Genomic DNA, 69,403 nt, shown 5'->3' on the forward strand with positions numbered 1-69,403 from the left:
TCACTGTGCCAGTTGGCGGGTGCCACCTCCCAGGGAATGGAGCCCAAGGAGCCCGAGAGTGCCAGGCCTGGCCCCGACCCGGCCCCGCGGCACGGGAGGGTCTGGCTGTGCCAAGATCCTGCCTGTACAAAGTGCAGCTCACACCAAAAGAGCAAATCCAGCCTTTCATCCTCAGCACATGGTGGCAGGGGGAGGGCTCACGCCTCCAGCCCACAGGCCCTGTCCAGCAGACACCTCTACTCCAGTGTCCAGTCCTGTCCATCGCTGCCACCACGTCACACAAACGGGTTCTCCCCAAAAAGCCACCAGGCACCTGGGTTATGTCTTTCTCCAGGGCAGGGGCTGAGCCAAAAAGCCATGATTGCCACCAAGGGGAGAAAACCCTGCGGTCAGGACAAGCGAGACAAAGAAAGATGCTTCGTTGGGTTGCTTTTTTTCAATTAGATTTTTTTTTTTTTTTTATGAAAAAAGATCACACGGAGTTCTCCAACAAAACAGAATGCCAAAAAAATTGTTTTAAACAAAACATAAACAAAACAAAACAAAAAGACAAAAACCTGGCTCTCCTTTCCTCTCGATTGTCTGAAATATCCTTGTGTTCCATAGAAGGCAGTGGGTTTTAAGTGCTTTCTATTTAACATTAGCATAAAATCTCTCTCGCGCGCTCTCTCTCTCGCTCTTTAAAATATGCTCACACAATTTGCTTCTAGAAGTACAGTACACTTTGAGCGTGGGGGGTGTGCCTGTTCCCAGATCATTTACAATCACAATCCAACAGGAAATAAAAAATAATATTCTAAACGTCAGACTGTGTTCATTTCTGCCGTTGTGGGTTTTTTTCTTTTTTTGTTTTTTATAATTTCATAATTTTTTTCACAGTTTTAAAAAGTTTATATTTATATATATATATTTATATTTATATTTATAATTAAAAAGTTGAATCCATTTAAAGACTTATAATACAGGAGGGCTAAAGAGTCTTTTGGTACATTAAAACTGTACAGGCTAGAACCGTCACTGTCCGCCGTGCCGAGGCGCCGGTGGCCCGGGGTGGAGATGGTACGAGCTCAGCACCATGGGGTTGTTTAAAGGATGAGGGGTGACTCTGCAGGGCTGTCCCTCACCCCTGAGCCTCAAGCCTGGTAGGCAGCCAGCGTGGAGAGCTTCCAATCTGTCCTTGGCTTAAGCTTCTCCCCACCGGAGCTCCGTGTCCCGGCGATCCGTAGTGCGAGTCGGGAGTTGCAAAGATCAGTGCGTCTCTTGGAGTTTTGTTTTAAGTGCAAGGATGGTGCATCGTTCTCAGGTTTCCTCTGGTGCTGTTCCCTCTCACCAGGTGTAACCCAGAGCAGCAGCGGGTCTGGCGTGTGCCCGAGGGGAGCTCAGCTCCTCCCTGGATGCAGGAGCTGAACGGTGCAGTCCCTGAGCCCGAGGTGGCAGCGGGGCTCTGGCTGTGGGAACGCTGCAGGCAGGCACAGCCAGGTTCACACACTGTCCCTGTTCCCTTCTAATGATGGGCAAGGCTTCCCAGCAGCTCCACAGCGCAGGCAAGGCATGGCAGTTAGAGCTGGGTCAGGCATCCAGTGGCCTCTGATCTTCTCTCCTCCAAGCACCAAGCAGCAGCTTTTCCCAGTCGTTTCCTGCCCCTTCACTGCACGCTCCAAGACAAGGTCTCAGTTTGCCACATGTCACCCCCCCGTTGCCACCTGCTTGCTCCCTCCAGCACCTTCGCAGGGCAGAAGGGGTGCAGAGCTGCAGGAGGTTCAGACTGTTTGTTCAAGGCACTGGGAAGGCGGCGTCCCAGACTGGATGTTGATTCCTCTTCCACCTGGCTCCTCCCAGCCTGGAGGATTCTCTTCTGCCATCTCTGTGCTGGGGCCAGCCCTGCCCTGTTGTGCTCCACACGCTGCCAGAGGGGCCCCCAGGGAAAGGGAACAGCAAAAAGGCGCTGAGAGGATCGAGACGAGGCGCTGAGAGAGACTCATCTCCTTTCTCTTTCACCCTGTCCTTCCTATAAAGGGTCATGCGAAACTAAGCAGGAAAGGAAATCTAAGGACGGAGAGGAGCGCACGCAGAAGGCAAGAGGCTCCTTCCACGTGCGGGCGGCTTCCGAGTTATGATGGGGAAAAATGACACAAAAGGGATCCCTCCTGCCGGGGGGTCCCGCTGGTGAAATGATCACGAGACCCATGTGCTTTCCTGGACCAAAAGGAGGAAGGGAGAAGTTGGTCAAGTGTCACCGTACTTAAAGCCACTTCCAGAAGAGCCTTGGGGTTCAAGCACCACCACCACCACCACCCCCACTGGCATCTTCCTCAAGTCCTGTAACTGCTTCCCCAACCCCTTTCTTCAGCCTTCTCCTTCCTCCTCACATCTCTCGCGCTCTCCTGTCTGTAGTGTGACACAGAAATGAGCATTGAAAGAAACAATCATGTCGTCTGAACAGGCACGTCCTCAGGTTTGTCCCATCCCTTCCCAGGGGTGGCATGTGTCCCCTGGGCGGTCAGCAGATGACAGGGACTCCGTCAGTGTTGAAGATCATGCCCGTGGTGGGCTCGTAGGTCCCTGCAAGGTAGTAGAGGTCCTCACTGTCTTGGTATTTCTTTGTCTTTAGCATCTGCTCATATTGATCCAGACCAACAACAAGACACTTGTGTGAGATGGTCTGGACATCATTTTCATCCACGTGAGAGGACTGGTAGAGAGCTCTCTGCACAACAAGAACAGAAGGAAGGAGGTGGGGAAAAAAAGGAGCCATTAGATCACACAGCATTTACAGCATTATCTTCAACAAGTAGGAAAAACACTCATTATAATGGGATAGAACTCTGCTCACACTCAAGGACACCTCACTCATCCCAACTGCCAGCCCAAGGGAAGGACCCTAGGAATCTGCACAGGGCTATGGCCAGCCTGGATAATCCCTCCAGCCCACTGAACCTGAGCCCTGGCTTTCACTTGGCTTCCACTGATGGGAATGCTGCAGCTGCCAAGCACAGATACAGGGAAATATGGAGGAATTTGTCTTCTTCATTTCAAGGATGCAAATGCAAAGATGGGTGCTGGATAACATCTACCTGTTCCTCCTCACACCCAGCACCTGCAGCTACTCCCACCCTCCCAGAAATATCCATCCCAAGTCCTGGGCACTGCAGACTTGGCAGTGGAGGCAAAAGGCAAGAGCCAGAGAAGTTTATGGGGCATTTCCCAGCAGCATTTTATTTGTTACAGGGTACCCAGCATTCCCTCCCAGCCTTCCCTCAATATCACCAACCTCCATAAAGTCCTTCCTCTGGTTGGATGCCTGCAAAGCTGTGGCCAGACTCCTGCCCGATTTCTGATCCCAGCGCTGTGCCCAAGAAGAAAAGAGGAAACAGAAATGAAAACCTGGTGAATTCATTGTTTTTCCATGTCATCACCTCCTGCTCACTACACGTGCTTCTGGAACTTCAATCCCTGCCCACTGCCACTAATAAAATAAATCCTGCTGTAAAGCAGCTGCACACATATATAATATATATATATTATATATATTATATTATATATAATATAATATATATAATATAATATAATATAATATAATATAATATAATATAATATAATATAATATAATATAATATAATATAATATATATAATATAATATAATATAATATAATATATATAATATAATATATATAATATATATATATAAAGCAGCTGCACACATATAAAAAATTCAATGTTTCTGAGCATCATGCCGATCCTCCTTGAAGACTTTAAAGACTTGATCTGGCTCTTGACACTCTTTTTGGACCAATGCAGAAGCCTTTACTTCCTAATACAAAGAAACCCACCCCTGCCTTCTACAAGGGACCAACCACACCACAGGCAGCCCTCACAGGATGAAAGAATGGGACCACCTCCTTCAGGGTACCAGTAACAAACAGGGCCTTGGGTGCTTTCCTCATCATTGGAAACAAAAGGGAGCAAGGGGCTTTGCAGCCCTCTCACCAAAGGAGACCAGCCTACCTTGCCTTCATTGAGTTTCTTCCCAGGGTTGGTTTCTTCTGGGTGATAAAACCATTTGACTCGGACCACCATGTTGTTGCCCCAGGATTCCCACATGCTCTGGATGCGGCCGATGTAGGGCAGGTTGGGGCGGCCAGCGGAGAGGAAAACGGCGCAGTCTCCGATGCGGATGATCTCCTTGCCCCGCACGATGGCCTTGTAGAACAGCTTCCTGGCCTTCCCCTTCATCCCTCGTCTCTGCCAACAGAGGATCGTGCAAGTGGTCAGCCAGGGATTGCTGTATTACACTTACATGGTTTATGTAGCACTGAAGAATGGTTTTTCCCTGAGCCTCCTTGTAACCTGTCTCATAGTTTAGTCCTTTCCCCTCCCCTTTCCCTCCGCCCTGAGCTGATTAGCTGAGGTCTGGGTTCTCTCTGCCCCACCCATATTTTCCCTACACACTACTACAGAGGGATACACATGCAGAATGGATTCCCCAACACAATGAAAGCCAGCAAACTGGACACTTGGCACACCGTGCCAGCAGTTCCACCACCCCAGGAAAAGGGAAGAGGCACCAGAAGGCAAACCCCAGTGCTGAGTGCCGAGCGTTTACCTGCGTGGGTTTCCCAAACCACTTCCAGAGCTGCCGTGCCGGGAGGAAGGCGGCGATCTTGGGCCTGTTCTCCACGGAGGGCAGGCGCTGGCGCTTGGCCAGCTCCTTGGTGGTGGGCAGGTGGATGCCCTCGCGCTTCTTGGGCCGGCTCTTGTTGCCGCCCTGCGGCGGCGCCGGCTGCTGCTGTGCCTGCTGCACCCCCTGCTGCACCCCCTGCTTCTGGCTCGGCGCGTGGGAGGACGCCCGGGATTTCCCTGCCTGCTTGGCTTGCTTGGCTGGGAGGGGCTGCTGCACCGAGGAACTCGGCTGGGCCTCGGCTACTTCGTCGTCAGAGCTACAGGAGGAGTCTTCGTCCGTAGTGGAGGAGGAAGAAGAGCTGGAGCTTGATGAAGAAGAGGTTGATGAGGTGGAGGAAGAGGAGGAAGATGAAGATGAAGAGGAGCTGCTGCTAGAAGAGGAAGAAGAGGAGGAGTTGGAGGAAGAGAGAGGGGTGGATGCTCTTGAGCTGGCTGAGCTACTGTCCTGAGCTTCCCCTTGGTTCTTCTCAGCCTCCTCTTCTCCCTCTGACTCCGAGCTGCTGTCACTGCTGTTGCTCTCAGACTCCTCCACTGCTGGTGGAGCTGCTGCCTTTTCCTCCTGGTCCTTCGAAGCAGCAAGGCTCTCTGCTGAGGTATCAAACTTTCCTCCAAAGCTGGCAGGGGAAGGGTCTCCCTCAGCCACCTTGGCTCGGGAAGATTTCTGCTTGCCCTCCACACTCACTGCAGCAGAATAGCCCAGCCCCAAGAGACCCTTCCCATCTCTGCGACCGGCCAGGTTCGAGTCCTCCAGCATCCTCATCGCCTCCTTCATCTTCTTTGTCTTTGGAGACATCACACCCTCATGGTCCAGCTTGATCAGGATTTCATTGTCATGCTTCCTCTGAGCCTTGACCATGGTGCCAAACTCTTGTGTCTCTTCTGTGGGCCGCCCTTTCTTGGCCTTGGCTTTGGACACCGAAGCATCGCTGGAGCCGAAGGCCGCCAGCGTTGCGGGGAGATCGCTGTAGGGCTCTGTGCTGAGGATGCTGCCAAACACAGCAGGCTGGTAAGAGGGTTGTGGGGGGCTGTGCAGCTTCGTGGAGATCTTCATTTTGCTGGCTTTTGACCTCTTTTCCTCTGTGGGAGCAGGAGAGCCTCCAGTTGGCAGCGGTTGTGATTTTCGTGACCCCTTCATGCTTGGCTTGCTCAAGCAGGCCTGTTTCTCTGGGACTGAGGAGGTAACAGGTGAAGACTCCACCTGGTCCTTCTCTTCAGGCAAGGCAGCCTCTTCTGCAGAGGGAAGGGAACACAAAGGCACAGTGTTATTCCCTCCAGATGGGCTTTATTAGCTCAGACACAGCCAGACACCAGTGGTGACTGGTCTCTGGCCAAGCATGGCTTGTTCCTGCCTGCTCAGGTACCCCCAAAGGAACACATGGGGTGTCCTCACTGCTCACTGAACAGCCTGGCCTGGTGCCAGTACTTGTGAGAAGTGATGGACAATGCCCAGGGGGTGCTACTTCAAATTCAGGAGAGCCAAACTACAAATCTCCTGCACCTTTGGCCCTATTGATGGCTGCAGAGATGTTCAGCTGAAAAAGGAACTCTGCTCCACATCCCTGACTGACAGAAGCAGGCTGTCACAGCACAGGCCAGCTTCCAAGCCAGCCTCCTGTAAACTGGAACCACAGCAGAGCGAGATGCACAGGTGCTTTGCACTCAAGCAGTGCATCCAACCTCACCCAGTCCTGCTCCAAGCAACAGCCCTAACCTGGGGAGAACAGTGGTGAACTGTGCAAGGATTCCCTCAGCTCCAGGCCTGGCAGTGTTCCAACTTACCAGCTTTGGCCTTGACACTGGGCTTTCTCCCTCGCCCTTTGCCCTTTGACACAGGCTCCTCTGCCCCCAGTGCAGCTCCCTCTTTTCCTTCTCCAGTGTCTTTGCTGGATTTACGGCTACGGCGCTTGGTGCTGGGCACCAAAAGGGCAGGGGAAGGTTCAGCACCTGGAACAGGTCAAAGAGATGTTCAAATGCAGTCAAATAACACATAAAACAGAGATGTGATACAGTGGAAGGATCCCGACCAAATCTGCAATAGGGACTGGGCCTTTTTCCTTATGGGTGATATCCCACCCCAGCTCTGAGTTCTATAATTGATGGTGCAATCTTTGTGACTGAAAATCTCTGAACTTGTCTCAAAATTTGAAAAAACGTGGCCCAAAACTCCATATATGTCAGAGGGGGAAGTGCCTTGCAAAAAACTGAACAGCAAGACTCACACTGGATCTTGTAGTCAGGTGGGAGAAGCCGGATGTGAGACAATGGGATGCGTCCCGTGTCCCCGTCATCAAACTCTACTGTGATGAGATCACCATCTTCCTCCAGATCCAGTGTTCCTGTGGGATGGGGGAGCAGGAGATGGCATTAGGAACAAACAGCAGAGTAGGCTTTCCTAGGCTGTGCAGGGAGGACACAGAAGGCTCACTCTGCAATGGAAAGTCCCTGATAATATAAACCAGACCACTCAGTGCAAAATTCCCCATCAGCAGAACTGTTCCAGAACAAAACAGCCATTCCAGTTTGACTTCCCACCTCTCTCCACTATTTCTCTCTATTCTTGCAGAAATTCACTTCTGTCCTTTCACTGAAATATGTAATTTCTTACCTGCATTTTTTAACTACTCTCAGCATCATAAACTGCTGCTTTTCACTTTCTCCAAGAGAAATTAACTGTGTTCTCACCCTCTCTTCTTGCATTATCATTATTGGTTTATACATCAAAAGTAATTAATCCTTTTTACCCATGTGTAAAATAAGACCAGCCATGACAGAATTGTCCAGAGCCATTCACCAACTTTTTAATGGGACTAGACTGCAGAGTTTTGTGTCAGAGCAAATTTGTGAGTGTCCAGATGATTTAGAAACCTCCACAGCCTCAGAAATAATCGATGCCTGGAATAAATTCTCACTTTCTGAAATGTATTAAATGTCCTTTATATATTTAAGCTCCTAAATTGCTCGAACCTCTTCCTGAACCTGAAGGATGTTACTAAATCTGCATCATTATGAGAGGGGCATGATCTGGAGGAGAGAACAGGCCAGGCTGTGACCTCCAGGACACTCACAGCAGAGCTCAGGGCTTCCCCAGATGAGCCTGCCATCCCTGAGGATGCACAGGGCTGAGACACAGGTTCACAGAGCAGCCAGGGTGGCCTTACCTCGCACAACTGTGCCTGGGTAGAGGCAGCGGTACTGCTGGCTCCAGTAGGCTGCAATCCTCGTGCCCTCGGGCAGGAACCGCACTGAAGGGGGCTTCACATCGATGATCTGCTCAGGGAAGAGGAAGGCAATTACTGACCACCCTGGCACCACCACAGACCATCCCACCACACCTGGCATGGAGCAAAGCACCTCTGGAGAAGGCAAGGGATAGTTTCCTTGCTGGGGAATGGCTGCTGTGTGCTCACAGGGCGGTGTGAAGGACCACTCCTGCTGGAGTACAGGACTAATGCCTGCTGCCAGGGAGGAAGCTTGGCCATGGGGCAGTGAGCTCACCAAGGGGAGTTTGCCCACACTGACCAGGGCATCCCTGCAGCTGGAGGAGGAGAGAGCCTCCAGCTAGCCTCCCCCACCCCAGAACTCCCACCCCAGGGCATGGGCACTGAGGAGAGGCAGCCCTTGGGTGCACATACCGCTTCCTGCAGGAGCTGCTCCAGGCAGTAAATGTGGGGACGGTTTCCCCTCTCGCCCTCCACCACCACCCGGTATCTGAAACACAAAGGCTCTGTCAGCACAGCACATGGGAGACACCACCCCGACCAGGTAACGCCTCCCTCCGAGCATGTGAGAGCACTTAATGGGAGATAACTGGATTTCCCTCAGTGCTGATAAACCAGAGAGAACTCTCCTTCCCTCCCTGCCAGACACTGTCAGTCTCTGGGCAGCCAGCTCTACACAACCCCCAAAATGACCCGTGCAGCAGCTCTGTCCCCATTTCCTGGCAGGTGCCAAGTAGATATGGCAGCTCCTCAACTCACATGTCTGGTGAATGCACTGTCTTGACATGCCCAGCATAGAGCAGCTTGTCATCCATGGGGATGAGGACACGCAGGCCATCCTTCAGCTCATCCTTGTCAATGATGCAGGAGCGGGGAGCTGTGAGGTGTTGGAGCAAGATGGGCATTAGAGAGCACCACACATGGGAAAGGGAGAAGGAAACGTCAGATTCCCAGCACCACAGTTCCCTCTCTCTAATAATATATATAATATACCAGTAAATGAAAATAGGACAACTCAGAGACTGGGCTTCAACTAGATGTCACAGTCAACTGTGCTGATCAGGCTTAGTTTTTACTGGTTGACTGAAAACATGGTATCTCCACCCCAAAGACTCATGGCTTTGGATGAGAAATGCGTGAAAGCAGCACACTCATCCTCTGAGCAGCCCTGGGAAACCTGCCCAGCTCCTCTACTTGTAAAATCTTGCCCTTACCTGGTGTGGGTGGCCTCTCAACCAGCATGCTCAGTGGGATGTTCTCATCCTCTGAGAAGCTGCTGTCTTGGTTGGGTTCAAAATCCTCCTCTGCTGCCATGCTCTCCATGAGCTTGCTGACAGCCCCTCCTTTCCCTCGGTTCTGCAAGACAACAAGCAGCACATCAGCTGGACCACCACAGGAAACAGCCTGATCCCATCTCACCTTCCAGCAAAAAATAACCTGAGGATATTGGGACAAACTTGTCTCCATTCTTAGGAATGTTCATCTCACGAACAGTTAAGTGGGTGTACCCAAACTTTTTGCTGCCTTTATCCCCAAGCATCACTAGTAGTTGACAAAAGCTATTCCCCACATGCTCACTCTTGGAGGCTGGGAGAGATGCTGTGGAGCTGCAGTTTTGCTCTGCATTCACTACAGCGCTCCTGAGCCTCTGCCTTCACTGAACAGGCACCAGGCACTGTTCCTATTTCTTCTCCAATCTCCATGATCTGTTCCTTGCTCTTACACACAGACCATAAGCATCACACAGAAATCATGTGAGAAGACAGAAGTGTGTGTTATGAGAGATGACAGGCTGCAGCAGTGGAGCAGGAACCAGCTGTGACCCAGTGTTGAGTAAGGCTACTCCATCACCATCTCCTTGGTCCTTGCTGTCCATGCAAGCTCTCCCTCCACCCTGTGGCAGCCTTAGAGAAAATCCTGCCTGCTCACTAATTTGGGGGATGAAGGCAAATGAACACCAGATGGTAGCAGCAGGTACTATTCTGAGAGTTTTCCTTGGATTTTTGGCTTCTCACACCAGCCCTTTGCCTATAACACACCCAGCAAAACCTGCAACTCTGATTTCCCTCCCTCACTTTGCAACAGTCCAGGATACAGCAGGGCTCTGTCAGACACACTCCAGTCCAGCCACACTAGAACCAGCCCCTCACCTCTTTTTTCACCTCCTTGGCTTTCACCTTAGCTTTGCTCTTCTTGGTGGAGCCCAGGGCACTTGCCAGGCTGACCCGAACATCAGAGGGAGAGCTGGGGATGCCAGGAGGAGACATGGATGAGGAGGAGGAGCAGCAGGGTGTTTCTTTACCCTTCTTCCGCTGCTAGAAGTCAAAACAAAACACTTCCATCAGTAAAGAGATTGGTAAACATCTGGGTCCAAGCAAAGTGAAAAGGTGGAGCAAGGCAGGCTATGCAGGCAGGATTATGTTCAACCAGCAGTTAGTTCACTGCCCATATCACATCCTACATCTCCCAGATCTGCTTTTTGTTCACCTGCAGAGCAACTCCTGCCTATCAAATCTTTATCCAAAGAGCTCCAAGAAGATCCCAATTGGCCTCATGTCACAACTAACTTGTCTAACTCTCCCCATCAGTGCTCTTCCATAACACTACCATGAACTGAACTGGAGCCAGGAGAAGCCAAGCATTCAGCTGAGATGAAATGTCAGTAACCCAGAGACCACTGTCATCCCCAGCCAGGGACAGACCTCAGAAGTCTTGGCCTTAAAGGCCATTCTGGAGGCCACAGGTCAGCAAGAGGACAAGCTCATGCAGAGAGTGGGAGAAATATTTCATAGGAGCTGTTTTCAAGCAGGATCATTGACTTTGGCCACCCAAACAGAATGGATTTAGGACACGGAGGGTGACAGAAGTAACCAGCCCCATTCAAACATGACAGGCTTTTACTCCCTGAAAGTCAGATGCAGGTCTGACAGAGCCTCCAGGTTTACATGGGGTGATATGGAGCATGAGACAGGACTCAACTCTCCTCTGCCTTAGTAGAGTTAACAGCCCTCCCCTCACCCTCGGCTCCCAAGCATCCCAACACCAACCTGTCCAGCACATTCCTCACCTTGCTTAGCTCCTTCCTCTCCTTCCCCTTGCTGCTGTCCTTTTTGGGGCTCATGGGGGCCCCCTTGCTGCAGCGGCCAGCTTTGGAGGCAGGGGTGGAGCTGGCGGGTGCTGTGGCTGCCAGCATGGCCGAGGCCGTGGTGGCGTCGTGCAGGAAGATGCGCTCGCTGCGGCGCCGGTTCCACAGGTCATCGTCGCTGGCCTCCAGCCCAAACTCAAAGCTCAGGTCCTTGGGGGATTTGAATTTCTTCAGCTTGCGGCCTTTCTCAGAGCCCAGCTTGGCCTTGTCAGCGCTCCCAGAGCCCGAGTCAAGGCTGCTGGGGGCCTGGCTTGCCGGGATGCTGCTGGACTCCAGCGGCCCCTTCTTCCCGCGCAGCAGCCCCGAAGGGGATTTCTTCCTGATCTTGATCTCGCTCTCCGAGTCCGTGTACTCGAACTCAGTCCCTAGGTGCAAAGGATTTAACCATCAGTCAAAGCCCTGGTTGAGCCAAGAGGGGACACATCCTGCTGGAAACTTCTGGGCTCCATGGGAGATGCTGTGCCTGCTCAATAGAGCTCTTGCTTGTTTCCCTTTCCAATCCCCACATCCCTCAGACCTCCATTTCTGAGCCATAAAACACTGTGGAAATTCCCTGGAAGTGAGCCTGCCCTGCTCCAAACCAGAGCCCAGCAATTCAGGCAGGGTGGTTCAATGTGTTCCCTGCCTCCATTTTCAACCTTCTCCCAAAGGCAAAACCCTGCAGGGAAGCTCTGAAGAGAAAAGATACTTTAACATGCTCCTCCTCAAAAAGGAGCTGCTCAGCTGAAACCAAGCATAAACCCCACAAGCTGATCCCTTCTTCCTTCCTGGGTGGGAGCCCCCTCCAGTTTCACCTTTGTTTCAGGAGAACAATGTCTTTTAACAAATGGAATAAACCCATATTTCAAGCTTAATTTTTCCCATTGGCCAACGGACACCACAGATCTTTTTATTGGCTCAAGTAGTCGCCTTAAAGTCAAGAGAGGTAAATGATCTTTTGTCTGTGGCAAATGGAATTCCCCTCACATTGGCCTCTGCTCAGCACCATGAGCACAGCAGTTCCCAGAGGCCTGAAATACTGCAGTAATGCCAAGATGTTCCCCACCTTCACTGTGTTGCCCTGAACCTGATAAAGTAAAGCAAGATCATGTTTCCAGGGGCAGAAGAGAAATGAGGCAGCACTTACACACCCAGCAACAAAGGCAGGAGACAGGCAAACAACATTCATGGGAAAATGAAACTGTACATGGCACAAGCAAGGAAAGCATCTTCTCTTGGTCCTTCTCCCAAATACACTCACTTTCCTGGGTAAATTCTGTCTGCAGGAAACTGCTCTCATCTTCTACCCAATACTGTTCCCCTGAGACAGCCCCAGCATGAAGAGAAAAAAGAGCCAGCATGTCAAAAACAAAGCTGGCAAGCCTCAAAATGAAAAACCCATTGGAAATTAAAACACTCCTTCTCCTCTCTCAGTACTGCATGAGGTAATTTCTAGATGCTTCCAGTTTCAAGGAGGGCAGGTTACAAGACAATAAATTCTTAGCAGTGGCTGTTGGAACAAGTTGGCAAAAGCCTAATATAGCATGGAAACAGTGCTAAAACAAGCCAGGCTCCCAAGGAGGACATCATTTTCCATTCTGAAGCATGCTATAAATTCCATTATCACTTAATAAATATTAATAGAGAATTTATAAATGGAACCCATATAGATCTGTCTGACCAGGAATAATGTCACCAATGGGCACTTGTGCAGTGGGGCATGGGGAGGGGAAGAAATGAAACTCTCAGCACATTGAAACTGAAACAGAGGCAGGGCAAAAACCCAGATTCTGGCACTGCAAACACCTGAGCAGAGGAAGGAACGCTTGTGTCAAGTGTCACTGGCTGGTTTCTATAAGGAAGCTGATGGGATGGGCTGATGGAAAGAGCTTTTCTTCTGTCTGTGCTTCCCTTGGGCATCCAAGATCAGCTGCATTTAGCACGTTTCCTTCCCTAAAAATTAACAGCAGTTCACTGCCTCCTGCACTCTGTCCAAAGGGATGCAGCATTCCATTGCTTGCCTTTGCAGCATGTCTTGTTGAGAATTTGCCAAGTAGGAAAAGAGGAAACTTTTACAAAGCCATAGCTGTCCCTAGGGAAGCCACAGCTGCAGCTGCTAACCTGCCATGTCTGTGACTGGTTTTTGTTTCCTTATCAGGTCACTTTCTCCACCTTCAGCATCAGGACCAAGCAGCCAAAGCAAAGAAAGTGTCTGGGTATACAACCTGCTTTCTTGCAGCACAGCTGGGACCTCCCAAACCTTCCACCTTGCCCCCACAGCCTCACCCCACACCAAGGAACTCACCCATCAGGCTCTGCCGCTCCTCCTTCTTCTTTGCCTTCTGCTTGGCCTCCAGCTGGATGATGGAGAGCGGAGGGGGCACGATGGGGCTGGGCATGGCGCTGGCAGCAAACCTGGCCAGAAGGCCCAGGCCACTCTCATCCAGGGCAGGTGACGACAGCCTGTCTGTGCCATCTGTGCCATAGTCCTCTGCTTCCTCCTCTTCCTCCTCCTCGTCATCCTCCTCCTCCTCTGAGCTGGAATCTGGCACGCAGAGCACAGGGAGCCCGTTACACATCTCACTAGTTGTGCCCCAGCCGCATTCCCAACCCGAAACGCGACTCTGCTGCTGCTCTGTGCCCACCTAAGTGACACTGAGCCACCCAGGACTGAGCCACCAGATGCTGGCCATGGGCACACACGTGTCCTTGCAGCCACAGAGCCAGTGTCAGCCTGCCTGCCACCACCCTGCAAGGACACAGCAATGCAGGGTACAGGCAAAGACCCGCTCAGGGCAAGGGAGGGAAGAGAAGGGTGTTGGCAGATTTTAAAAGGATGCCAGGCACCCCTTCCCTACAGCTTTCAGGAGGAATTAAAAGCTTCATTCCTTTGAAAATCCCAACCTGGGAGCTGTGGGATTCCCCTCCCGCCCACCAACACTTCCTCCATAATGAAATCCATCAGTGTAATCAGAACCAGAGATCAGCATGGAAGGGGAATACCAGAGAGCAGCCTGTGCCATGGCAGGAGGCAAGGGGGACACAGGGAGGAGATGGGGCAGGAAGCAAAAATGCAAAGAGGGGGGAGAAATAATAATTCGAAAGCAATGGATCTGGAATGCATAAGGGAGGAAAGTGTAGGTAGTGCTGGAGACAAGGAGCAGTGTTTGAAGACTCTGCCCCAGAACTCTCTCTGTGCCTTTCATTTCCCTCTCTACAGCTCAGGATAGGGAAGCCCAGCTCAGCACAGGCAGCAAAAGCTGCCCACAGCCAAAATCTAATTCTGGCAGAGGAATCAGCCTCACTGCCTGCCTTGACTGACACCTGCAGAGCAGTGGGCTGAGGGTTTCCTCTAGGGTGTGTACACAGCAGGTATTTTGGGGGTAGATGCTCCAAGAGTGGCACCTCTCCCTCCCTACAGCGCTTCCCAAGAGTCTGTCAGCAGCTCAGAGGCAATTAATTTTAACAGCATCTCATCCAGTGAGTGCTGGTGAGCAAGCCACTTGACAAATGCACATATACCACACACACACACTTATACACACACATATATGAGCACCCAGATCTATAAAAATATATATATTTAACTGTGAAAAGTGGGTCTGGAAAAGGTATTTCATTTCTCTTGAAATTGAGGGCTTAAGTAGGATCATTGAGGCTGCTGGAAAATTTCCACCACTAGCAGGAGCCCTGTTCTGAGCCCACTCCCCAGCTCCTACCAGCCACTATCCTTGTGTCTGAAATCCAGCCAAATGAGAAACCAGATCCCTTCAAAATGAGCTGGAATGAACATGAAAATCCTTTTCTTTTCACATATGCCCTCTGGGATAGATGAAAACGTCTTCAACACTTGGTTGCTCAGAAAAAAAAATGCAATAACACAAGTGTTATTTTTCCATGATATTAGAAAGAACAGGAATATCAGAAAACAATGTTCCCATCCTTGTATTTTATCAACTGAGATAACTGGCAGCTTTTTTTGCCTTTTTTTTTAACATGGATGGTTTATCTCTGTAACATACATCTGATAGTCACAGAATACTAATTTTTAACTGCATAAAAATTCCTTCCCCATTTCAATTGCTCAGACTGGTTCCTTGTGATATAAAAATGCTACTAAACCTACAGCCCTGCAGTCAATACCAAGAAATCCACAGGCCTGTTCACTCCTTGCATAAAATTCACATAAAAAAAAAAATTCCACAGCAAATTGGGATCAGATTCCTTGCGCTACCAGAAAACGGGGCACAACTGTTGTTTTTATACCACATTTTGCCAAACAGAAAACAAATCCAGATGAACTTTATTCTGAGACATGAAAACCACCTGAAAAGCAGCAAAAACATGTCTGAGTTCTGTGGGGTAGCAAAATCTTCTCCATCCATCCCATCTAGCTCTGAAATTCAGCAATTTTCAGCAAAAACATGGGGGAAAAATTAAAAAATCAACCTTTACAGCCCCTCATGCCAGACCTGAGAGCTGGCTGAGCAGAGAGTGGTTCAGTGAGCAGCTGGGGAGGAAAATGGGGGGAAAAATATGGGGAAAATTTGCAAGAAAATTCTGCCCAGCAGCACCATCCCTTCAGCACCTACACACTGCACAAGGACAAAAGGGTGGCCAGCAGCTCCAGTACTCCAGAGGCACTCAGGTAAAACAGATTTAAAAGCCAGGATGGCAGTGGCTGCTCCTCAGGCTACAGAAAATACAAAGTACAATGAGGTGCCTGGTGGTTATTGCAACCTTCTGCTCATACACAGTGTCACACTACAGAAAGACAACTGAAGACAGTCCCCTGTCAGCATTTTTACCACAACACTTATATTTTTATCTGCAGGAGATACAATTTCCAGCCTGAAAATAACCCCATTTTAACACATTCACAGCACAGATCTATCCTCCTCCACCTCTCATGGCAAGGATGGATCTTGCTAACCTCACTCCACATGCACAACACAATCCCTGCTCTTCTTCTTGCTGATTTTCCAAGGGACAAAAAGTAACAAATGAAGCAAAAGGAAGACATTTGGGGCTCTGCTGCAAGCCCACATGCTTCTAAAGTAAGTCCCCAAATTTCTGGCCATGGTGGCAAGTACGCTGCTGGTGCTCTCTGTCCATCTGCACAGCTCCTTGGAGAGACTGGTGCCTGGATTTAATGGGAAGCAGAAGTTTTACTCCTACTGTACCCAAACTATGTGTGGGTTTAAAATTAACTATGCACAGATGCTTTTACACAATTGAAGCCTCAATTTTTTTTTTTTTTTTTTTTTTTTTTTTGTCCTGAGAAGGTGATTTTTAGCTAGCAACAGAGAAAAAACATTTTTTTTAATCATTTTTTCCTTCAATGGCAATTCTGTTAACACTGAGAGAGGGTAAGGGAAAAAAATGCTCCAAGTTAAAAATGTCTTTTCTAATTGACATTTTTAAGAGCATGTATATGTGTGTATCTACCCACACACACAACCACACGTGCACATACAACTCCACAGCCAAAACAAACAATGCATTCATATTTAAATGCTACTGATGCCAGATAAACTGGAGCCAAAGATTATTTTAATTTTTACCTGCACTGAATTAAAACCCAAACCCAGTTAAGAATAGCAAGTTTTCTCATTGCTTTTAACAGCTAAGCTGCCATGGTGTTTTACTATAGGAGAGCAGTAAATGAAAATTTGTTAATGATGAACAGAAATTGGTTAAGCAATTTGGTTTTTAGAGACTGATGTATGTAACAAGACAGGTTGAGGGGGGTGTGAAGAGGAAAGGCTGGGGAAGGGAAGGAATAAAAACACACACTTAAAACAGTCATTTCACATTGTAAAAATAAATAGCATGATATTCTCATAACACCAAGCAGGTCTACAGCATACAAAGCAGGCTAAGTACAGGCAGACTTTAGACAGCTACTGGGTCATTAACATTTGATTTCTGCAATCTGTCCAAATTCTGGAGGTTACTTATTTTTGAGTGTCCAATTTAAGACTGTACCTTTTTTTTTTTTTTTTCCAAATAAGCCAGTTCTCATCATTGGAAGATTTTTCCCCTCCATGTGCTGTGCTGTTGACTCCAGAAGTGCTTATAAAAAATTAAAAAATATTACAACTACCACATGGGAATGTGTAGGGAACTGGTTACCCCTCATTGCTTAATTTTTTTAATTGGGGCAAAATCAACCTCCAAGTCAAGAAAATGAGAGCAGAGAAGAAGGTACTAAATTCTTAAGAAAAACAGAGTGTGGATGAGGAGGAGTTATGGGTCTTAGGTTTCAGAAAGCTCAAGGAATTACCTATCCTGGTGGGTTTTAACCCACATTAGCAGTTTCTTCTCCAAGGTGACTGGATTAAAAAACACAAGCTTTGCCTCTTATCAGAATGGCAATGTGATGTTTGGTCAGTAAGAAAGCAATGTGTTCCCCCCTCATCTAAGACAAACCAGATGACAGAAAACAGGGTTTTTGCAGCTAATCCCACCTTTGACAGATATTGCAGGGCCAGGGCCAGGCAATATCCCTGACATGGGGACATTTCTGCAGCATGACCCAGAAACCATTATGGTTTGCATCCTGGACTCATCTGCAAATCCTTGCCCTGGCTGGGCTACTCCCAAAGTAGTTCTGCAAACAGCAAAGCATTTCTGGAGTCCTCAAACACACAAACACACTTACAAACCTTCCACGTGAGACTCTTGGTGGACAGAGGGAAGTTGGAAGCGGACAGCAATCATTTTCAAAATTCAAATAACCAAGAGAATGCAAAGAGCTACGTGTCATTATTCATGGAGGCAACATCGAAACGTCTGAGGCTGACAGATGACATAAAGAAAAGTTATTTTGCCTACCTACATAACAATGGTCAAGGTTCAGGTTCATGGCTAGTGACCCTCGCTGAGAAGTGTCTGCCCTACAACCAGCCAACCACTTTGCTTCTTTAGTGCAGCGTGAGAGCAAATGCAAGAGACCGACACAGACATTCAAAGCATCATGGATAGGGGCAGGGGTGAAAGGGTTGGTCAAGCAGCTGCAAGGAGAAAGCGAGCACTTCTAGAAAAGCTGAGGTTATTAATCGGTTTAGTATTCAGGGAAAGCCATTAGAAACCCTATTACCCAAATATCCCTTCAAGAAATGCTTCTGACAAAAAAGAACAACAAAAAAAAATTTTTAAAAAAAGACCCCGAATTGTAACAATTAATCCCTTCCCGCCTCCCTCTCCCTGCCCACCTCCCACCCCAGGGGGTTTTGCATCTTTGGTTTCCCCACCATCAAATGACACCTCAGTGGGATTTATAATGCATTTCCCCATTTGTTCCAGATTCCCCAACCTCCTCCCATACCCCCTTCCCTCCCCAGATTTTATCCCATAAAACTGGGATTTTTAATTTATTTTTTCTAGTAAAGCAGATAGGTTACTTGAAAAAATAGACAAAGGGACAAGTTACCTCTCTGCTTACCTGGAGTAAAACCAAAAAGCAAACCCAAAACCCCCCTCAAGAACTTGGCACCCAAAAGGGATTGATATCCTCAAAATTTCCAACAGCAGCAAAACAAAGAAAAGATGCAGGAAGGAACAAGGGAGGGAAGAATGGAAGTTAACACAGACTCTTCATGGAAATGAGGCAATCTCAGCCTTACATAAAATCCACTTCCCCATAACTGTTTGGGTTCTCTAAAGAACAATTTTTCTTTTGTTTTTTTATATTTTTGACACATGTATTTCTCTTTTGGGTTTTCTTTGAAATGCATTGGTAGGTCCAGCCCAGAGTCACATCAAACCAAATCAATATGCTGTATCTTTTCTCCTGTGTTTGATAATTTTTTTCTTTTTTTTTTTCTTAAATCTTTAATTATCTTTCTTTGGAGGTTGGGTTTGGAGGGAAGAAAAACCAAACAGGTGCACAAAGGAAATTAACATCAAAAAACTCAGGGAAAAAAAAAAAGAAAAAAACAAAACAAAAAAAAAAAAGCCAAACTATGCAGCCCTGTTTTTCAATTAACAGCCCTGAGCAGTGTAAAGCACTAAAAGGTTTTTGCTGGGCTACATCCAGCTCTGCCATGTAACTTAGATAACAACTGGGGATGCTCTTGCTTTGCATTCAGCCCAGCCAAGCTACTTTCTTTCAGGAGCTGAGGGCTCATTAAAATGACCTTTCCCCATGATTATTATTTAATGAGTGCGCTCTAAAACAGAAACCCCTTGTGTCTCTGGAGGAAAAGTCTCAAGTAATCTCTTTTCCCACTGAAGTACTAATGACAGGCTGACAAAAAAAAAGCTGCAAGAAAAAAATTGGGGTGAGGGTGAGGGAGGGAAACTGCAGAGTCAAATTTAATGCAGTAATTGCCACATCCTTGAGCACTGTGGCTTACATCTGGACATCTGAAAAAAAACACTACCACCCAAAAAGACAGAAAATCTTGGTGTTTACATTTTAAAAAAATTAAAAAGAAAAACTTCTGTTAAATCCACCCTGCACCCTCCTGCAGCAGCAACAAGGAGTCAGTACCTCCATGTTTTATGTGCCTGCCTGGAGAGAGTCTACCAGGAAACAAACTGAGAAAGATAAAACAAAAAATGGGTGAACAAAAAATAAAAAAAAATTAACTTAAAGGGGTTGGAGGGAAAGGGGGAAGCCCAGGCTTTATCTGGACAAAGGCAGCAGGGATATTTGAATAATAGAGAGTACCCCAGACTAGGTTAATTCCAGTTCTACTGATGGGGAGTGGGAGCAGGAGGGGGATGCAGAGCAGGATGGAGTGAAGCGGCAACCTAATCGCCTGATAAGAGACACAGCAAGAGAGACAAGGTACACAGGTTTAGTTAAAAACGAACTCGGTATGTTTAATAAAGCTTGGTAAACCAAATTGCAGTACAAACATCAAGTCACACGGCCACACAACAGTACCCCGGTAATAAAAAAAAAATTAAAAAAAATAAAAAAAAAAGGGGTGGGAATAATGGGAAAAAGTAAGGAAAAAGAAATGGGGGTAAGGAACAAGTGGGGGAAAAGAAAAAAAGGAGGGGGGAAAAAAAAGGGAAAAGGAAGATAAAAGGAAAGTAATTAAAAAAGCTCCTTTCAAACTTTGACAAGGCGCATGCCAAAACAAAATAATTAAAATAATAATAATAAAAATAGCAATAATAATAATATAATGGTGGTGGTGGCAGCAAGGAAGGAAGTGAGGTTAAAACTGAAGGGAGGAAGGGAACAGGAAAGCAGGGGAGAGGTGGACACTAAAACCCAGTCAATATAAAAGCTCTAAAAGAGCCAGCCAGTAAAAATATCACAACGATACAGATACAAAAAGGATAAAAAAATAACCGTGGGGGGGGATAAAGCAGCCTACGCTGCCAAGGACAAAGATGGCCGCCCTGGCTCCGACCATCAAAATGGCTGACCCCGACCCGCCAGCCCCTCACCCGCCCGCTCCCACACGGCCGCCACCGGCCGCCTTCGGGCTGCGTTTGCTATAGATTAATAACCTTGATCGAACGAGTCCTCCGAGGAGTCGCTGAAGGAAGATCCCGCCTCGGCTTCCCTCAGCAGCAGGCAGAATGGCTGCTTCCGCCCCGCCGCCGCCGCCTTGGGCCTCAGCGGCCGCCCGGCCACCAGCGCGCTGCGCGGGGCCGCCCCGGGGCCGCCGGCCGCCCGGCCACCCTTCCTGCCCACAGAGCCGTACAGGCCGGGCGGCCACGCCTTGGCCGGGGGCTGCGCCGGCCACTCGTCCCTCAGGGATCCCTCCTCCTCCTCCTCCGAGTCCGTATCTGCGGTCAGAGCGGTGGGAAGAGCGTTACATGGCTGAGCGGGGTTTGGGGATTTTGGGGGGAGTTTGAGGAGTTTTGGGGGGTTTGGTGATATCGCTCTCCACCCCTGCTTCAGAATAAGCTTTGCATTCAACAGACACAGAAATTCACATTTCCCTCGTTCCATCACAAATGGACACTCTCCACCTCATTGTCCGCCCTTAAGATCCAAGGAGTGTTTTTAGCTTGGCAGCAGAAAAATGAACATTTCTGTTGGTGGATACTGCTGGGAACCAAGGGAAAAAGAGCCTTGAGGCCTTGCCTTCCTCAGGCCTTTATAAGGTCAAGGAATTATAACAATGATTATGCACCTGCAGGGTGTGTGAGAGACGTGATGTTTTGCTTAAAGCATGTTTTTGAGGAGGTATTGCCTTCTTTGACCAATGAGTCTTTTCTATTTTGTTTTGCACGAACTACCCTTTATATATGTGTAGTGTTTCTGTAATAAAGCTCTCTTCTCTCTTACTTCTCACTACAAGAGGAGCTATGTTGCATTATCCTTTCCATCGCTCTTATAGCCTTAAAATGCAACACACAAAATGTCCACTGAAGGCACAGCACTGTCAACAACTGGACCATCAACCTGAATTTGTCTTGGCCATGGTGATATTCAACACTCTTGACCTGAATCTCCTTTTCTACATGAACCAGTTCTGTTTTTCAACAAGTGTGGTTGGAGCTGCCAAGAAGGCAGGGTGTCTGACTCCAAATTTCTGCCTCCAAACACACTGCCCCAGATGCTCCATGGCATACAAAGGAGCAGAATCAAGCCACCCCTTGCTCTGTGAACCATGGTTTTACAAAGCTGCTAAGCCTTGTGGGCATGAGAAGTTATCCAGCCATCTCCTCTGGCATCTGATGAGAGGGAGAACAAGCATATGGTACCCCTGGATGCAATAGAAGGGGGTGTAAATTGTCACCTCCCTCTTTATGGACATGCCCTCAGCTCCTCAACATTACAGACATTGGGGCATCACTCCCCAACTCCACTGCACTGGGTTGTGGAGCAAAGACAAGAGGAATGGCAAGCTTAGGAGGCTCAAAGCCCAAATACGCAAATTATTTTGGGCACTTGACTTTTCTTAAAATTTGTGGGAGTAAGATGCTCAGTTCACCAACTGGATTTATGCCCAAAGTTTTCAGGACTCAAAGCAGAAAATCCTGATGTCAGGAGGCAGAAGGACTTGGCACCTGTCCCACTTCTCCTTCTCCACATGAGCAGCCCACCAGTCATGGGAGGTGCTGCCATATGCTCGACCTGCCTCCCCAAATTCACCATGCCTGAGTGACCAAATGACAGGATGAGGCCCTTCCCTTGAACCTGCACACAGCTGCAAAACCAAAGCTGAGCTGTTTCCTCAGTCACAGCAATCCTGAGCTGAGACCTGAGTGACAAAGGGGAACATTCCTACTCCAGGAGACTCACTGGACAGTGGTCAGATAGAAGCTCTCCTAGGTCTGGGAGGGAGTTTTTGTTCATGAAACCACAGTGCCAAGACTGAGGGCACTGTAAAAGCTCCCTCTGCCATTTAGCTCCAGCAACAGCTCATCCTGTGTCTTCCCATTAGCTCCAGAGCCTACAGCTTAGGAGACACATGTCTTTTCTTGGGAGTAAAGCACACTCAAGAACAGAAATGCTGGCTAGTGTGTGCAGCACAATAAGCCAAAGGCTGTGTTCAAGTCCAGTGGACACAATGACTCCTATTTTGCCATATAAATGGCTAATTTCATGCCAAATATTTGTTCCATTGGAGAGTCACTAGCTCATCTTCCCCATTAGTGAAATTTCTGAACTAGTGTTGCACCAAGAGATGTATTTGTTATGCACACAAACACCCTATAAAGGTTTTAACATGGCTTTAAATAGCTGCAAGCAAAGGGAAAGATGTGTGTGCAAGTGAGCTGAGACCATTACACAATGGTCTCAGACCATAAACTCTGCCCCAATGTCTGCCTGAACTGTTAAAGACCCTCCTATGTTTGGTTCTACTGTTTTCCCAACACTGTCAGCAATTCAGATTTTTCCTTCTGTAACAGGGGTCAGTAGCTGGAACCTTCACCTAGAGCACACTCTGGTTCAGAAGTAACAATAACCACAGTGATGTGGGGTGGGGACAAACTCTGATGAGACAGATGGGAAGGCTCAGCACAGCCATCCAGGAAGCAAGCCATGACACTAAAGGGCAGGAGGATGCTCAGGAACATCAGTGTCACTGGCAGGCTTTTTCTTTCCAACAGATTCCATGGCATAATTTTAAAGCCAAGCCCACTGAACTCAACAAGGACTTCCAAATCCAACCACCTCCTAGAGAAGAGGCTCCACCTGCTCATCTAACAGCTAGAAGGGGAGCATCTACTCCCACCAAAAGCAAGAACTTGCAACTTCAACTGATGATGAATACAACACAGATCAGGAAGAAACACATCTTGGCTTCCCCTTGGACAGCAAGATGGGCAGACAGCCCATGCTGACCCCAGAGATGCAGCAGCAGTCACTGGGAGGTCACCTTTCATTCATAAGAAAAACCAGACCCATTTGCAAGACCTCTTTCAACAGGCCAGAAGTTCCTACCACAACCCCTCCTACAAACAGAAGAGATAAAAAAGAGGTTACTTACTATAGGAGTAGCTGCTAACTTCAGATATTGCTGGTGAATGGGAAACCTTGAGCTGATTTTTGACTTTTAACCCCACCTCCATCTTCTTCATTTTGGCAGTCACTTTGTTTTTACCTTCCTTGGAGGTTTTCAGTGACAGGCCCAGGTTCTTGGCCAGGCTCTTTTCCTCCTTGCTTGGCAAAGCCTCGTGGGCTGGGAGGTACCTGCTGCCACCTCCACTGGTTTTGAGCTTTCCCCCAGAGCTGTCAGCAAACTTGAAGGGGGATTTGAGCTTGTCTTGTTTGGTGAGAGACAGGGCTTTGTCAAGCTTGCTGGCCAGCTGCTCCTGATCTGATGGCACCTTCTTCTTTTTGAGCTTTAACTGCTGAGGTGAAAGGAAGAGACAAGGTGAACATAGAGCAGATATCATGGCAGACCTGAGGGATTTTACTAGCCCTCCACATTGTCTCATGCATGTAGTTAATAAAGCCTCAAGGTGATAGTCTTAGCCCCAGTTGCCATAACCCACCATGATTCTAGGGAAGAATGAGAGGAAGATGTAAGCAAACAGTACATTTTTACTCTTACTGAGCACTACAAAATTGCAAGATTAACTTAGAAAACCTCAGTGTTCTTCCAAAAGAAATATGTTCACAGAACAACATACTTTGGAGGTCTTTTTTATCCACAGCACCTGGTTTTTAGGGTATGTTTGGGTTGGTTTTACAAGCTTTTCTCTAAATCACAAGGATTAAAAATCTTCTTTACCCAAGACCCAGCCAAATAAATACGGATTTTCACATAATCGACCAGCTCCAGAGGCTGGGATGCCAAAAAAACCCAAATACTTCTCAGAATGAGCATCATCTACACTACAGCCAGAGCTGTTACAACCCTTTCAGTATTTTCTTGCTTCTTAAAAAAAGCAAATATATTTTACATGTGCTACAGCTAGATAACAGTAGCTCTAACTCACTACTGCATACATTTTGGATTCCATCAGCAGCTTAAAGCTCCAGTAAATATCTCATTGCCTCAACAGCAGCAGAAGAAAAACCTGCATTTGAAACAGCAAGGTTGTGCTCCTATTCCTCCCTTGCTTGAGGAAATCCATTCCCCTGTGCTCTCTCAATGGGCAAAGGGGTGAGACAAGCCCTGCTCTGGATTCAGTGCAGCACTGAAAGCTCTGGCTGGCTCCAAGGCACTTGGCTCTGCTGCCCTCCAAAGAGGTTCAACCTCTGTAAGCCAACATTAGCCCCTCCACTGCACACAATCCTCTCCTCAGGAGCATCTAAACCCATGTGAACTGAAAGCAGACACTGGAAAATCAGGAGTCCAAGCCAACACCAGCAAAGCAGGAAAGAGATGGGCTTCTGGCCCGTGGCTCCATGCTCCCCACTAGGGCACTGACCTCGTTTGAGAAGCTGGGAGCTGCATCATGCTCATCCCAGCTTGGGTTCTTCCCTTTCATCTTGCCACTGCTGCTCTCCACATCCTCGTCCTCCTCCGGGAGGGCCCCTTTGTGCCTCTTCTTCATGCCCTCACCAGTCTCAGAGTCTTCAGAGAGCAACAAGGACTTGCTCAGTCTGCAAGCCAAGCACAGGATGGGTCAAGGTGGGGGGGCTTTCCTCCCTGTGATCCCCAGCAAGCTCGAAAGTGAGGTTAAATGCCTCCTAAGACAGTGGGGATCCTCAGTGGGAGCCAAGTCTACTGTGAAGTGACAGCAGTTTGGACAAGGTTTTCCACCAAACTGCAGAGCCAAGGAGCCCTTCGTGCACACTCCTGGCCACCAGGACAGTTGAGGGTGCCTGAAATCAGAGACCTGCAAGGTGTTCTTCAAAAGGAAGTGCTTGGTGTCTTGATAACAGCCACCAAAAAGTGCCTGATTTGGTACAGAGCAGCAACAGGAAGGACTGACAGCTGAGCTGGCCCTTAAGGTCTGTTCCCACTTCTACTTCCATGGACTCTGTAGGTGCAGAGAGAGACTCCTGAGGCCCAGCGAGGTGCCTTGCTGCCCAGCTTGCTCTGGTTGCTCTGGTGTGAGCAGGAGGTGGCAGGGAATGCCACATGGGGTGACAGGGAGGGACAAAGGCACTGCAAGGACTGGCTCACTCCAAGCTGACTCCAAGTTGGGCCCCATGTGAAAGGCATTTGTGATCTACATCATTGGACTTGTTTTGGGATTTGGGGGGAAAGGAGAGGGTAAATAAATAAGAAAATAAAATAAAATATAAAGTAGGTGAGACTATAAGCACATCTTTCCCGGCTCCCCAGCCATCTCCAGTAACTACCTGTTGGATGATCAGTCAGCACCTCAAGATTCCTACCAAGCTTCCATTTCAAGCTCTTATGTGCTGCCTCCTTCACACTAAACCTGCTGGTCAGACCACCACCACAAAGCCACTGACACAGGGCAGCCTCCTCAGCTTTCAGCATTTCTCCTCCCTCTATCCTCTCTGCTGACCTGCACAGACAGCTGAACTAACACCTCAGGCTCTGGACACTGGCTGAGGGTGCACCTCCATCTCCAGAGCAGCCTGCTCCAGCATCTCTGTGATCCAGGGACATGCACACACAGCACCATCACACCCCCACACATGCACAACTCCTCTGGATGCCTCCAGCCTGGCCAGCCACCCAAACACGAAGAGCAAAACACGGAGCCACCAAAAGGACAGATTTGAAGAAGCGTTGGTCAGTGGGAGCTGGGCACCTGAATCTGATTTGCAGTCTTGAAAAGGATATTTGCAAAAATATGGAGATTGCAGGGAGGCAGCTTGGAAATGCCTTCCCATTGGAGATGCCATCTGTGGTAGGGTAGATGGCCAACAGTGGTGAGATGCAAACAAGAGCAGCTGGACTTGTAAAAGAGAAAAAAGCAGAGCAGACAATAATTCAGATGCTTGAAAGAGAAATGTCAGGCAAAACCAACTCCCACTGATTCAGGAAACAGGGAGAAAGACAGAAGAAACACAGCAGAAAGGTCCTACAAAGTAGATAACCTGGAATAGCCCTGTCCTTCCTGGTTTTGACACCAACATCCCTACAACTGGCTCTGCAGCACCTGATTGCACCATCTGCTCTCCTGAAAGCACAAGAGGACACATTCCCCAACTCCAAACCTCACGTACAGCTCTCTGCCAGCCATATCACCTCACTCAACTCCACCTGTCCTACCTGCACCCAACACCAGACACGTGCTCTGCCTGCAGGGAGGGAGGACTGGCACTGCATTCCCACCTCAAGGCCAGCCTGCCAACACAGCCAGCCCCCGCTGCATCCGAGATCTCTCCCCAAGTCAGACCCTGGCGCAGAGACCCTGCCATGTTCCCATCTTCCCCAAATTCCAGCCTTACTTTCCACTCTTGCTGTCACTCTTCCCTCTCTCCTTAATGGGTGACAGAGCGCTTGATCCAAGTTTCCTCTTCCTGGGCCTTCCAGGGCCTCTTCTCGCCAAGCTTCTACTTTTCTCGTCATGCTTTTCCCTTTAAAAAAACCACACGCTTCACTGTTAACCAAGGCAACAAAAAAAAAAAAAAAGAAAAATAAAGAAAAAAAAAAGAAAAGGGAAAAAAAAAGCAAAAGCAAATTTTGCAACCAAAAAGCAAAACAAACAGGGAAAAAAATAAAATAAATTCAAAAAGAAGAAAAAGGGAAAAGAATTAAAAGAAAGCAAGCAAGAAAGGGAGCCAACCCAGAACCTTCGCCTGCCACCAAACTGCTAAACTGAGCTGCTGAAGCCAAGGTTGTCTCTACCACAGTCTCCCAGCTGCAGTCACCAGTCACCAGGTTGTCGTGTCACATAGCCTAGGAGTGTGCTGTGCAAAGCTCTGGCGGGATGTACCAGGAGGAGAAGAGAGGAGAGGAGGCAGGGAGGGACGGAGGGCAGTTTCCTCTCCTGGGCTGAAAGTGCCCAGCTGGAAAAAACCAAGAGTTGGGTGATCAGCTGTGACTTACTCGGAGTCCCTGCGGCGCTGCAGCTTCACCAGCTCGCGCTGCTTCTCCTTGTAGCGCCGCTGCAGCTCCGCCAGCCGCATCCTGTAGTCCAGCTCCATGGCATCCATGTTCTCAATGGCAGACTTGATGGAGTACATCTGGGGTGGGGAGGCAAGAGAGGCTCAGCACACGGCCAGGGGATGCTCAGTGGGTGCCCTGGCAATGGGCAAGGTGTGCAGCCTGGCAGAAAACCCTTCGTGGTGAGAGGGGAGAAGAGAATCCTTGCCAACTAGCACAGCCCCAGAGTGGGACCCAAGAAACCAGCAAAGCAAAGATGTTCTGTGGTTTATGCACAGGATGGCATCAGCTCTGAAGGACTGTCACCCTGGAAGAGAACCTGCACGATAAAATGCTTTTATCTTATTTAGAAAGAAAGAGAGATCGTGATACAGCCTATCTTGGAATACTTACTTGCTCTGTACAAAATAATTTATCAGTCTCTTCCACAGGGAGAGTCAGTAAATTAAAAATAAACAAGGAAAAACCCTCACTATTTTTATTTATCCTCTGGCCAAAACAGTAATACACAGGTTCTTCTGGCTTCACACTGAAACACCACTTCCAGGGCTGATGAGGGTCCTGCTGAACCTTGAGTAACAAACAAGGGAAGAACCTAAACTGCAGCCCACTGACTCCTGTGCAGCCAGGAATGTGACATGAGGGAACTCAGCTCATTCTGCTGAATGCAGAGGGGCAGCATGAGCCCCCAGACTGGGGCTGGGACAGTGAGTTCTGTGAGTGGATGCACTGGGGCTTTCCAGGCTCAGCCACACTAAGAGCTACTTACTGGTTCATCTTTCTTCTGCATCCAGCTGTACTTTTTGTTGGGATTCAGCTCTCGAGGCAGCCGGATGGTTTTCAGACTTTCCATGAAGGGGGTGGAAAGTACTTCCATGAGCATGTGGGTGCTGGCAGCCAGCAAACTCTCCAGCGTTGGCCGCACAGGGAAACTCTCTGGGCCTGTTGGGAAGGACAGAAAAAAAAAGCTCTAGAAGATCATATTCCAAGACTGCTCCTCCAACAGGCACGAGGAGAGGCTGATGGCCCTTTCCCCACTATGGCTGCTCAAGGAGCCCCCCAGCCACCCTCAGCCCCCACTTGAGACCTCCTGTTGTACTCAGCCATGGTGTAACTGGCAGTTCCCATCACTTCTCACCTCAGGAAGTTACTGGAAGGTGAGATTCTTTTCAGGACCTGCCAAGCTCTTGGAAAGCATCATCTGGAGCTACTGGGGCCTCTGGTGCCAAACCCCAACAGACTGTGGACTCAGTGCCTGCCAGAAGGGTGTTACCCTGGCAGCTCTCAGCAACTGGGGCTCCATTTCCGCTACACATACCACAAACTGTCTAGACATGGCGAGGGCCTTTGGAAGGGAGAGCAGTACAAAAGCCACACGTAGCTCAGCCTGCTGCAACAAAAACCCTGCTCCAGCCCCATCTGAAGTACCAGCCACTCCTGCAACTCAGAGCAATGCTCCCCTCGCTGCCTGGCTGAGGCTGCAAGAGATCCCACCTGTGACTCCACTTCTCTACCCACGTGGAGAGCACAGGGACCATAAGCTGGGAGACCCAGCATGGTCTGAAGTTGACCAGATTCCTCACTCACAACTTACCTTGCATTTCTTGCTTCCGTTTCTCCAGCTCCATCTCTGCAATTTCACTCAGCAAAGTGATCCCTTGCAGGAAGGAGTGCTCCAGGGTCTGGTCAGTTAACACCTCCACCTTCATCTGGGGTGGAGTAATAGTGGTGGTAGTCAACAAGGAACAAGCCTGAGGCATTTCTGTAGCAGCCACCAAAGCATTCATCCCAGCCAGCGGGTCACCCGGCTTGATGTCCAGATCTGGGATTTGGCAAGTGATTGCCTCTTCTGTGTAGGAAGGGATCTCAGGCCCCTGCTCCCCCTCCTCAGGAGGCAGGCTGGGGAACTCCCTGGCCCGGGGCACATCAGCACTCTGCAGATCCATGGCTACAGAGGCCTCCTCCCGCTGGGGCGTCAAGTCCATCTCGGGTGGCTCGCTCTCCGCATGCACGAGCAAACCGTCATAGTCCATGTGCATGGAGCAGGCTTCTGCTCCACTCCCACCCTCTGCCTCAGCCTCTGCTTCTGCAGGGCAGGCCACAACCTGGTAAGGAGCTGGGCAGCTCTGGAGGTCTTCCTGGTCCTGCTCCATAGCACCCAGGGCTTCACCTTGGTGCAACAGGAGATTGCAATTGTCCACGTTCTGCACTGGGACGGCTGCAGAGGTGCTGATGTTCAGAGTCCCCATGTCCTGCTCACAGATGCTTTCTTGGCTTTCCTCCATCTGCACCTCTGATTTCACCCTCTCTTCCAAGGATTCCTCTTCTGCTTCTGCTTGGATGGGCTCTAGGATTTTGGACGGAGACAGGTGGATGGGTTTGACCTCTGAGGAAAGGTCCATGTGCTCAGAGCCCTCGGCAGGCAGCGGGACGTCAGGAGCCAGGCCATCCGCATCAGACGCTGCGGGGGGCTGGAGGAGGTAGGGGTAGTGTCTTCCAAAGGAGGGAGGCAGGGACTGGAATGGGTATCCAGGGGGGATCTCTGCAAGATATCAGAAGGGACAGACTGTGTAATGGCTGGGTCTCAAAGCACCTCCTCTCTCACTAAGGCACAGAGCTGGTTCCCTTTGCTTCCGTCATATCTCTTCTCTTCCTGTTCTCAAGCAATAGCTGCTTTGGGTCTCTCCTGACACAGGAGTACCCCAGAGGTCCCTTCTGCCCTTTTCCAGCACTTTCATGCAACTGGAGAGAGATCTGCCTCCTGCATCCTCCCCCACTGGGACTCCAGCTCAGGAAGAACCAACCCAGGCTCAGGCCAGGGGAAGAAGTGAGCCTACAGCCCCAGGCACCCAGGCATCAATCCCAGTCCATCACACCAGCCCTGCTCCTTCCCTCTCCCCTGCTTTTAGAGGAGCTACGTGACTTTCCCTAGGGGAAGGGACAGAAGCAGGAAAGAGTCGAGGAGAAAAAGGGAGGCAGGCACAAACACAACGGGACTCTGCCAAAGCAGGGCTCTCTTACCTGGGAACAAGGCCTGATAGGGACCAGCAGCCTCTTTTTCCAGCTCCAGGTCTTTCTTCTCCACGGTCTCGGGCGCCTCTTCCTTTGGAGGGATGGCAGGGGCAGGGGGTGGAGAGGCAGGGGGTGGGCTGGAGGGGTGGGAGCTGGGGGTGGCGGGGTAGGAGTAGGCTGGCTGCGGTGGTGGCTCCTCCATCTTTTGGATCACCTCAGCTTTGAGCACAGACACGGGTGAGGCCCTGGGAGAGAGGGGAGGTGGACTCACAGCCTTGCTGTAGGACGTGGAGGTGCTGGGAGACAGCACAGGTGGTTTTCGGTGCACCAGTCCCGGGGCAGAGGAGGAAAGGCCTGATTTGGCACTGTCCAGGCTCCGTTTTGTCACCTTCTCTTCCATTTCCACACGCTGCTCGTTTGCCTTCAATCTCTCCTGTGACAAGAACAGAGCGAAACTCAGCATATCTGGAGAGTGGCACTGACCAAACATGGTCTTATCAAAGACGCAGTGGAATAAAACACATCCCCCAGTGCAAGACCATTTGAAGATCAATCTGATGTAGGGTGACACTGATCTACAACAGCTTTGTTACAAACTCCCAGCTCCAGGAATCATGAGAAGGATGTCTCAGCTTTCATTTGCATCCAAACCATTTCTATTTCCAAGCCTCCAGCCTAGCAAGCCCACATGTAAAATGAAGGCTGAAAACCAGAGCACTACTATAAAAATGAATGAGTGTGAAATACCCAAATGAAAGTTCATGACTTCCAAAACCTCTTAATGAATGGGAGCTCTCTCCAGGAGCCAGGGTGACTGCTGCAAATCCTGCAGCTGCTTCTCTGAGCTGCTCAGGAGGTTTGTTTGGAGGTGACCAGGGATGAAACCACTCAACTATACAGAGACATCCATCCCATGGGAAGCAATGTAGGTTGCACTGTTGCTGCTGGGGAGCTCTTCAGACAGCACTGCTCAATGGCTCTGCACCAAACCTCTCTAAAACCCACTCTAACTGCAGGATACACCAAATGCTTCATATCCCAGAGACCAGGGCATGATCACTCAATGCATCCACATCCTTGAGACACACTTGCCACACAGGCACAGCTGCATTTTCTCCCCAGACACTCCAACTTCAGGCTCATTTCAGGGCCAAGCAAGAAGTTCTTGAAAACATACCACGAGCTGGGCACTCCTCTGCAGCTCCATGGCATGGGCTGCTTGCTGCTGCAGGATGTAGAGCTCGTGCTGCCTCAGCAGCTGCTGATGGGAGAGCAGCTGGAGCTGGTGAGCGTGCTGGAGGGAGCTCCTGCTCGGGGGGTACATGGCAGGCCACAGGGGGGGTGCCCGGTCCATCAGCTCTGCTGTGGGATGAGCAGAGATGCAGTCAGGGAGGCAGCAGGGTAAGGATGGATAAAGGACTCAGGATCACTCAGGGCAATGGTCTCTACAGTCCCAGAGTGTAGGGAATGTCAAACACTGGGCTGTGCAGAAATGCAACCAGAAACCAGAGGGGAAAGTGTGCTGTGTTCCCCTCTTCAGTCCCAATCACACCACCCCTGGGCCCTAGGGCCATTTAACTTTGCTCTCCAGCCCTTGGTTTGACTGTCCATGCCTGAGCCTATGAATAGATTCTCCTAACCGAGACTCAAACTCTGCAGGGTCCTGAAGGGGATGAAGAGCCACTGCTAAAGATCATGTTTCCATTTCCAAAACACACCTAACGAGAGGCCTGCTCACACCCACCCTACAGCTGTGCCTGCAAGCTCTTCTCTGGCCTTCTCCAAAGTCTGTTTTCCCCACAGCTGTCAAAGAATGATCCTCAGGGAGAAGCTCACATCCTTACCAAAGTGTGGCAAGTGCTCGCTGGGGATCACAACAAGCTGCCCAGACTGTGGGTCTCTGGCAAACTGGTAGGCAGAAGGGAGAGCTCCCCCCATGGCAGGGGGGAAACCTGGAGTCATGCCCTGGTGCAGGGAAGGGTGACCAAGTCCTGGAAGAAAAAACACCAAAGTCACAACTCAGGGAATGCAGACAGTTCCTATACACTGAGAAGTCATTTGCTGCTTGAAATGCCTCCTTCCCTTTTCCCTGAGCTCATCAAACAGCCTCATGGGGCTGCAGCAACATTTTTCCCTGGATTTCATTGGTGTGAACACCCTCTGGACACTCCCCCACAGGGCACTCACCATAGGGATGGCCAGCCAGCCACATGGAGGGGCTGCCTGTCCTGGGGAGCCAGGGGTGGGCAGCCAGGTGCGAGGCGGGGTCTGCAGACCAGCGCCCGGAGCCCGCCAGCGCTGGGCCTCCCGTCACCATCAGGTTGGAGTTCAAACCGTTCGTGGCGCAGCTGGACGGGTGGATTCGGGCAAAATCTGCCAGCTCCTTGCTTTCTCTGGGGATGGAGGAGACAAGAGAGAGAGAGTGAGAGAGGCTCCAAGTGATGGAGGACCCAGGAGTATGGACCAGCCTGCAGAACAAGTGTTTGCAAACCAAGGGCAGTGATGGAGGTGGCAGGTCTAGAATAAAACATTCCATCTCTCCAGCCCTTTGGAGCAGCCATGGATTTGCAGCTGTCTATTAGGATTGCTCTGCTGGGGACTTAGGATCTGCCAATAGCCCCGTGTACCCCACTCGGCATCCCTCCCCACACCAGCAAATTTGGTGCCAGCACCTACACCAGGATGGATGCAATGCTGTCTCCTCTCTGGACTGGGTGTCCCTGAGCTCAGCTTGTGACACTATGACAAAAGGCCTCACCTCCCTGCCAGGCTCACCTGAGCAGCTTCTCCTGATCCCGCTCCAAGCGCCCTGCCAGGAGGTGGCTGTCCCGGTGGCGGCTCCTCTCGTCCCCACAGTCATCTTCGGAGCGTCCGTGCCCTAAGACACAACCCAGCACCATCAGACAGGACAAATGGCCTGCAGAAAGCTGTCCCCTCTCCTCTGGGAATGCAGCAGAGTGCCTGACAGCCAGTATACTCAAGCACCAGTGTCCCCAAGGATGTTACAGGTACAAATCGTGAAAGACCAGGCAAGGCTCTCTGTGTGATCAAGATATTCTCACTAAAGCAATATTCTCCTGGTAGCACCCAAGTGCCTATGTTCTGAGGTTCATGTCTCCAAGACATTAAGGGACTACTTGTCACGCCAGGTTGGCCTCCCAGGACAGCACAGCCACCAGCCTGGGAGCAACAGGATCAAAGGAGCCACTGTGCTGAAGGACAGGGGCAGATCTCCCATCCCAGCAAGAGCCAAGATGCAGCTAAATCCTCCATCAAACCATGTAGTCCTGCTTAGTACGTCTCAGAGAGGGGAAGAATTTTATCTCTGCACTTTCTGAAGCACTTTCTGATCTCGTAAATCAGTCTGGGAGCACTGAGTATGCTCTGAATTCCTGTCCTGCAACAGGCAGAACCAACAACACAGGCCCTCACAAAACCAGAATGCTCCTCTCTGCAATTCAACCATCAGCAGGAATCTGCATCCCCCCAGAGACATGTAACAAGAAAGGGCTATCCCTGGTGAGGCAGGACACATATGGCAGACAAGGGCAGGAATCCAAAAAGCAGGGCTGGATGTTTGGTTGGAGGAACCACTTGTCCACAATCAGCACAGCTCTTGCCTGGCATGTCAGCAGCTGCATCTGTAAGAGGTTAGGAGGCAGCTTTGCAGGAGAGAGCAGCACAGCCTCACTTGGCCCTCCCAGGATCAGGTATTACAGTCACTCTTCCCTTTGCCCAAGGTCTTCACTCCAGCTGCCTGATTTTAAAGTTGCTTCTTCCTAGTTCTTTTGCCTAGCTTCTTTCTTGCATACTCATTTTTCACACATCTCCCTGTTGCTGCTCTCAGCACTATGCTTTGGTGATACAATCTACTTCTAAATCCCAGCCCTGCTTGCAGAGAGCACTCAGCCTCACAGGACTGCACCCAACAGCCCTTCCCAGGGTCCTCACTCTCCTGTCTGGATATGGTTTGGCACATGGTAAAACATCTTGGAACATCAAGTCTATTCTGCTGACAGGCAGTCTTTTCAAGGAGAGCTCTTGTGTGTATTTCCACAAACCTGGACAGCCCATGGGTTTTTTGCTGTCAAGTGTCCAATTCCCTCAGCTTTTACTGTCAGAAAGAATCCAGGAACAAGACAACATCTCTCCCAGCTCCTTCCCCCAAGGCTCCTTCCATGGGCTCCAGGCAGAAAACAAAGATGCTTTAAAACCTGGCACAGAGCTCTCCCTCCCGAAGGACTTTCCAGGGTCACCACATCTCCCTCACAGCCTGACAGGACACCACGTGCAGCCCAACCAGCCCCTCCTGGACTCACTGAATGATGCCCCACACAGCCCCCATTGCTCACTTTTACTTTCCAACCTCCACAGCACAGGGGCTCACAAATCCCTCTGGAGCCCAAACATCTTCCACCGCCTCTCTGCCAGCATTCCCCTTCCACACCCTAGCGCAATTTTTTCCCCTTTGGAGCCCCTTTTTCCATTTCTTTCCCCCAGACAACACCCAGCTGTCTCTTTGGTGCCAGCAATATGGAGCAATTCCTTGGAGAGCTCACAGCCTCCCTTCCTTCCTTGGCACAAGGTGAGTAGACCCCCACTCCCAGTCTTTCATTAGAATTGTGTTATTTTGTTATTTTATCATCGCTCCTCCTTCTCCCATCCACACCCCTTGTGCTCCATTATTTCTAGACGAATTCATCATCTTTTTTCCACCCCCCCACCCAAACACAAACACTGAAGGATCTCTAATTCCCGCCCAGCCTCCATCCCACCAACAGGACAGTCCCTTTTCTGGACAGAACCATGATTGTCCAGACAGTGAATGATCATTCTGTCTATATATATGAACATGACGCACGGACTGCATAGAAAAATTCAATCAGTTATGCATGGAGGAAAGGCTTAGGTCCGTTCCCTTGACAACCAATGCCCTGTACTAAATACTTGCATTTTACTTGCCAAATACTACAGATTAGCCAACTAAAGCCTGCTTTCTCCTTCTTAAAAGGTCTAAACATTCAAGCACCGTCCACTCAGCGCAAGCAAGCTAATGTTATTAGACGAATATCTCCTGGCACACAAAGGGGGGGCAGCATTTGGGGGGCGAGAGGAGGAGAAAAGCAGTCTTGTTTTCTGTCTGAAAGCCAACTGCATCACTTAGCAACGAGCCCAGAGGCCTGCCAGAATTCAACCCTTGTTTTCAGCCTTTTAGTTCGGCTCAGTAAATTACATTTAATGCAAGCTGGGAGCGTCTGGGACGATTGAACGGCTGAACAAACAGCTCCCTGTGCTGCCCACGAGCTCCTCGGCCGACTCCTGCCCAGCCCTGGGGAGGGATGGGAATGAGGAGAGGGGCTGCTGCCTGAGGGAAACTGCTTCTTGCCACTGAAGTTTGGGAGAGGGGGGCAAAGGCAGAAAAATGGGAGAGGCAAGGGCTAAAAATGGAAAGCGGACTGTTGCTCGCCAGCCGCTCGCTTTGGCATCGCTCCTTGGCACAGCAGAGCCCTGTGCCCGGCAGCCCCGGGGGGTTATCTTGCTATACAAGCCAAGCAGAGAACCAAAATCACTCTGGTACCATCCCCCTCCTGCCAGCACCATGGCTTAAATCAAAAGCATGAGATTACAACACCAGCACAAAGGTGGTTCGAGAGGTTTCTGTCACTCCCTTTGCTAATGGATGAAACTCATGGAGCAGGATTGTTCCCAGAGGTGGCTAGAGGGGATGGAAGCAGGGACAGGGGACTGTCTACCTCTTGCACAGGGGGTCTTGCTTCCCACTGTGGTTTGCAACATGTCCTTGGCTGGCAAGGGAGGCAAACGAAGCCAAAGATGCCAAACTCAGTTCATAGCACACAGCCTGCACTGGATGGCTGCTCTTCCCAGGGAACAGATCCACCAGGGAAGCCCTGAGGATCCCTAGGGAACCCACCTTTGATGCTGCTGAGAGACAGCGAGCGATCCCGGTCTGCCAAGCTGGGCCCCAGTTTGCTGCTGCTGCTGCTGCTGCTGCTGTTGTCCTTCTGCCTGGCCACAGCCACAGCAATGCCAACAGGCAAGTGCCTCACCTCCACCTCGCCCTGGGAGCCGATGCTCTCACGGCCGAAGGATTTGGCACTCTCGGGTCTCTCGGGGTCCCTCTTTAGCTGCTTCGCAGGCTGCTGCAGCAGCAGCTGCTGCACCTTGGATGCTCCCAGCTGTGCGGAGTCCAACTTCACGTTGCCCAAACCCCCAAAGGGGCTCTTCTTGCCGCAGCTCTGCCGGGACGCCGTCTCCTTGGCAAAGCTGCCGCTGTACTTGATGAGGCTCTGCATGGCGGAGCCCTCGCCGTGCGAGGCGGGGTGCAGCACGTCGCCCCGCGAGCCCACCACCGAGGAGCGCGGCAATCCGCTGGGGTCCAGGTACACCTTCTTGGCTTCCTCCTCCACCCGGCTGACGTGGTTGTGCTGAGCGGCCAGCACCGCCATCTGCGTGGTGGCAAAGTTGCCCATCTCAAAGGGCTTCCACTTCTGCTCGGGCGGTTTCAGCTGACCGTGGTCCAGGTGCTGCCGGGAAGAGTCCAAAGTGCCATAGACCTTTGCTGCTTCTTTGGAGCTGGAGCGCTGGAAGCGGTCCCGCTCGCAGGGGCGATGCTCTGCCTCCGGACTCGGCTTCAGCAAATCCTTGGAGGCCAGGAACTCCCTGCTCTCTGGAGAGCCCAGCCCCGGCCGGTTGAGGAAGGGCTCTGAAGTGACCTGTCTCTTCAGCGCCATGGAGTTCGTCCTGATCACCGAACCCTTCTCTCTCAGAACCTCCATCCTTTTGGCATCACTGTGACAAGAAAAGTCCTGGGACAAGAGTGTGCGGGAGGCATCTGCAAGGCACCGCTCCGTGGGCGACTGCAGCACCCCCACCTTGCCGAGGTCCTTGTCCTTCCCCTTGTTGTCACGGGCCTGGGAGGCAATTTGGATGGGCCCGCTCCTCTCGTCGTAGGCTTCGACCGAAGGCACGAAGGTGGGGGCGATTACTTTGTGCTCCCTCCCCAGCTCCTTGGCCGGCGGGAAGATGGTGTACATGCTGGAATGGACGGGCTGCGGAGGGAATGTTGTGGCCGGCGTCATCTTCCCCGTCTGCGAGGGGTGTGGGGATGGACAGCTACAGGAGATGTGCAAAGCGCCCACAGAGGGCACGAGGGGCTCCCCCCGCTTCAGCCGCTCCGCGTGGGCGTGCGCAGAAGGCCTCATGTTCTCATCGTGCCGAGCGGGATCCTTGGCACAGCGGTCCTGCTCGGCACCCAGCACCTTCAGCAGGGGGTCCCCGCCGCCATTGCAGTTGCTGAGGGAGGAGCTCTGCAGCGGGTTCTTGGACTTGGGTTCCCCGCTGCCTGCGCCCCGATTTGGCATGTGCTCGGCCAGGAACGGCGAGAGACGCTCGCCGACCTTCGCCGCCTTCTCCACCACGCTCACTTTCCGGTCGCTGTCGGGCTTGGTGTCCTGCGTGAGGTCAACCACACTGCGGGGTCGGGGCTCCTCCTTCGTCTTGCTCTCCTTCTTGGCGAAGGGCAGGGACAGATCGCTGCGACATGCTCGCTCCTTCCCACCGGGCTCTTTCAGGCCTTCTTTCGAGCTCTTGTGCAGCTGCCCAAGGTCCTTTTCCCGGAGCAAAGTGCTCGACGTGTGGCTGCCCACGGTCCTTGAGAGGGGAGGCTGCGGGTGCAAAGCGGACTGGCCTGCGTGGCTGGACAGGTAGAATCCATCTGCAGAGTAAAAGCAACCAAAATTATCACAGCCTTCCAACAGAGACAGGCAAGGGGTGGCAAACCAGGAAAGAAGGGATTTCAAGGATGTCTTAAACAAAAATGCCCAGAGCAAAGGAGACCAAGCAGGTTCCTCCATGTGGGATGCAAGACAGCCCTGTCTCTGATGCACACTCACCCCTCAAGGAAGGACCTGGCCAGCATTCCCACAGTACGGCCACATCCAAAACCTTGGCATTGCTCAGCCCAGGAAACATTTCTGGCTGATGATCCAAGGCAGTTCCTGCTCTTCACCCCCAATACTCCAGCAGCCAAACAAGCTCAAAGGACAGGGTAAGCACCCTGGGGTAACCAATGGGTCCCAGACTCACCTTTCTGCGACTCAAAGAGGCTGTGCTGTCCCAGCTGGGCCAGGAGCGGGCTGCCGGCACTGGGAGGTTCAAGGTGGCTCAGGGGAATGTACGATGGGTAGAGACCGTTAGGCAGATGGGAAAAGCCTGCAGGAAATGGGAAACAGAAGAAGGAAACATGTTTTATCCCGAGCAGCACGCTGCCTTGGAACGAGCCCCGCAGGAGCACAGACTGTTGTGGCTGTCGGTCCCTCACACGCCAGGAGCGGCGCGGGGACGCACACAGTGACACACAGCACTCGCAGCCCAGGGCAGGGACCCTGCCTGGGGACCCCACTTCAGGTACTGACCCCCACTGGGTCCCCCAGCTTGACCCAGCACCTCTGTGGGGCTCCAACCCTGCAGCAAATGGAGCATGGTGCTTCCTGAGCAGAGCATGAGGGCTCAGTGACCAAACCACCTGGCTGATAAGATGTTTTATCACAAGTACAGCGACCTGTGGGTGAGGGCACTCCCCAGTGTGCTTCCAGAGCCATGATAAGACCTTCTTGCCAGCACAGCTTTGCCAACACAGCTCATTCCCACTGCAGGTGCCCAGGCTGGCTACAGGTTTTGGGAAAACACGAGAGCATCCTCCAGAGCAGCTCACAAAAAGCAGTTTCACCTATCCAAACTCAGCATCTTATCCCAGAGGAAGGCAAAACATAGGAGAAAGTGTGACAACCATCCACGAGCTGATACAAAAGCAGAATATCCTCACAACCCTGCTGCCAGTGGTCTGGATGTCCTGGACACTAAGTCTTCAAGCAACACCCTCATGCAAATCATCCTCATCAGCATTTCCTCAGTGAATACAATCACCATAGTAGTAACACACACTGTTGGCTACAGGCAGCAATTCCTCTCCAACACTGCCACCAAACGACACCCATGCAACACTACAAACCCAACCGTCCACCAGAACCAGCATCCCAGTCCATGCCATCATTTCAAAACTGAGTTAAATCCATCAGAAGAATCTGAAGGAGCCAGTCAAGCCCTCTGCAACCCTCTTCCCTTCCCCTCAGCCCACATTAGCAACCATCTTCCCCAAATGCAACAATCCCACTGAAAGCAACCAGGCAACAAGTTTGTCAGAAGTCCAGCATCCAAGTGGCTCAAAACAGCATCACACCAAAACCCAAGGGGAGACAGAGAAGTTCAGTCCCCGAAGCCGCACGTGGAGCACCATCTGCGAGAGCTAGTCAATATTTCACATTATTTAGACAGCCAGGATCTCTTTGGCGTACATGTTTGCATCCCGGCATATGTGCCTCACCGACGCGGTGCTCCGCACAGCTCCTGGCCCGCATCCATCGCCCGACAGATCCCGGCGGCACCACCCGCACACGCCAGCCCTCCAGCAGCGGGACCAGGGAGCTGCTGAGCCCAGGAGCTGCTGTGCCCGGGACCAGGGAGCTGCTGAGCCCAGGAGCTGCTGTGCCTGGGACCAGGGAGCTGCTGAGCCCGGGACCAGGGAGCTGCTGAGCCCAGGAGCTGCTGTGCCCAGGACCAGGGAGATGCTGAGCCTGGGACCAGGGAGCTGCTGTGCCCAGGAGCTGCTGTGTCTGGGACCAGGGAGATGCTGAGCCCAGGAGCAGGGAGCTGCTGTGCCCAGGAGCTGCTGTACTCAGGACCAGGGAGCTGCTGAGCCCAGGACCAGGGAGCTGCTGAGCCCAGGAGCTGCTGTGCCCAGGACCAGGGAGATGCTGAGCCCAGGAGCAGGGAGATGCTGAGCCCAGGAGCAGGGAGCTGCTGTGCCCAGGAGCTGCTGTACTCAGGACCAGGGAGATGCTGAGCCCAGGAGCAGGGAGCTGCTGAGCCCAGGAGCTGCTGTGCCTGGGACCAGGGAGCTGCTGAGCCCAGGAGCAGGGAGATGCTGAGCCCAAGAGCAGGGAGCTGCTGTGCCCAGGAGCTGCTGTACCCAGGACCAGGGAGCTGCTGAGCCCAGGAGCTGCTGTGCCCGGGACCAGGGAGCTTGTGTGCCCAGGAGCTGCTGTGCCCAGGACCAGGGCGATGCTGTGCCCAGGACCAGGGGAGCTGCTGTGGTCAGGACCAGGGGAGTTGCTGTGCCCAGGACCAGGGCGATGCTGACCCCAGGACCAGGGGAGTTGCTGTACCTGGGAAGAGGGGAGCTGCTGTGCCCCTGCACTCCAATGCAGAGCCCGTTCCCAGCAGGTAAAACCTGCTGTTTAACCCTGAGCACAGTGTTGCAAAGACACCAAGCGTGCACTCACAGTCACACCTCTCCTTTGTAACCCCAAAACCTCCACGCTGAAGCATTTCCAAACACCTTGTCTTACTCCAGAGCTGGGTATAACCCAGCTCAGCTTAGCTGTGAGCAGCTCCACTCCATGCCATATATGCCTCGGCCGTGTCACTGTCACCGCTCTGCTCCGGCACTACCGGGTTGGCAATGAGCCAGCATCTGGAGCAGAAGTGACACATTTCCAAGGGAACGTGAGTCCCATCTGGCAGAGCACATGCTGCAGCATGGCAAAGCCCCTGGAGCACCCCATGCCACACCAGCCCAGAGGCTCTGACCACAGACGTCCCCACGTGAGCCCCTTCTCCAGGCAGACATCAATCCCAGCTGCTCCAGCAGGCAGAAACACCAGCACGAGGAGCACGGCGAGACACATCCCATCCTGCAGACACCACTGTGCACATGGCATGTCCCCACCTGCACATGGTGCAAGGACATGAAGCCACCTGCAGGGCTCTAGGGAAGGGACAAATTCCAGCACTGCCACCAGGCACAGGGACACCTGCACACAACTTCAGTTACTGATACCCAAAGAGGCATTTTGGTACCAGTTACATCCCTGGTCCTAAGAGGGGATCTTCCTGCTTTTGGCATCATATCCTGCCCAGGGATAACACAGGTTCAGTCCCAGCCCTAAATGTTCAGGGGCTTCCACACCAGTCAGCATCATCACATCCTGCTACAGTCACCCAGCCTCAGCTCGGGGCTGCAGGAGCAGGAGGAGGAATGCAAAGTGTCCAAGCTGGGGATAGGTTCAGACAGACAGGTTGGGAACCTTGCAGGGCAGTGTCACCATGCCATCTGGGAAACAGCAACAGAACTGAGCTGATGTCACCAGCCAACCCCCAAAGCCTCCTTACAAGAGGCAGCACTTCCCAGTAACTTCCAGAAGCCCACAACAGCAGCACTGCTCCTTGGAGAGGCAAAAGCCCAGCACAGGAGCTCAAAGCACACTCCAAAGCTCTGCAGGTGGACAAACTGAGGCATGGGCGGGTGCAATGGCTTGGTGCATCACGCAGCTGACCAGCAGCAAAACCAGAGAACCACTTCAACTCTAGCCTGCAGTCTATCAGCAACAGTGTTTTCCTCTGCAAAGTGCCTGAAGAAGTTGCATTTACCTGGTTGTATTTACCTGGCTTGTTCCCTGCTGAGAACCAGAGCTGGAGTAGGGATGAGGAATCCGAGCCACAGCTTTCCTGGGGATGAACCCAATGCAAATCCGAGCTACTGCCAGAACACCCCTTCCTCCAGCAGCCACGCTGATGCACATAGCCCAAAACCTGCTGCCCCAGTGCCCTGGGCAGGACCTGGAGGTGAAGCTGCTGCTCCTCCATGTGCTGAGGAGCTGCACTGGCAGGAGGCGGCCGCGGGTGAGCCGCTGCCTCCTTGGATCTCCGTGCCAGGAAAAGATGCCAAGGGGAGAAATTCTACCGCAGTGAGCAACGCACAGCTCACCCCAACCATGGGCTTCTGCCAGGAGAAAGGGAGGGGAAAAGGGGAAACCACAACCATCTCCATCTGCCTGGGGCCAGAGTGTTTGCTGAACCAGCACAAGATCCGCTTTGCCCAGGGACACGCCGACAGGTCTCGGCAGGCTGAGCCACGCTCCTCCAGCCCGATTGCTTGCCCAGAGGCGGTTTGGCACCACAGCACAGGCAGGGAGGTGCAAGTTGGAAACACTGCCAAGCCCAGACTGGCTGTGCCCCCCCTTCCCTGCCAAGTTACACCACGCCAAACACATGCGTGTGCCCATTATCTTGGCCTCTGACTGCCTGGGAAAGGCACCACCAACACTCCTCTCATGCCAACAAGGACACACATGATCCAAAGCAGCCCAGCTCTGAGGGTAAAAGGGTTCAGGGCATAGAGATCGTCCCTCAAACCATCTCACCCCAACAGCCAGCAGCCAAAATGCAACCCCTGTGATGCTCCAGTTGCTGCAATGAATGAACATACCTGTCCTCTTCCTTCCCAGCTCCAAGATTATAAAACATATCTGTTTTGCACAATTGAGACATAAATCACTAAGGGCTGTTATTAGAGGAACTTGGCGGGTGCAGATGTGTCAGCCCACTTGAAAACATCTTCTTCATCTTTGCTCAGCTCTCCAAAACGGCACGGGTTCGGGGGAAGAGGTATGGCCTGGGGTGACTCACCACCAAGAGGGGATGTGACCGATGAGGAGATGAGATACCAGCGACCACAAACCACACACCAAACGTCTGGAGGCCGGAGGTCACGCTGGGGGAAGTGGGAGGGAAACAGACCCCACGTGCTCAGCCCGCTTGGGGTTGCCAAAGGTCCCAGTGAGGAGGGAGCTGACAGAAAGCGCTGCCAGGCTGAGCTGGGGAAAGAAGAGGGTGGGCTGCCACTGGTCACCCAGAGTTTTAAACGTGAGGTTTCTCCAACTTGGCCCCTCACACCTCAAGCTTAAAATTAAGTCCCAGCTGGACAAGTCAGAAAAGTCTGGGTTGTGGAAGAGCCAGACAGGAGGAGGGCATGCTGAAGGCAACATGCTGGAACTAACCATATCTCCCCATGGACACAGCGCTGGCCAATGAGCCAGGGCACACACCTGAGCTGATATGGGTGTGTGCCAGCACTGGGAAAGCTGCTCCACCCCTCCTCAGCTGTAGGTGATCAGCTGGAACCTTCAGCACCCCCACGCTGCCCTCCAGACTTTCTGCCAACATGCTACAGAGGGGACAGCTCACTTGGACACCCATGAAGGGTCATAGGCAGCAAGTGGCAGCAACACAGAGACACCACTCAATAGGGAATTCACTCTCCCAGCTGGATTCCATGATTCCAACCTAAGCAAGAGCACCAGCACACCAGAGAGAAGCAGCATCCACAAAGCCTTTGGTCTTGGGACAGCTTTCCAACTGGAAAAGACTTTTAATCAAGCACAGCCGTGGTGGCTGGTTGTGGGGTAATAGGTGGCCACGTGCACTGCTGATTGCAAAGGACACCCTGAAACTGAGCCCTGGGCACGAGCCACCCTTGTCTGAGAAGCCACAGCCCTGGCACCGGAAGACCAGTGGCCTCCAGCACCCCGGGAGAAGTGAAGTAAGTGTCCCCCATCAGCCCCATCTGCCCGTTACAGGCTTCTGCCACTTATGAAATATTTCCAACCGCCAGCATCTCACCCATCCTCCCTGGGCCATGATGGACAGACACATTGCCAGGACTGAGGCTGGCACCACACACTGCTCTGCCAGAGGCTGTGGCCACAGAAGAGCCTGAGCTATAAAGCTTGACCCCCGTGGACCCCCCAGTATGAGCCCAGCAGGGCTGGGAACCACAGCGGTGAGAATTGGGGTTTATTCCCATGGGACGTTCTGAACTCTGGGCACTCAAGGGAGATTGGCAGCCCGGCTGCAGCCAGTTCTGAGCTGGCTGCTGGGCACAGCACAGAGCAGGAGCTGCAGCCGCCCTTGGCCGGGAGCACAATCACCTCTTCCCCAGCCCGGCTCGCAGTGCCTCACAGCAGCCAACTGGGACAACAGTCCACGCCACAAACAGCTGGATAAACGCTTACATCCTCCCCGGCAGGGAGGGAGGGGAGGAAAGCAGGGAAGGTCCAAGCACAGTGAGTACCTTCCCACCACCAGCAGGATGAACACCACACCAGCTGCCTGTGCTTACCACCAGCGGTGCATCCCTTACCCTCTCCCTGCAGAAGCAGCAGATTCCCAGGGAAGACTTCCAGGGCTCCCCCTCCATCCAGCACACACCTCCCATCTCTGCCCCATGCAGCTCAGCGAGGCACAGCCGCAGCTATTCCTCATGCACACATTTATGGCTGCAAACAGCTGCGAGCCCGAGTGCTGACAGTGTAAATCTTTGCCACCTCCTCCCCTGCCTGCCGGGGCAGCTCCGGTGACACCCGAGGCACCGGAGCCGCTTTGACTCCGTGCCACGCACGAGACACCAGCGATACGAGCCCCTGAACATGCCAGGCTGAAACCAAAGCCCCCGGATCAGATGTGCCTGGACTACAGCAGGGGCTGGTCCCTATCCCTGTCCCCAGCAGCCCCAAGCTGCTGTCACAACCCACCGCTCTCCACGCCAAAAACCGCCCCAAAAGCCATATTTACACCCCATGCCACGGGACTGGCAGTAGCTTCAAAGCCCTAATTTACAGCCTCAATTCTCTGCATCCCCTGAAAGCCTTCGATCCCATCCCCAGGATCCAGAATAGCCAGGGCAATTTAACTCCCCATTTAATCTTCTAAGGGCCCTGGTGAGCTCAGAGACAGCATCCTCCGGCGGGGGGTCCACACTCCCAGACTTTGCTGGCTTGAACAGCGCCGTGCTGCTTTCCTTCAGCTGCAAAAATCACTACCTTAAAAGCCAAGGCGAATTCTCCCTCCAGCTCAGCACAGCTCTCTATTGTTTCTTTTAATTTTATTTTATTCCACGTGGGAATCCATGTCCAGGCTGCTTTATTTTTAAGTGGCTCTTGCTCAATATTTACTATCACTCACAGCTGCGTCAGCACAGGAATACTGAGCGCTCTTGCCAGGTTTCCAACCACAGCTATTCCCCCCATGTCATGCCATGATTTTCCTGACATGTCACCCTCATGGTCAATCACCAGGCCCCCACAGCCACAGGACACTGAAGGGCAGGATGTGAGCACAGGGCATGGATGGGTTCCCTGCTTCCCTGGAAATAAATATCATCAGGCCAAGCCCTGCTGCTCACCTCCTGACCCAGGAGCTGGAGCAGCCCCAACAGCCTGGAGATGGCAGAAGAGGAGAAAATGGGAAATGGCTCAAGGGACTCAAAATAGAAGGGCTCAAGGGGCTGGTGTTCATTCACAACTGGTTGTGCCCCAATGTCCTGGAGACTTAGTTTCCACCAGGTAACAAAAAATAAGGCAATTCAAGGTATACTAATGCCTCAGGAAAAAGACAGCAACAGGACACTCTGAAGATTCCCCAAAAGCTCACTCACCATCTCCCCATTAACAGCATCTCCATGGGAACAGCAAGAAGCCACCCATGTGGGGACACAAATCACTTTGGCAAAGTGAAGGTGGCTTTTCCACACACTGGAGGGGCCGAGGTGGAAACCATCCCAGTGGCATTCTTGACATGACGTGCAGCCAGTCCACTCAGCCCAAAACACGGGGTCTGCAAAGCACTGGTCTGGTCCTAGGCTAATCCTGACACTCAAACCAATGTCAATGCTCCTGGGTCACTGCCAGCTGCTACAGCAGAAGCTTCTCCCTCATGCCCCCAGCCTGAAATCCCCCACCACGTTGGATGCCTCTCCTTTTCCGCTGGCACAATTAAACCTGACACCCCAACAGGGGCTGCTGAAACATCCAGGCTCTCACTACACAACCACACAGCTCTCCTTAAACAGCCAGAAGTGACACAGAGGAATCTTTGGTTGCACATTTATTAAAATGCTGTATGGAAATTGAAAAAATCATAATTCAAACTCTCCAACTGATTAGCAGAATCCCCAGAAATGCAGAACCTGGCTGCTAGATTGCAGTCTCGCCTTCCTCTCCTGATTTTCTAGGACAGCATGAAAATGCCATTGCTCTGGCTCATCTTCATCATGTTGATTCTTTAGCCACTGGTAGCCAGCACAGGGGTCCTAGGGCTGACTCTGCTCCTGGCACTGGATGCACACTTTCAGTATAGGTGTCCCCCATCCTTCCTAAGCACAGAAATTTAAGCCACCCCATTTTTTAAAATTTTATTGTTTTTTTTAAATCAACCAAACTTAGTGCAGAAAATTATACAAAAAACTGAGCCCCCCTTCCCTGTGCTCTGCCCACATATTTAAGGCAGCACCACCCACACAGAGTCCCGTGCCTTCATTAGAAAAGAGCTCGTTACCCTTCACTGCCAGAGCCGGGAGAGCCACAGGAGCTCAGTGGGGGAGGTTATTGTGGGATGGCACCAGTGCTGGTCCCCACATCACCTGCACAGAGTGCCTGCCAGCAGCAATTAAATCAGCCTTCAAAGAGAGATCCCAGCTTTCCCAGCACCATTAGCCGTGCCCTGGAGGGAACACGGTCTATTTTCAGCCACAATGACTTAAGATCAGGTCACCAGCAGGTTAAATGGGACTGTGCAGCATCATCTCTCTGGCCTCCCATTGAGAAATTAAACACCGCTGTGTGATGGGCAGCACCAGCCCTGGACACACACCAGTGCCCACGGAAAGGTAAATGCCACCTGCCTGCTCCTGTCCTCTGCTTCCCATCACCAGCCATGGACACCCACTGCTCTGCCTGCCTCACCTCTGTGTGGGGTGGTGAGAGGGGGTTCACTGCAGGATCACCCCATGGTCCCTCCCTGCCTGTCCTCCTGTCCAGGACAGTGACAGCTCACAGCCAGAATGGTCCCACCATGCCCAAGGCCAGGAGTGTTGGGAGCAGCCTCAACACCCCCATCCTGCAAACCCAGGCCTGCACAGTGCCAGACCCAGGCTGCTCATCTCACCCCTTCCTCCCAATGGCCTCACCAAGCTGGGGACTGCCCCGAGCCACCAGTTCCACCAGGGTTTCACCACAGCCACCAGAGAGGTGGCACCTCCCCACAGCAGCTCCATCTGCTCCGCTGGTGGGTCCACCACTGAAACCCAAACAGCCACCCCACCACTAACATCTGGCGGGTCGGTGGCAGCTGGATGTGGGTTTGTTTTGCCTCCCAGGCTCCTGCCAGGCGCAGTCAGCACGAGCTGGGATGACTCAAAGCCTGGGAGACGCAGCCTCCGTCGCTGCTTATTTTAAACCCTCTTGTCTGCAGAGCGGCTGCTGTGGCTCAGCACCTCTCGGGGGGCTTTGCAAAGGGGGTGGCACTGCAAGGTGAAACTGAGGTACAGCCCCACGATCAGACCTGGGCACCACATCACTGCTGCCTGCGTGCTCAGCAGTCACTGAGCTCAGCACAGGGGGCCAGCAGCAAGAGGGGATCAGCACCAAGAAACACCCCAGGGCTGCAGTGAGGACATTGCCAATGATCCAAATGAATTCAGCAGCTCCGGCTTCATGATTCCCCTTGGATACAGCACAGCCAGGACACGGTAAGTGCAAGGTGAAGCTGGATGTTCCTGCATGTGCTGCTCTGTGCATCCCTCTCCCAAAGCCCAGCATTGACTGAAACAGCATCAGGAGGGACCTAAACCACCCTGGGAAAAATTCAGCAACGGGCTGAAAGCATTTGGGGGTGAAAGAAAGGGATCCACACACAGATCACAATCTCCTAAGACTCTTTTCCTTAGGAAACCAGGCTCAAAAGCTCAGCCTTTGCCAAGCCTCTCCTCTTGACCCCACACTCAGCCTTTTTTCCTTACAGAGGCTCCTGCCCTTCCCACACCCTCCTGAACATCAGCCCACGCCACCTCTTCTGCACCAAAAAAGCACTGAACCGTGAAGCACAGGTGTCTCTGTGGCCAGCAAACACCCAGGACCCCACACCTCCCCACTACTGATAATGGGAGAAAAACGCACGGGCAAATATTATGGCAGTGCAGTTTAATTCCTGATGAATTATGCAAATCCGTATTCAAATTGAAGCACAGCCCTTGGGCTCTTGACAAATTGCCAAGCTGGCCCCGATGACACCACACAGGGACGGCCAGCCCTCCATCAGGTGAGGCACTACATGGGTGCCCTATATACGAACATCCACACACGTATGTGCTTGCACATCTCAAGTAGGGACACCAAGAAGTACCTGCAAGAATGGTTCAAGAACGACTTTTGCATTTCTCCCTCCTCCCAGCTGTGTTTAGTGTGCCTAAGGAAGGCCACCAAGCTTTCGTGTCCTCCAGATGGAAGCAGCTTGGGGTGATGGCGAGATTCAAAGCAGGACAGAAATAAAATCCACCATGTCTGGGGCTCAGGAGAACAAACTCAGCAGAAGGGGCAGGAGGGGAAAGCCTGAAACGCTTGTGCCAATATGACTGTCAGCTCTGAAGCCGAGGAAAGGAAGATCTGTCCACAAAATAGTCACAGAGAGGCTCATCTGATGAAAGTAGGAATTTCCGATCCCACACAAACCCTGAACATCCATTAAAAGTAGCAGAAGAATTGCTGCTTTGTGTCACTAATCTCATTAGGGAGAAAGCCCCGCTGCAGCGCCGGGATTGCAAAGGGAAACCCCGGCACGCTGCACGCCCCAGGAGCCCGGCACAGTGTGCCCTGCCCATGCCAGCAGAGCCAGGCTTCCACAGCACCCAGTGCCAAGGAAGGTGCCTGCATCCTTCTTTACTCACCACCCTTCTTTACTCACCCGCCCGGATCGCTGCTCGCTGGAGCATTACCCGCTTGCCTTGTGTGTGACACGGCATGTGGGATGTCCCCACGCCCAGCAGAGCAGGACACAAACACCAGGATGACACACACTGAGTGGTGATAACACGGGAGCTGCTTCATCCACACACGGCAATCGGCACTGCCTGCCAGCAGCACACAGCCCAATCCCTCCAAAACCCTTCCTTCCCAGCATAATGGCCACTGCTGTTATTATTTTTTTTTTTTTTTGTTAATTACAAGCAATTAAACAAAATGTGTTAAAAGCATATTCAAGTCACATGGAATTCTGCTGAGAAGGGATGGGGACATGAAGGGAATTAGGGGCAATACATCCAACTATCGAAGGTAAAAAAGGCTCCTTGCTGGCAGGGATGCATCAGGATAAGATGGATGGAGGCAGAAGCAGGAGCAACCTTTGCAGAAGTTGCCGGAGATACAGCTCCAGAGAGGCAGGGCTGAGTACCTTAAAATTTCTGTTATTCCTCTAAAAAGACATATTCCCTCCTGAATATTGCTCCTTCCCTTGCTCTGAGCCCACCATGTTTGGCTTGCCTGCCTGCATCCAGCTCCCTCAAAATGGCTCTTTGGCCACTGCTACGCTGGCAATAAAATTTATTCCCAAGGTCACTTCAATCCTTTTGCCACTCTTTCAATCTGGCTGGATTTAAACAAAACCCAGCCTCAGACACACTGATCCCCCACTCAGCCCCTCCTTCCTGCCCATCACTTCCCTGATTTAGCAATGCCAAACTCTCAACTACCTTTCGCTTCCCATAACCGTCAGCAGCAACAGCTGGAGAGGAAAACGGGAGCATATTGTGCACCCAACAGCTGATCCTGGCGGCGTGAGGAGCCAGCCCAACTGTCACTGCCGGATCGGGGGCTCCTGCCACGCATCCCCCAGCCAGCACCCACGGGGATGGAGCTAAAGGGGCTGTGTGGTGGCCGTCCCGCTGGTGTTTAAGAGCTGGGGAGAAGCAAACAATGAGCAAAGCAAATAAACAGCATAGAGGGACGGCGTCGGTGGGTGCGTCGCGATGCCTGCAGACATCCAGCTGTGCCATCCCGGAGCGAAGCCAGCCAGAAACGCAGGGATGGGAGGAAACACGGGGAGAAGGAAACCGCCAAATCCTCGTGGCGAGGGTGAGGCAGCCACACCGGAGCGGTCCCCTCCCAAAGTTTGCTTCTTAAAGAGCATCCCCAGCTGGAAAAGCCAGCGAGAGGCTGTGCAGCTGGACACAGCACTGCTCCCTCACTTGGCTCCAACAGGCAGGGAATTTGGGGCTGCCCTCGGCTCCTGCACCCCGCCCAGGTTGTTCAGGGCACACCGTGCTCTCCATTTCAGCAGCGAGGCTGAACAAAGCACTCCCTTGTCCTCCGCACCTCGAGCAGGCGATGCTGGATCGCGTTACCTAACCCAGACCAACATCTCCTCGTCCCAGCACGGCAGCTTTCGTGTCAGCACATGCCAGGCTGGCCCCGATTCCCTGCACCACCTCCCGCCCGGAGCTTTAACTGGACCAGTTTAGTACACGGTGCAAACACACGGGGCCTTGTTTGGACTCGCCGGGCGCTAACCCCAGCTCGGGGAGGTGATCCGACACCCTCGCGCCGCTCGCACCGCGGCCGAACCGCAAGGCGCTCACCTGGACGGCTGCCATAAGGACGTTAATTCCCCTTAACAATGTTCATTTCCATATTCGCCAGAAGATGGTGAAATGACAAGATGGGGGGTTATTTACTATATAATTATAAATTAATTTCAGCTTACCCTGGGTTATCCTAGGAAGGAGATCTAAAATTTCTCTTACGAAAGCCCTGCTCTGGCTAACCATGTCTGCAGTGAGATTAATTCCCAGATTTCCATTTCTCCAACAGCTGCTCTGCTGGGAAAGAACAGGAGCTTGTCCCCAGCACCAGGGACCTGCCCAGTGGCCCATGCCACCCCCAGCTAGGATTTCTAGTGTCGGCTCATCCTCCAGATCAGATTTTCTCTGGCACAGCATCAGTCAGGGATGGGACCCGTGGTTTTCCAACCCTACCAAGGAGACTCTGTACTGGCTAGGAGGCAAGGCTCACTCCAAGTGGGAGAAAGGCTTCTAGAAACCACACAAATAAATGACACCTTCACTAGCCTTGTGTTACCAGAGGCAGGGACAGACTCCTGCCCGTTCACCTGGGAAGGTGTTGGAAACCCTCACACGGCAGAGGATCCCACAGGACCTTGCTCCGAGCAAGTTTACGTCACCACATTGGCCCTTGGGCTCTTGTCCATGTTCCAAAATCCCTACCAGCTACCACTGCTTGGGATGGGCACTTCAACGGAGTAATGCAGCACAGGCTGCACAGTCCTTCCCGCTGCTCCTGAAGGATGGAGATGCCACCACACAGCCCATCAGGAAAAATTTTTTGGGATACTCCCAAAAATGCACAAGTCCTTTTTCCGCCACCATTTCAGCCCAAACACTGCTCCTGCCTTCCTCACAGCCTACGAGTTGGCCAGCAGCCCGAGGGAGCTGCAGGGACATCACTCCATGGCCGAGCACTTCCTCCACCCCCGGGGATGCCGGGTGTGAAGAGCGGAGTGTGACGGGACCGAGCACAACATCGCTGCCCAGCGCCGCCTCCCCGAGCCCCACTGGGACAGGCACACTCCCTGCTCTGCCTGAAAACACGTCTTAAAAACCATCTCGTTTCAGCAGGGCCCCAAGGGAGGGGAAGCATCCTCCCGGCCCGTCCACATTCCTCCCGGTGTTACACCAAGCCCCTGCCCCAAGGAGCCCCTCGAGCTCTGCCCCTCGCACCCACCCCCTGGGCAGGCAGGGAGGGGGAACCACGGTTTCAAGGGCCATTAAGCACCGATGGTATTTTCCTTGCAGCACCAAAACCAAAAAGAGCCGCGCCGAACCGCGGGCAGAATCTGCCGCTGGTCCGGGCGCCCGAAGAACGCGGGGCACGGAGCTCTGCGGTGCCCGACCCACGCCATCCCGGCCTCTCTGCCGGCAAAGCGAGCTTAGCATGGATGCAGCTCCATGAGCGAATTGTGCTTCCACTGGCACTGCCGACGGCAAGGCCCCCTGCAAAATCTGCGGGCTCAGCACAAGCACCATTTTGCCATTATAAGGATGGCTACAGAGGGATTTTGCTGGCACAGCAGCGCTGTCCTGGGGGATGGAAGGGTATTTTTATTTCTTTTCCTATGCTCCTACCTGGCCCAGCTGTCTAGAAAACTTCTCCCCGGGCACAGCAAGCCTGGAAGCAAGGACAGTCTCCAATCTGCCTTAAATCCGTGCATTTGAATGCACATGCTAATGTGAAGTAGAAAAGCAGGGAAACCAAAATCTCTCCCCTCTGCCCGCTTTCCTTCCAGCCACTGCTCTGGAGCTGGATTTAACAGTCAGCCCTGCTCAGGGTGGTGTGTCCCTTTTCCCAAGCACTGGAAAGCGTTTCTGAAGCATATTTTAATGGAAGAGGGTGTGCAGCCTTCTACACAAACACAAATCCATTCCTACAGCCCTTTGCCCAAGAAAGGATACCTCAGCACACAGCAAAAAGCACATTTTTATTAATTACCAGTAATATTATTTTACACTCGGTGAGTCTTTTATTTGGATATGGGTGATCCTTGCTCACACACAGCCCCGCTGCTGCCTGGCAAGGACACGGTCCCAGAGCAGCCCTTCGCAATCGCGTCTGAGGGAGCCTTTTCCAACTCCTCCAAAACACAGAGCCTGCCAAGAACAACACGCTCCTCTGAGATGGAGCCGAGACCAGGACCCAAAGATAGTGGCATAGGGAAGGAGCAAAACGATAAACCACCGTATTTTGGGCTGCTGTAAAGCAGAGCGAGCCCTTGCCTTAATGGACTCAGCTGCCTCGTTCCATCGATTGCAGCCTTTTTTTAAACAACATCTTGAAATTCCATTGCACACAATCCCTCTATAAGGCCCACTGGGGGAGCACCCCCCTGCACTCCGCAGGGATGGGGAGATGGCGATGCCCAAGAGTACAGGGGGGACAGGGAATGGCATCCCCGCATCTCAGCTCCCGCCTCAGCCTCCAGCTCACTCCTCCCTCCGTGCGCTTCCAACAAAGGGGCTTCTGTCCCTGTCCCCCCGGCCAGCACGGCAGCGGCCAAAACGCTGCCATGGAGCAGAAATCCCCCAGAGAGGAGCCGAGGGTCCAGGGGTCACTGGACACAGCCCAGGCGCCCGTACTTTGGCGCTGGGCAGAGCCCGGCTGCCGGAACGAGCAGAAGGTACGGGAAAAACAAGGAGTCGCTGCCGGCCATAACTGGATTCTCAAATATGGCCAATCATGCTATTTTTACAGGGGCGTATTTATTTTCGGAGGACGCTGGGACAGATTCAAGAGTCTCTTTCTTCAGCCCGGCGGTATTTAAGGATCGGTTTGAACTGGCTCTATTTAAAGGCTTCGCCTCCTGCCCACTTTTCTTAACCCCTTGCACAAGCCTTTGCGTTCCACCCCTCCTAAAAACAAAACAAACCCCCGAAAAAACACAACAACAACAAAAAAAGCAGCAAAACCACACACCAACAGCACTGCGAACGCAAACCTACAAAGGGCCCCTCAGTAGCAGGAAGCAATCATCATTTCAGGCGATATTGTTAAAGCCGTAAAAAAAACAACAGAAAAAAAAAAATCCCTGCCATTCCCGCTGCTGTGGTTTAATGGGAGTTGCGGCTGTTAATTGTACAGATCTTTTTAATGGAGTTTAGCCTGACTGGGAATTGCCGTGACAAAGCCGAGCTTGGTGAGGATTGTGCCGGGGAGTGGATGGGGAGACCGGGCACCACTTGAGTGCAGGGAATTTCAAACAACTCCCAGAAAAAATAAAAATAATTTTAAAAATAAAACAAGAACACAATAAAAAAGAATTGGTGTTATCGCACACCCCAGTCCCTCTGTGAGGGGACCCAAATCTGAGGCTTTCTCCCAGTGTGGTAGGAAAGCTCCCAGACCGCATCACGGAGCTTGGTCAGCCTGGAGAGCCCAGAGCTCTGAGCCTCCCTCCTGACCTGCCTTGATTTCAGAAAAGGAAACTTTGGAAAGAGAAATAAAACTTGAAAAAAAAAAATAAAAAGAAAGAAAGAAAGGAAAAAAATAAAATTACTAAATAATAAATAAGAATAATTTTAAAAATACCAAGAACCCACACTCGGTCTGGCTTGAGATTGTCCAGATGAATTTTTGCAAACATAATATTCTGCTGCAGTAGGAGGTGAAGGAGAGGGTGAAAAAAAGGGAGAGGAAAAAAAAAAAAAAAAAAGACAAAAGGGAAGGAAAAAAGAAGGTGTTTGCCCATGTGCTTGGCTTCATAGCCCCGTTCGCTTTACACCTCTCCTCTTAGCACCTGGGAAATTGGCACTGCCACCTAGTCTAAAACTAATAAATCTTTTTCCCTCGATTCAGGCTGCTTCCTTCTCTGCAGATGTTGGCAATCAGGTTTGCAAATTTCAAAGTCATTCATCCCGGGCGGCTGGGAGAAAAGCAGGTTTATTATTGCAAAACCTGTCACCCTCCCAACGCCTAAAGTAAACTCCGAGTCACCTCTCCACGCCCAGGGGAAAGAAAGCGGAAAAAAAAAAAAAAAAATTGAAAATAAAGCCAGAGAGGGAAATCAAACGGTCAGAAATCCCTTGTGTCCTCCCAGGGAAAGCAGAGAGCAGGAGCGTGGGCAGGAGAGTGCGGCAGCGTCCTCCCAGCAGCGCCGGACTCAGCGAGCCGCTGGGAAAGGGAGCTCGGAAAAGGGGAAAAAAATGAAAAGCCTCCAAAAAACAAAAGTAATTTAAAGAAATAAATAAAAACCTGACCGTGGGGGAAAAAATAAACTAGGTATGATCAGTGTCTCTCTCTTTTTTTTTTTTTTTTTCCCAATGGCGATGCAGCCGTTGTACTGCCCGAGAACGAAGCGCACCGAGAAGAGGGAAAAATGTAAGGAGGGAGCAGTCATTCACACTGCATGGGAGTTTTGGTTGCGGGTTTGAAAAACAAGAATTGCGGAGGAAAAAAAAAGGGGGAAAAAAAGAAAAAAAAATCAAAACCAGCGGTGCCGGCAGCGCTGCCCGGGGGCAGCAGGATCTCAGCGGGGCTCGGGCTGCACCGGGCAAGAAGTCACCAAAAAAATCCCCATTTTACCCCTTTTTCCAAGCCCAGGGATGTTTTTTTTTGGCTGTCCGGGAAGCGCAGCGCCGGGCAGCGCAGACCCGTCCCTCCGCCTCTCCCCAGCTTTCCCAAAATCGGATTTATTCCCCGGATTTATTCCGCAGCCGCCGCGACGGGGATTTTTCTCAGTGCCAACAAAACCGTACGCTGGAACGGGGAGACTTCTATACGTTAGGCACAGTTTTTCTCCCCTATTCCCCTATTTTTTCACCATCACCCTAATTTTTCTTCGTACTTCTTCTCCATTCCCCTATTTTTTTTTCGTCAAATCAAAAACCACGCGAAGGAGAAAACACTTGGGGAAAACACGCGAAAAAGCTGAGAGCGCACAAATATATAATTATCATGACGCTATTTATATTTTTTTTAGGGGGGAGGGGGGGTGTTAAAGCCGGATCCCGGGTTCGCCGCGGAGGGAAGGAAAGGGAAGGGAAGGCGCGGGGGATCCGCGGAGCCTTACCCGGGTGGGAGTGGAGGCTGATGCCCGATGCGAGGAATTTTCCGGGCTGGAGGGCGGCGGGGAGCCCCGCAGCCATGGGCCCGGCGGCGGGGGCCAGGCGGCCGGTGGCTCCCAGGCGGTGGCTCTCCATGGCCAGCCCGGAGAGCAGCGGAGGGGGGCCGTGCACCGAGCGGGGGGGCCCAAAATCTCGGCCATCCATCATCCACTCGCCGGCTTCACGGAGTCTCCCGGATCGCTGTCGATGCCCGCCACCGCCTTCCAGCCCCCCCACCCCCCGCCCCCCACCCCCCTCCTCCTCCTCCTCCCCCAAAAAATCAGATGGTTTTCAAAAATAAGGCGTCCAAGCGTCCCATGGCGCGGTGCAGGGAGCCAGCCCCGGCGCGGCGGTCTCGGCACTGCCTGCAAAGGAGAAAAGAAGGGGGAGGTGCGGTGAGCCGACATGCCCCGACACCCCCCTGCTCACAGCCACCCCCAAAAATACCCCCCAAAACCCACCCTCACCTTCGCGGAGTGGAGGGTAGTGAAGGGAGAAGCGAGGAGAAAAAAAAAAAATCTAAGGAAAACTTGTGGCAAAAGGCAGGGACAAAAAAAAAAAAAAAATCACTAAGTATTTAAAAATAATATTTTAAGCATTTAAACTTTTTCCCCGAAAGAGTTCCATTTGTCCCGGCCGCAGCCCCGGCCGGGCCGGGGAGCGCCCGCCCGCAGCCGCAGCCCGGCTCCGGCAGGACCGACCAGCGGGGACGCGGCACCGCGCTTCGCCCGGAAAACAAATGCACAGATCCCAAAAACACAAAAAAAGAAACTCATCCACTCAAGTGTTCATTCTTTTTCTTTCTTTACTTCTTTTTTTTTTATTATTATTATTTTTAGTTCTTTAATTTTTATTTATTTTTCCCCCTTTTTTTTATTTCTCCCGCTCCGCGAGCTCCGGCGGCGGCATCCCTCCCGCAGCCCCGATTCTCGCCTCTTTCGGAGCTCATTCCCACGGCTCCAAATCACCGACTGCTCTTGTTGTTTGGGCTTTTTTAAAAATTATTTTTCCTTTTCCCAGCGCCGCTTTCACTCGGGAAAACAAAACCCGCATTATCATTTCCCGGCAGAGCGAAAAAAAAAACTAAAAAAAAAAAAAAACAACCCAACCATATATATAAAACTATCTATATTTGTACTTGCAGCCTGATGAAAGGCTCCACTCGTCCGCCCTATTTTGCGGCGGGATAGCGAGAAGTAATAAACAGTGCGGGGATAAAGTGGAGGTTTTTCCCCTCAAACCCTCCCCAAGCGCTACCGGAGCCGCCGCTCCGGCCCCGCCGCCCGTCCCGGCTCCCGGGCGGCCGCTCCAGCGCGGGGGAGGGATGATTTAAAAAAACAAAACAAAACAAAGAAAAAAAAGATAGAAAAAGGGGAGAAATGCAAAATTATGCCCCGAAAAATCTCGCTGCTTTGCTTTGTTGGGGCTTTTTAACAATTATTTTCGGGTGGATTTTGAAATTGATCAAACCCTGCCTGCGTGGCTGCTCGGGGCGAGCCTCACCCCGGAGGCTGCGGGAGCGGCCGGATCCCGGCTGGAAAGTAACCAATAAAGGGGAAAACGGCTAAAAAGTGTCCAAAAAAAAAAGAAAAAAAGCGTGAGGGATGTGGTGAAAGAGGGGGGTCCGGGGTGGGGGGGAGGAATACGGGACCGCCGCCCCGGGGTCGGGGCGCGGATCCGGGTGCGGGTCCTACCTCGGCGCGGTCAGGCCGCCTGGTCGCGGGGCATGGCGGCGGTGCGGGGCTGGGGCGGGGGGTGCCGGCTCGCCGCCCTGCCCGCCGCCCGGCTCCTCCGCTGCTCCGCTCCGCTCCTCAGGGGCAGCAGCGCGGGAGCGACGCGGTGGCGGCCGCGCCATGGAGCGGCGGGGCCCCGCCGAGCTGCAGCATCGCCTCCACACACACACACACACACACACACACAGACACACACACACACACAAACCGCCCCCCCTGCCCCCCCGCTCTTTTCCCGGGCCGGCCCCGCGCGCGCGGCTCGGCGGCGCTTAAGGGAAGAGGAGGGGAGGGAAGGAAAAAAAAAAAAGGGGGGGGGGGGAAGAGAGGAATTAAAAAAAAAATTTAGAGAGAAAAAAAATTATTAAAAAAAAAAGGGGGAGCGCGAGCGCGGGGCGGGAGGGAGGGAGGGAAAAAAACGGGGGGAATGGGGGAGGGAAAAACGGCGGCGGCGGGGCTATGAAACACGCATTGTTCTCGGCGCGGCGGGGGCGGGCCCGCGGCCTCTCCGCGCCTCCTCATTGGCCCGCCGCGCTGTCACTCAGCTGAGGGTAAACAGGCGGCGGTTTCCAGGCTCCCCGCTCGCCCCGCCCCCGGCGCTCCCGCTGCTGTTTCCAGGCTGCCCCCGCGCTCCCGCCCGGAGCGGGCGGGCGGTTGGCGGGGAGCGGCCGCGGGTCCCCCCGCTCCGAGCGGGGCCGTGAGGGGGGAGCGCCCCGCCACCCCCTTTATTATCTGTGCGGGTTAAAGCCTTCATCCCGCCCGGGCACGGCTGAGGGGGAAGTGCCGCCGGGCCCTCTCCCACGGCCCCGCCGCGGACAAAGCGGCCTTTCAGGGCCGGGGGGGAGCGGGGGAGGGTCCCCTGCCCTCCCTACGGGCCCCGCCTCCCCAAAAATTCAAAAATAGGGTGAAAAAGGAGGCTGGGGGAGGAGACACACGCACACACTGCCCCCCGTCTCTAGGTTTGTGAGGAGGGCGGCCCCCCCAGCACTGCCCGCCGGCCACACCAACTTTTACTTTTCTTTCAATTTTTTTTACTTTCTATTTTTAATTTATTTTTCTTTCCCCCCCGTATTTTTAATGCATTTTTCCCTTTGCGCAGCACAGAGCACTCCTCAGGGAGAAGTGGGGGGGGGGGGGGGGACGACGACACTCCATCGCTGCCAAAACCCCCCCGAACCCCCCGCTTCTTTACTTAATTAAACAAAAATCGGCTTTTATAGCGAAAAAGGGGAGGAGGGAAAAATCTAATCCGGCATAAATTAAAAGTAATAATAATAATAATAATAATAAAACGTCCCCCCCTCAACACCCCGGACAGGAGTTTCGAGGCGCCCACCGGGACATCGGCCAGAAAAGAGGAGAAACAGCCCCAAAAATCTGCTTATTTCTAAACGTTCCAAGCAAAATCGACTTTGTCGAAAAGCTCTCACGCTGCTCAAGGCCCTGGTTTAACGCGAAAATAATAATAATAAATAATAATAATATATATTTATGTTTTTATTTATATTTAACAGCGAAACTGCGTCAGAGGCGAGGGCTCAAGCCCCGCTGCCTCCAAGGGGAGGGCGCTTCTTTTCCCAGTCTCCTTTAGCAAACTAAAAAAAAAACCAAAAAAACGGGGGAATTGGGGGTGAGGGGGGGGGGGAAATATTAATGGTTTGATCGCTTTTATGTGGCTTTAAAAGCATATTTTATAAATGTTTAATGCCTTCACGCCCGGACCTCCCCGCCGCTGTCCCCGGGCCGGGGGGTTGGCATGTCATAAATCAGGCAAATGCTAATAAAAAATAGAAAAAGCAGGCTCGGGCGGGGCAGGGGGCGATGGCCCCCCCTTCTTGCAACTCCAGCCCTTCCTCCTCCTCCTCCTCCTCCTCCTCCTCCTCCTCCTCCTCCTCCTCCTCCCCTTCCCCCGGCCGGGAGCCATCTTGTACAGCAGCTCCTGGCTGGGGCATCGCTGCTGCAAAACACCCTCAAATATAAAAAAAACAAAAACGGGAAAAAAAGACCTTCCCATCTAATACACGCGCTTTTCTAATTATTATTGTTATTGTTATTATTATTATTATTTTTCCCTCTCCGGCGCGGTCCTGCGGGCGCGCATGCTTTCCCACCGTTTTCCACATGAAATCCCAGCCGCTTTCTTTTCTCCCCATTATTTCCCCCAATAATCCCCTTTCCCAAAACCCCTGCAGCTAGGGACACACACACACACACACACCCCGGGGAATTTCGGGGGGTGGCGGCCGCTCCCACATTTTCCTCCCCGCGCAGAGCTTTGCAGCGAAAGGCGCTTTCTCCAAAAATACCCGTTTTAATTAAAAATAATATCGGGGTGGGGAAGGAAGGGGTGTGGGGGGGGTGATTTGTCCCGCGAGCAGCCGCACCGCGTTGTGCACCCCTCCATTCCCATCCCGATCCCATTCCCATTGCATTTCCCATCCCCATCCCGGTCCCGGTGCCCCGGGCTCCCGGCAGGTTCCCACGGTGCCGCCCGCCCCCGGGCCGCCCCCCGCCCCCCCCGGGGTGGGGGCACCGCCGCCCGCCCTGCGCGCCCGGCTCCGCTCCCTCCGTCTCTCCCCTTGTGCTTTTTCCTTAATTTTCTTGTACTTTCCCTCCCCCCGCCCCGTTTATTCTCCATTTTGTTTTGTTTTGGCGTTTCTTCCTGGTTTTGTTTTGTTTTGTTTTTCTGCTTTTTTTTTTTTTTTTTTTTTTTCATTCTTCCCTTCTTTCCCCTCCCCGGACGAAGGCGAAATTCCCGGTGGCCGCCCCGGTGCCGGTGCCCGCGGAGGCGGAGGGGAGCGGGCAGGAGGCAGCGGAGCGCTGCAGAGCTCGCAGCCCCCAGCCCCTCACCCTTCCCGGGATGCAGGTAGGATCTGGGAGTGGGGGGAGCTGGGGGAGGCTCTCTGCAGGCGTGGGAGGCAAAGAAAACCGATGCCTCCCACCCCCCCACCGCCAAAGCATCTCCCCCGTTTTGGGGGGCTGCCAAGGTGTAGGGGGTGGGGGACACTCACCCCTTCATTGCCAACCCAGCTCTCGGCTTTGCACAGGCCCTGCTGGACCCCCATCCCCCTCTGCTAGGACCCCCCAAATCTCCTTTTTTTCCCACAATAAACTCCCCCCCCGCTCCCCATCCTTAGCCGGGGGGGTGCTGTGCATATTTTCCGCCCGCTGTTTTTAACGTGCTTACTACACGTTTTCAGGGTGGTTTTTGGAGCTATATTTAAAGCGTGCAGTCAGTGGCTGGATTTAGAAATCCAGGCATAAATCACATTAAAACGCGGACGGTGACAATCCCAACGCATCGGCAAAGCTTTGCCCTCATTTCATTCCTTCTACCCCACCTTAAAAGCAGAACCGAGTCTGACAGCAGGGTCCCTTCCCCCCAAATAAAACCCTGTAGGGACAGAGGTGGGATTTGAAAGCAAGGGGGGCCCTGCTGGGGTTTATTCCGATGCATCCATGGGGATTTATTTATCGATGGGGGGCTTGGATAATTCCAAAGCCTGGGCTCTCTCCCCACCCCAGCCCTGTGCCTGCAATGAAGGAGCTGCCATCCCTGGGGAGGGAGCTGTGGAGTGGGGGGTCCCAATGAGAAGATCCCCAGGGAAACAGTTAGGGAGCTGAGCGAAGAATTTCTGATTAATGACCAGAACAGCTTGGGATTTCGGTTTTCTCCATAAATCCTGGCTGATTACAACCCCTGTGCTCAGCCTGGCAGTGGGCTTTGCATGGAGGGGGGAGCCCAAGAAAGAACCCCCACCAGGGGTGCACCTGGCAGCAGCTGGAGGCTGCAGCATCCTCACCATCCCAGCCAGGGCAGGGAAGAAGGGAGAGGGGCCAGGGGGTGCACTGGGCTGTGGTTGATGCCCTCCCCCCAGCTCACAGCACTTCTGATCCTGCAGCTCTGGGGTTTGTAAAGCCAAACATATCCCAAACCAGGCTGGTTTCGAGTCCAAATACAGACTGATGTTTTTTTCCTTGCCTGGCACAGGAGGGTGGGTATTTTTCCTGTTTTCCTGCTCTGCCACCTGTGCACTCACTTCCACCCCAAATTCCAAGCTGGGACCCCTAGTACCAGGACCCACCCCATGCTGGGTACCATTTGCTTTCCACAGCCCCCAGCAAGCCCCTGGACTGGGCTTTTCTCACCACTAGACTGGCTCTTGGATACATCAGGTTGGATTTATTTTTTTCCCCCTTTTACCCAATAATAAGCTTTTTTCTTCCAAGATCAGGGGGAAAAAAATAGACAGGGAGGAGGGCTGACACACACAACCCATAGAGAGCTTTGAGAGGAGCACCAACCCCAAAGCTGTAATTACTGCCTGCGTTTTTTGGCTACGGATCAACTGCTAAATTGGTTGTAAGGCACGGAAACGGCAGTTACACCTTTCAGTGGAAAAAATGAGGTTTAGTGGAGAAACGTGCATGGGAAACCTCCCCAAAACTGCAGTCCCCATACAACACCCTACTATTACAGATTCTGCATTGGAGAGTTTAAAACAATCCTCCATCCAGGTGAGCTGAGCTCGGCATGACAAGACTTTGTGCATCAACAGAGTAAATTGGGGATTTTTCCCTTGATCTGTCAGTTAAATCAAAAATACCCTCCTGGATGCAGGACACGAGTGAGAGAGAGGCAGGAGCGTGTGCTATTTTGAGGTTCAATATAAAATAGATACCCTTGGCTCCAGCAGTTCTCCGTAGCCCAGCCCGCTGGAGCTGCAGGTACTTTCGTATGCATACAAAACATTCTAAAATGGAAAATATTCACAGCTGCTCTCGCTGTTTTGACAGGGGGGAAGGAATCGCAGGGCATGTTAAGGAGATATTAAAAGCTGTGGTTTGAAGCTCCTAAAGCATTTACTCAGCGGGAGAGCCAGAGAAAGAAGTTTAGAAGTTAACTGCATACTTGTGTGCCTTTGCTCTGTCCTTCTTAAAATTCACCTCTCCTATCTGCTTCTAATTTAAACAAGCAGAGCCCTCCAGGAACTGGAAAATCCAGATTTGCAGCATCTCCCAGGGAAAGACGATTTCCTACGTGTGCCCCCCCCAGCGCGAGGGTCCTGCTGAAGGTTAAACTCGTGAGTGCCTTTGGTTTTGCACCAAGTTAATCTCCCCACAAAATAAAAGACTGGGGAAATGCTGGTGAAAACTGCACCAGTGTTGCCGGCTGGTCCCCGGCTTGCTCCCATCCCTCTTCCAGAGCCAGACGTGGATTTCACCACCTCTGCCAGCACTGAATGCTCATCCCCACACCGTGCCCTGGCCTGCTTCAGCCTCCCTGCCTGAAAACAGGGTAAACCCATCCGCCTCCCCGGGGTACATTACGGTGGCTTAAAATTAACACTCACAGATGTATTTTTCAAATCCCCTCATGAAAGGCATGAGAAGCACTGGGTGTTAGCAGAATAGATCCTTCACCTTTTAACAGCTGTTAATTGCCATTAAAACCAAACCTGCACAGCTTTATTGGAGCAGCATCTGAGTTTCCGTGTCGCATGCCGCGCGTTGCAGAGCTCGCCTCCGCCCTCGGTCGTGCTCTCCTGCACGTGCCGGCTGCCATGACGAGGTGTGGTGGATAAATCCTGTCTCACTGGTGGTTATCTTGCACTTTGGGGCCCTTTGGAGGGTTTCCTGGTGCCAGGTTTTTTTTTTCTTTCGCCGTCCTGTGAGTCGTTGCACCAGCTGCAAGAAGCTCGACGCACCTTGCCTCGACTCGCAGCAGGGAAGAAGATGAGATGCAAGACTTGTTCCCAAAAATACCCTGAGGAAGCAAGCAGGAGCCTGCCCTCGAGGAACTGGGTCCCTGAGGCTGAATCCAGCCTGCAGCTGCCAGCAAAAGCACGTGCTGGGTGTCACAGGGATGGGAATAGCTCTGTGACCAGTGTGGAGTAAATCCGAGTCATCACCAGGCAGGGCTGGGGGAAAGCTGCCAGCACTGCTCACTCCACCATGCACCAGCTGGGGGTCCCTTCCCTGCTGGGGTTCATTGACCTGATCCCTTCCATGGCATCCCCCCAGCACCCTGCAGCTGCCAGGCAGGGGAGAAACCCTTGGGAAAACGCTGTGGCAGGAGTTCTCCCACTATCCTGAAGCCACTGGCTCCTCACACCCTCACAGGTGCTTTATGCACTCCCAAACATCCAGACCCACCCGGGAGTGCCCTGTGCCACCAAACTGCTGATGCTAAAACACACCAGGTGGATTCAGCAGGCAAGAGGGGAGGGAGTCTGTGACCCAGAGCATCTCGTTAGACCCCAGGGTTTCCTCTCCCCCTGGTGCAGCACACGGAGGGGGTGTCCAGGGCTGGCTCCCAGGGCTATCCCATCTCTTTTCCCATCACCCAGCCCTCTCCGTGGGGGAAGGGGCGGTTGGACAAGACGAGCCCTTTCTGCTCCACAAAGCTCGTCAGCCAGCGGCACTGGGCTTATAATTATTATTTCCCTAAAGACGAGCCGAGCAGCTATAGACAAAAAAGTCCCCTCTTGTCGGAGCTGGAATTTGATGTCCTAACGACTGTTTTTGTACCGCGCCTGTTAGAGGAAAGAGCTCGGCAGGAGGGGGAAAGAGAGATTTAATTATAGAGCTGCATTGTGATTTTGCACACATAGCCGGCTGTTGTAATCAGGTTACAAGTGTATCTGATTTTCTTCCCTCCCCTCCCTCTTCCTCCTCTTTCTCTTTCTTTTATTTCTTTTTTCTCCCTCCCCCTTTTTTCCTTTCGGAGGTCCAAATTAGTTGCTTATGTTTGGGTGTTGCAGGGATGAGCTGTTATTTGCCTTCACTGAAGATCTTGATCAAGGGAACAGTGTTTCCAAAGAACCTCGGCAGCTCTTTGCCGAAGGAAGGCAAAGGTTCCCAGCCCCATTAGAAACCTGCTGGGCACTCTCATCCCACCATCCCAGGGCTCCCTTCCCACCACCAAATTAAGGGGAGACACCCATATATAAATGTATATATAACACATATATGTGCCTTCCCCATGTTCCCCACCAAATTCCTTCACATCCAGGATTCCCTCAATAAATTGAAACACTTGAAGAAGAGGAGATTTACCTTACCTGGGGCAGGAGGAGAGAGAGAGGAGACAAGAACCTTTTTAAAAGAAACTTAATATTTTCCGTATCTGAGGCAAGTGATGCCGCTCTGGGATTGGGGGCTGTTGTTGGGTTCATTTAGGAATCTATTGTTGTCCATGTGAATTCTTTTTTACATTTCAAATAACAGGATTATTTCCCCAGGGGGTAATATCCTGTAATTTGAACACAATAATGGGAATAAATTACTTACTTAGAACTAATAACGACAGCCTGATTCCAATATATATAGGAACTGTAACAGCTTTGGTTAGTTAAAGTGTAATTGTGTCGACGGATGACATTTTCTTTCAAAGGAATCTGAATGACTTTTAATTAAATTTGCTGGGGGTGGGGAAGAGAGGGAGAGATACACAGGGAGATCTCAGCTGCTGAGGCTGAAACTGGTCCCAGCCTTGGTGCCCCAAGCCCAGCTTTGCCCCAGGCTGGATGTCAGTCCATGGTTGTGGAGTCTAAAGAGCAGGCACAGAACGGAGGAGAAGGAAACCAGCACCAAAGCCCTGCAGCCCAGGGATGGTGGGATGGATGGGGTGGGGAGGATGAAGAGGAAGATGAGGATGGAGGGATGGAGGGCATGGGAGGATGGAGCCCAGCCCATTTCCCAAGCTCCAGCCTGGCAGAGCACTGGGCAGTGCCCATATCCTGCCCTGGGGCACACGGAGTCTCCTCTACCTTTGCTGGGAAACAGGGGGGCTGGCAGAGAGCAGGAGGCACCAGCAGCCAGGCAGGGCAGCTCTGCTGCTCACACTGGAGCCACAGAATCCCAGAATGGTTTGGGATGAAGGGAATCTTAAAGCTCATCTTGTTCTACCTCCTCACCCAGGCAGGGACAGCTTCCACTATCCCAGGCTGCTCCAAACCCCATCCAGCCTGGCCTTGGACACTTCCAGGGATGCCCAGCTTCTCTGGGCAACCTGTGCCAGGGCTCACCACCCTCACAGGGAAGAATTTCTTCCTTATATCCACTCTAACTCTGCCCTCTGTCAGTGAGAAGCCATTCCCTTTGTCCTGTTACTCCAGCCCTTGTCCAGAGTCCCTCTCCAGCTCTCTTGGAGCTCCTTTAGGCACTGAAAGGGGCTCTAAAATCTCCCTGGCACCTTCTCCTCTCCCAGCTGAACACCCCCAACCCAGCATTGTTACCTCAGCCCAAGGGTTCTTCAGGGAAGGCAGCTGTGATGAGGGGGACCTGCAGCAGCAGCAGTGCATCCCAGCTCCTCACCCCCACCCCAAAAACCCCCCACGAGCCCCGGGCTCTGCACATCTCACCGCTGCCTTCAGTGCCAGCCGCTCCTCAGGTTTATTTCTGAATCAGCAGCACACGAGGTTCCCTTCAGAGTCAGGAAAAAAAAAAAAAAAAAAAAAAAAAAGCTGCAGTGTGCAGAAAGCCAAGTTCCTGCCCCGAAATAATCTTGGAGAGGAGCAGCGTGCTGCTGCCAGCGGCTCCAGCCTCCTCCAGGACTCATTTTCCTCTGTTTATCTTGAAAATATTTCTGTGCTGAGGTCCCACCCCGCGCGGCAGAGCCCTCGAGGCCGCCTTCAGCCTGACACACGGCCTCTTGTTTATCCACAGCCGGTTTTACAAATAGCTTATTAAGCCCACAGGTCTGTTTGCTGGAGGAAAACCTCCCGGAGCAGCTCCTGAAGCCCCTCCCGAGGCTCCTGCCAGCTGTGCCCCCCTCCCCAAACCCCTCTGATGTGCATCCAGGGGCTCAGCTCTCTGTGGCTGCACACATCGGTGTCTCCCTGGCTTGGGAATCGCTCCTGCTTTGATAAAATTACCAGAGTGCTGCTGATGGATCTCCCACCACTCTCACCCTCTCCCTGTTCCCAGGCTGATGTCCCAGATGAGATTTTGGCATGCCACAGGGATGCTGTGGCTCTGCTTTATGTGATCCCACAGTGCAGCTGCTGGGAGGTTTTTTGCCTTTTGCAAGACCCCCCTGCAAGAGCTGCTGGTTTTGGGGGGGTTGAAGGGGTTTGGGTTGCAAGAAGAATATTTTGAGGGTTGCTGAAAACATGTCCAGAGCCGAGAGATGAGGACAGTTGGGTGGTGTGTATGGTGGCCCTGGCAGGAGCCCAGTGGGACCATGGCACAGATCCCCTCCTGTGCCTCTGCTGCCCCCAGGACGGATGGAGTGGGGTTTGAGCCCACAGCAAATGGTGTCAGGGATGTCCCACTGAGCTTGAGCCTGACCATGGGCACCTCTCATCAAACCCATGCCCAAGCACCTCTGTCCCTGCTGCCACCACTGTCCTGGGCAGGAGCCTGGCTGTGCCCAATCCCAGCCCCACCCTGCAATGCCCATCCTGGGCATCCCCTCCCCAAGACCCCCTAAAGCATCACTCCTAGAGCGTGCAGCCAGGCAGAGCCCTGTAACACAGCAACATTCATAGCCCAGCTGAGGGGATTGAGTTACCTGCCCTGCAAGAATAAAGGAGGCATTCAGCCATTTTTTTAAAGTCTTTTCCCCTGCCAAGGCCAGACACTGTGGTGACAGTGGTGCACAGAGGCAGGGAAACACGAGCCCTGGCCTCTCCCTCCGAGGGTGACCCCAACCTGCCCCACATCCCCCTCTTCCCAACCCTTTAACACCCAGGGAAGCACATGCTTGGCTCACCCGTCATGAGCTCCCTTATCTTTTAATAAAACCTTTAAGAGCAGAAGTCAGGCAATGCCAGCACAAAGGCAGCTCAGCCTCCTCCCGGGACATTAATCATTTTCTTTGACACGTTTTGCTAATTAGCCAAAGCGTTTGCCTCGACAGGGGAGAAATTGGGGCCTGGGAAAAAAAAAAAATAAAAAAAAAAAAAAAAGAGAAGAAAAGAAAAAAAAGGGAAAAGAAAAACATTAGAAGAAGGGGGAGAGGTGGAAAAGGAGGAGGAAATGAGGGAAGGAGCTGACATCACCCCTGTGTGATCCAGCATCCCTGAGCATCACCTTGCTGGGGCAAAACCCAGTCCCAAGCCCATCCCAAAGATTTTGGAGCACCTTGAGCTGCAATACACATTTTACCTTCCCCATCCCATCCCATCCCTGGTTACCCCTATGGTGCAGATTGCAGCCATGAAGGGTTATTTGAAACACACTGTTTGGAGGTTTAACTCGTGGCTTTATCTTTTACATGGCTGTTAATCCTTGGGACACATGTTTCCTATCAGCCCTTGATATTTAACATACAATAAGTGTCTTATTAAATCCCATGGCTGGCTCCATGCAGACCTCTCCTCCCAGGACCCATCCTGAGGACAACCCAAAGGTGGATGGGGCACCCCAGCTTGGGCACTTTGGGGTGTAGAGTGTGTTATAATCATCAGAGAGAGAACCAGAGTGGGGTGAAGGTTCCTCTGCACAGGAATTCAGCTTTTAAATTGGCTCAGCAGACACTGCTCCCACACATGAGGTAACCCTTCACAATTTTTTTAAAAAATGTTATTTTCAAGGGTTTTCTGGCAATCCTGTGGTAGCCAGTGAGCCCATCTCAGGCAGGACTAGCTACTGCTTCAGCATGACTTCTTGTTCTAAGACTGACTCAGTTTTTATAGGACTTGATGTTTTCTGGGGGAGAGATACCATAGAGAGAGCAACTAGCAGTGAATTCCCTCTAATCCACAGCATGGCAAAGTACTGGCTCCTGTCCCACCCCTGAACATCAGCTCTCCATCCCAACCCCTTAGGGAAGGGCAAGGCACAAAACCACATGGCACAATCTTTTCTCCACAAAACCAAGTGTAAGAACAGTGAAATGGGGTGATACAGCCCCTCACATGGCCTAAGGACACCCCCCTGCCCACAGCAACTGTCCCATCCCCATCCATGGGTACAAGGGAGCGGGAGCAGCATCCCAGAGCCACGTCAGTCCTTTGGGGAGTGTTAAAAAAAACAAATCACAGCTCTTTGCTCCTCTCCAGCACAAGTTTCTCATTGCTGTGGGATGACACACACCACCTCCTCCAAAACAAGGCGCTGTATTATTATTCTGTTTCTAATTTGGGGGTTGTAAATGATTTTCCATGCCAGATTCCAAACTAAACCATCACCCCCTCCTCAAAAAAGAAAAAAGAAAATAAAAAGTTGCTGATGTGCTTTCCAGAGAGTGGTGGCACGGTCGGTGCTCTGTGAGGAAAGGGTGAGGGTGAGGCACACAGCAGTTAGCACCACAGAACATCCCTCCCAGTGCCTATTTCCAAGAAAAAACATTTTAAAAGAGCCAATTCAGTTGAATACAGAGCTGGCCCAGGCTCCTGCTGCAACTGGGTCTGGGATGGGCTGGTCCCACTGGGAAAGGGCTGGGCTCCATCTCTGCCCTCTGAAGGACTTGGAGAAAAAGCAGTGAAAGGTGAATATTTGGGAAGCAGTCTGGTGCTGGGAATTCGATGGGAATCAGCATCATTCCCATTGTGAGTGTTTTAACCCAAATCTACCAATGGATCATGCTTGCTTCCTGCAGAGCATCAAGAAGCTGAGCACACAGCAAGCTCTCACTTCTCTGTGTCCTGCCTGGCCTTGGGGACAGTGGGGACACCCAGGACAAGCCTGGATGAGTCCCCATCCCCATCACCCCAGGTTGTGCCACAAACCTTGCAGAGAGATTTGGGGGGCCCTGTGCAGCTGGTGGTGCTGGCAGGAGTGTGGAAACCAGCACACAAGGAGCCGGTGGAAATCCTCCAAGCTTCCAACGCTGTTGTATAAGAGCCACTCAAAAATACTAATTCCCCAAAAATTCAACCCTGGGAGCAGGACCAGGCTGCCTCCCAGGCTCCCAGACGGAGCACAC

At 52.1% G+C, this 69,403-nt stretch overlaps 1 protein-coding gene across 9 annotated transcripts; it reads right to left on the bottom strand.

Moving 5' to 3' along the window:
• Positions 1–412: 412 nt before the first annotated feature.
• TNRC18 (trinucleotide repeat containing 18) lies at positions 413–57,746 on the bottom strand. Of its 9 annotated transcripts, none has more exons than XM_079320344.1 (29): positions 57,493–57,745; positions 55,765–56,163; positions 38,548–38,673; positions 36,374–38,176; positions 33,217–33,319; positions 32,629–32,834; positions 32,286–32,432; positions 31,619–31,800; positions 30,451–30,874; positions 29,024–29,971; positions 28,199–28,374; positions 27,373–27,509; positions 26,772–26,900; positions 24,827–25,001; positions 23,437–23,800; positions 20,498–20,779; positions 13,329–13,568; positions 10,967–11,409; positions 10,050–10,214; positions 9,114–9,255; positions 8,659–8,776; positions 8,314–8,389; positions 7,840–7,948; positions 6,901–7,017; positions 6,461–6,625; positions 4,605–5,911; positions 4,007–4,243; positions 3,272–3,346; positions 413–2,707 (listed from the first exon to the last, which is right to left on the bottom strand). In XM_079320344.1, the coding sequence occupies exons 2-29, from the start codon at positions 55,964–55,966 to the stop codon at positions 2,501–2,503; spliced, it is 8,805 nt and encodes a 2,934-aa protein (XP_079176470.1). In that variant the 5' UTR covers positions 55,967–56,163; positions 57,493–57,745; the 3' UTR covers positions 413–2,500. The 9 variants fall into 9 exon arrangements, with proteins under 9 accessions (XP_079176470.1, XP_079176473.1, XP_079176471.1 ...); XM_079320347.1 differs by having other exon boundaries at positions 10,050–10,211; positions 23,437–23,797; positions 28,199–28,371; positions 31,619–31,803; XM_079320345.1 differs by having other exon boundaries at positions 23,437–23,797; positions 28,199–28,371; positions 31,619–31,803.
• Positions 57,747–69,403: the final 11,657 nt, after the last annotated feature.

This window comes from Erithacus rubecula (genome assembly GCF_903797595.1).
Source record: "Erithacus rubecula genome assembly, chromosome: 17".
Classification (NCBI taxonomy): domain Eukaryota; kingdom Metazoa; phylum Chordata; class Aves; order Passeriformes; family Muscicapidae; genus Erithacus; species Erithacus rubecula.

Excerpts from the sequence above, each read along its gene's own strand:
- TNRC18 (XM_079320340.1), bottom strand. The coding sequence starts at position 55,966 with ATGATGGATGGCCGAGATTTTGGGCCCCCCCGCTCGGTGCACGGCCCC. Across the intron at positions 9,256-10,049 it reads CCAAGGAGGTGAAAAAAGAG|AACCGAGGGAAAGGAGGGGC; the intron begins GTGAGGGGCTGG and ends GTTGTCTTGCAG. Across the intron at positions 8,390-8,658 it reads ACAGTGCATTCACCAGACAT|ATACCGGGTGGTGGTGGAGG; the intron begins GTGAGTTGAGGA and ends TTTGTGTTTCAG.